The sequence below is a fragment of the Lygodium microphyllum genome, chromosome 6 (genome assembly GCF_053477565.2).
Source record: "Lygodium microphyllum isolate KBCC chromosome 6, Lygodium_microphyllum_v1.1.10, whole genome shotgun sequence".
Classification (NCBI taxonomy): Eukaryota; Viridiplantae; Streptophyta; class Polypodiopsida; order Schizaeales; family Lygodiaceae; genus Lygodium; species Lygodium microphyllum.
This window is the reverse complement of record NC_141140.1, coordinates 129,097,373-129,169,461: the sequence shown is the minus strand read 5'-3', so window position 1 is coordinate 129,169,461 and position 72,089 is coordinate 129,097,373. Positions and strand designations below refer to the sequence as shown.

Sequence of the window (72,089 nt, the reverse complement as noted above, 5' to 3'; positions counted from 1 at the left end):
TTTTGTTGTCAAAATTTATTTAATGGTGGTCACATTTGTTGATTTAATTCAGGGTATGTATCTCTGATTTTTATATTAAAAAATAATATTGACAAATATCACATCTTAATAAATCTCTCTCTCTCTCTCTCTCTCTCTCTCTCTCTCTCTCTCTCTCTCTCTCTCTCTCTGCAGTGACTTTTCCATACAATTATGACACATTACAATAATGATCTTAGTAGTGATCTTGTGCAAGCAAAAATAAGCATGGAAACTCAAGCTCATAATCGAGCAAAAACAAGATCTTGTCCTTGTAACTGGTACTCTGTCAAAAGCCTCTCTCTCTCTCTCTCTCTCTCTCTCCTTTCAAAAATAACTCATAAAGTTTCTTTCTTTCTTTTCCTTCTTCTTCTTCATCCTCTCCTTTCTTTCTATATGTTTTTCTTCTACACCTCTCCTTCTTCCTCTCTCATGATGGACGATGGCCTCCTATAGGCAAGTTGAGTGTTTTGACCATCACTTCTTACAAGTGCACTTTGCAATTATGCTTTGTTTTCATATTTGCATTTCTTAGGGTTTGATCCACCACCATGGCTAGCATTCATCTACAGCATTTTGCGCCAACGGAGTCAACCATTTGTCTCCATTGTGAAGGGCATCCTTTGCAATGTGCTTGATAGTCTCTTGTCAAAGAATGTTAAAGTTATTTTCACATCTTTGTATCACTATGAGTCAAACCACAAAATCTTTGTTTCACTATGAATCAAAGCTTTGTATCACTATGAGTCTATTTCTCATGCTTAAGTTGAATTTATTAAGAAGGGTTTCTTGAGCAAATAATAGTTAAGGCAAAGGATGTGCTAGCAAATTTCATTGATGTTTCAAGTGGATTGTAAGAAGCTGGGAATAAGGATTTAGTGTAAAAATAATGTTGATGTTATGCCATGTCACACTGACATTGGTATAAAAGGAGAGGACATGTGATTTTTCATATCTTTTTGACACATTAATACAATTACCGTCCTTCTCTCCCATCTTGCTCACAACTTCTATGGCTTCTTTCTCTTTCATGTCTTTCTCTCTCCAATTCTAGTTTTTCTCTCTCCTTGTCACTCTCTTTCTCTCTCTTCCTACAATATTTCTCTCTCTTCTCTACAATCTTCTCTCTTCTCTTTCTCTCTCTCTCTAGTTCTCTCTTTGACAAGTGGTATCAGAGTATTGATCTTTCATCCATTTTTCATTCTATTTTCAGTCCTATTTTCTCCATCAAAAATCAATTTCAAACAAGTACTTAGTAAAGACAGTGACTAGTGGAGTGTCGCAGACCATCTACAATTGGTAAGAGACTACATCTGGAGATCTCCAAGGTCAGATATGGTAGAGGATGGTTAACATAGCAGGTCGTCATCAAAATTCATGTAAAATTGGAGGTAACTAGGGTAAAGGAGAGTTAACTGGGCTTAGTTTGGGGTTAAATTGTGGTTACTTTTCAAAAGAGGTCTTCCTTTCCTCTTTCTCCGAGCTTTGGCCAGCTTTGGCCAAGCTTCCATGGAGTTCTTCAGTTGAGATCTTCTCTTTATTCATCACTGATCCTTGCTCTCCTTCAACAATGGCTTGCATAATGGCCTTCTAGGCATCAAATGCTACATGTTGCATACCATTTTCTTGACTGAAGGATCAGCCACGTGTGTAGGACAATAGCCCAAAATTTGCACTGATTTTTTTCAGCATGTTTCTCACTAATCTTCAGCCAATCTCTAGAATTGATGCTTCTCAATGGTCTTTGGCATTGATTACTTCAACTCTCTGATGTGTAGACTCCAAAATGGGGCTATATTCTTCATCCTTTCTCTCTCTTGAAACCCTGCATGAACAGTCCATGGGCAGCCATGAAAGCTTTAGCCCAAGCTCTCATTCTTCAACAATTTATTGAGGATTCTTCATCAATTCAGCCCATGGCATCATCTTAGTGAGGATTCTTCAAAGATTTCAGCCCGTGGAGGACATTGGAGCTCATATTGAAGGTTTATTTTGGGGCTTTTCTTCAAGAGGCTTGAATATTTGGTATTCAAGTGTTCAAGCAAGCCCGGGGCATTGATTCTTCATAGATTTGAGCACATTGGAGCTCATATGGAATGATTTAGTGGATATTTCAAACTTCATGTTGGATTTATGGTGGATTTTGAAGAATTCATCCATCAATGTGATTGTTGTTGACATTTATCATCTTTTTCAAGCTTAATCAAGGTATTTCTCTCGCTTAATCTTTGAAATCTCTCAATAATCTACTTGCTAATGCTTTTCCACTTGTTGATGAGAGATTATTGATCAATTAATTCTCTGAATTGATCAATAGATTAGAGATTAGTGTTATTTCCCATTAATCTCAACCTATTCCATCGACTTTTAGTATTGATTCAATCATAACCTCATCATAGATATCATTTGCCAAGTTTGATGCATAACCTTGACTTGTTTGGTTGAATTCTTTTGCCCAAGCTAAAATATTGTAAAAGGGGTAAGTACTAAAGCAATCAGTGAGTCACTAAATTGCATTGGTAAGACCCTTTCCTTATCCAAATTTTCCAAATTTCATTCAATTGCATCTCATGAAAAGGGATGAATGAATATTTCAGCAATGCATTTCATACTGGTTGATTAGAATAGAATGTCATTGCCATGTTGATATACCCACCAAGGAAAAAGGTGGATGCCGGGGGAGATAGTGGGACAAAAGAGAGGTGACTCTCCCTCACTATCAAAGATCCCAAAGGAGTGCAACCAACCGACCCGGGGGGAACTTTGCCCACCTCCCAGTGATTCAGAGCCCATGTAGGGAGCCTATCATACCATTTTATCCCTCACATAGGTATAACGAATGGAGAATTGAAGATTGAAGAGTTTCCAAAGGCTCAAGTATCTTCAAGTTCAAAACATGGTAAAACATGGATTTTATAGGGCACTACAGGGCATTTACAGGTTGTTACAGGTACACCCTTCATTACTAAAGTATAGATGCAGGTACTATAGGGTATCCATAGGTCCTACTCAATCTTCTACAAGGTTTGATAACCATTTGGGGTTACTATTTTACCTTACAGGGTCAAAATAGGGCATTTACAGGTCAAAATAGGGTGCATGCCTGGACACTTCAGACTCAGAGATTGAGTCTCAGAATTTTCTATCCTAAATTCGTTATAGCGTGCTATAGCTCATCTCGAAGAGGGCATTCTTGGATTCGATTTGAACTAAAAAATTTTGAAATTGAAGTTCCCTAGAAAAAGTTATAGCCATTTTTCTAATAGGGGGTACTGCATGATTGCACTATTATGGTAGGGCATAAGGGTAAAAATAAGTTCCAAGATGATTATGCTCAGCAAATCAGAGATTCCATGTTGGATAATGTACCTCAAGAGAGCCCTAAAGAGCCTCAATAACAAGGGAAAATCAGTATAATCAATGATACCTTGTGCGTACATGAACAAAGGCATAGAGAACATCATGAGGCCCTACTATCAAGAATGGAGCAAATGGTTTTGTCTACTGATCAAATGAAGTTTTCCATTGAGAAGTTAGCAGATTAAACGACTCAAAAAAAGGCTTCTATTGACAAGTTGGTGGAATCCAATGCTCAAATTATGGCTCAATTCTCCCGATGGATGCAGATGCAAATGGGATCTAAAGAAGCTAAGGAGAAAGCTTATTCAAATAGTAGGCCTTCAGTCCCACTTCAGCCATCTAACCAAAATGGTCATGGTCATGGAATTATTGGACAAAGAGGCATTCCAAATAGCCAATATGAAGTAGGTGAGACTTCACAAAGGCATGATGACTATTTGGGCAGTTTGAATGGAGTCAATTCTCAAGATTTTGGGCTGAATAATCAACTTCCTAAGGGTCCTCTACCAATGGGAAGATTGCATAGTGGTTCTCAGCCACCTATTGGGAGATTTCCATCTCAATTTGGGGGTTCAATGCATGGTACTCATGATCAGTCTATTTTGGGACAACAACCATTCCATGAAAGAGAGCTGAAGGACAAGATCATTTTAGCCAAGTTTAATGGTCAGTCATCTTCACCATCTGACTTAGAGGAGTGGACCTCTAAGATGGAATCTTACTTTGACATATTCCCCAAAGCTGATGACATGAAGATTCATTTTGCTTCTTTGCATTTGGAGGAATTTTCCCATACTTGGTGGAGATATATAAAAAGGGAAAACATGCTTGTAGAGAATTGGGAAGCTTTCAAGTCACTTATGCTTGAAGTATTTGTCTCCCCTCTTGAAAAAGAGAAATTGGCACAGAGATGGTATGGTTTGGAACAAAAAAGCCTAAGTGTAAGAGAATACACTAACCAATTTCTCAATTGGGAAGCTTTCAAGGCACTTATGGCTGAAGTATTTGTCTCCCCTCTTGAAAAAGAGAAATTGGCATGGAGATGGTATGGTTTGGAACAAAAAGGCCTAAGTGTAAGAGAGTACACTAACCAATTTCTCAACCTAGCCATGTATGTAGAAAGCATGAGTGATGAAGCTAAGCTCCACCAGTATATGTATGGTTTAGAGCCATCTTTATCAGCTGATGTCATGGCACAAAACCCTACTTATCTCTTTAAGGCTATTGAGCTTGCGGAGCGCTATGGAAGAAAATATAGAAGAGAAACATCATTTCAGCTTGGTTTTGAATAGCCAAGGACTGTTTTTAAACAAGGGCAAGTTGGTAACACTTATGGCAGCAATCATGTGCCAAATGGGAGCTTAAGGGTGCCAACTTATCCACCATTCAATGCTTCTATACCTCAAAGTAATTTCAAGACAACAAACAGTCCTAGAGTTGACTTCAAACAAGGGGACAACAAGCCTAAATCCATTTTAGCCAACATGAATCCTAAGTCTATTTCTATGGATCTTTACAAAGAAAGAAAGGAGAAAGGCTTATGTTTCAAGTGTGGGGAAAAGTATACACCTGACCTGATCATGCCACCTCAAAGTGTGTATATAAAAATGTCAAACCCAAGCTTTAGAGTATGTTAGTCTTTGAGGATCTTGAAGATGAGACGGATGAAGCTAATGCAATTGCACTCAATGTTGAAAATGAAGATCTTGAGGAAGAAGTTGGGCAATAATATTTCTATGATCCAACCGACTCTTTTCCTTTTGATCCAAGTGGAAGTTTTGCTTTTGATCTAGGTGAGACTTGTCATGAGCCACTTGCCGCCACTAGTTATTCTATTTCCATAGATGCTTGGACAGGTTCTAAGAGCCCTAATACACTACGTATGAAGGGTATCATTCATGGAAAGGCTCCGTTCATTCTGATAGATAGTGGCAGTACCTGTAGTTTTGTGAATAAGTCCATTATGGACAAGCTCAATTGTATTCCCACAGATTTACAACAGCCCATTAGAGTTCAAGTGGCCAATGGTGAAGAAGAAATCATCACACAAATATGCCCATAGGTTTCTTTACAGCTGGTTTAAAATTTTGAAGCAAAAGTAAACCTGATTGCTTTGGAAATGGGGCCTATAGACATTATACTTGGTTGTGATTGGTTGATGACATTAGGCAGGATCACTATGGATTTTTCACAGTTGCATATGGAGTTTATCTTCAATGGACAGCCCATCCATTTACAGGGAATTCCTAGTAGATCAAGATTTTCAGCTTATTACCATTCAACAACTCAAAAGTGAGTACAAGAGGCGTTCACAAATATTTGTTTTGCATTTGAATAATGAGATGCAAGATTAGCCCAATAATTCAGCAAACCATCCAACCTTGACAGCTCTTCTTGAGAGGAGTATAGGGATTTTTTTGAGGTGCCTACTTCATTGCCTCCCAAGAGAGCAGTAGATCACCCTTATTGATTTGGAGCCCAACTCAAAGACAATCAGTAAGCCACCTTATAGATTATCTAAGTGTGAACGAGAGGAAGTAGCCAAGAAAATCAAGGAACTTCTTGAGATGGGATTCATTGAACCAAGTTATTCACCTTATGCATCTCCAATTCTGTTAGTCAAAAAGAAAGATGGATCTTTCAGAATGTGCATTGACTACAGGGATCTTAATAAGATCACAGTGAAGAATAGGTATCCAATACCCAGGATTGATGATTTTCTTGATAAGCTCAAGGGGGCTCGACTCTTTACGAAGATTGATTTGAGGTCAGGGTATCATCAGATTCGCATGCGAGAGGGTGATGAAGTCAAGATTGCTTTCAAGGCTGATCGAGGGCTCTATCATTTCTTAGTGATGCCATTTGGGCTTACAAATGCTCCAGCTACCTTCCAGAGCCTGATGAATAATATTTTGCAGCCTTTCCTCTTTCAATTTGTCTTGGTGTTCTTTGATGATATTTTGATCTACAATAAGACTTTACAAGATCACTTAGCACATATGAGGAGGGTTTTTGATGTATTGAGACATCAGAGGCTTTTTGCTAAGGAGAAGAAATGTTCTTTCATGCAGACTGAAGTGGAATACTTGGACACATATTGTTAGTGAAAAAGGGATACAGGTTGATCCCAAGAAGGTGCAATGTATAAAATATTGGCCAACACCCACTACTACTACCTCTCTTAGAGGATTCCTTGGTCTATCTTCATTCTATCGTCAATTCATCAAGCATTATGTGGCTATTACAGCTCCTTTAATTGACAGGTTGAAGAAGGAGGATTCTTTTGGGATGCTCTTGCAGATAGTAGCTCCAACCAATTAAAGGGACTCCTTACCTTTGCTCCTATCTTAGTATGCCTAGACTTCTCCAAAGAATTTACTATACAGTGTGATGCTATCGGTCGTGGCATTGGGGCTGTTTTATTACAGGAGCATGGAGTGATTGCCTTTGAGAGCCGTAAGCTTACAGATAAAGAAATGGCCATGAATGTTTATGACCAGGAGATGTTGGCTATCTTGCATGCAATTAAGAAATGGAACCATTACTTGTATGGCAGCGATTCAGAGTCTAGAGTGATCAGAGGGTTCTTAAGTATTTCCTTATTCAGTCCAATCTTACTCCTAAGTAGCATCGGTGGGTAGCTACATTACAGAATTATGATTTTGACATCACTCATACGAGGAGCAAAGACAATATAGTGGCTGATTCTCTTTCTCGTATGTGGGCTTGCAAAGTTTCAGCTATGACTGAATTGCATAATGATTGGATTGAATAACTACAGGAGGCTTATCTTTTGGATGAAGAATTCAGCCATATTTTTCAGAAATTATAGTAAGGTCTTATGGAAGAAAACTCGCATTATCAGTTTAAAAATGGCCTTATTTAGTTGAAAGGCAAGATTGTCATTTCTTCTACCTCTTCTTTTACACGGAAAATTATGGAGGAACTACATTCTTTACCTTTAGCTGGACATCTAGGATTTTTCAAGACCTATGATAGGATCAATACAAGCTTCTATTGGAAAGGACTGTGGAAACATGTCAATGACTTTGTCATGAAGTGTATGCCTTATTAGCAGAATAAGGACAACACCCATAAGCCAGGAGGTTTGTTACAGCCATTACCTTTCCTACAGGTAAATGAACTCACATTACTATGGATTTCATTACTAGCTTGCCTACTACTAAGAAGGGATGGAATAGCATATATGTGGTGGTAGATACTCACCAAGGCAGCCCATTTTATTCCAACCAAGATCCAGTTTACTGCCTCTCAAGTGGCCAGTCAGTTTATGGAGCAGATTTTTAGACTACATGGATTACCACAGGTGATTGTTCATGATAGAGACTCAAAGTTTATTAGTAACTTTTGGCAGGCAATATTTACATCTATGGGCACTAAATTGGCTCCATCTATGGCCTATCATCCACAAACTGATGGACAGACAGAAAGAGTTAATAAATGGTTGGAGACTTATCTTTGCCATTTCTGCTATGATGTCCAAATGTCATGGGATTATTGGTTACACTTGATTGAGTTTGCTATGATGTCCAAACGTCATGGGATTCTTGGTTACACTTGATTGAGTTTGTTTACAATAACTCTACCCATGCTAGTATTGGAGTTTCACCCTTTGAGGATCTGTATGGCTACAAGGTGCCCTTATCCACAATCATCTTTAATGAAAGGATCAACCCTCATGGGAAGGAAGAGTTGGAAAGAATGCAAACCCTTCTTCAATAATGTAAGTTGAATCTTAGGAAAGCTCAATACCAAATGAAGATGTATGATGATGAAAAGAGGCAGCCTTTAGAGTTCTAAGAAGGAGAGCTGGTCTTACTGAAGGTGCCCAAGTCTAGGTACTCTACATTAAAAGATGGATCTAGTAATAAGCTTGCTCATAGGTTTTATGGCCCCTACCGGATCCTTAAGCACATTGGAGACTTGGCATACAGATTAGAGCTCCCTTCTTCTACAAAGATTCACAATGTCTTTCATGTTAGTTAGCTCAAGCCTTTCTATGGTGATCCAGTGGATATAATTGATGAGATGCCACCTATTGATGAATAAGGTTTTATTCAGTATATCCCAGAGGTTGTTATAGGTCAGCGTGAGAAGAAGCTTCAATCTCATTCTATCATGGAATATTTGATCAAATGGAGAGGTTTACCACCTGAGGCTAGTTTTGGTGCAAACAGGATCAAGACAACACGTTGTTTTAGAAAAAAAACTCCCAGATTTTCAGAATTAAGCTATCTACATGGGCTTAAAGTACTCTTCAAGAGCTATGACAATACCTAGAAACAATGCCTAGCATTGCAAAACTTTTTAGCAATATTCTATACAATTGGCACATTGTTACCAAATTTTCACATTAATTTAATGCAGATGCAATCGTAATTTCGTATTTGGAGGACGTGTCTCTGTAGTCCGACAAGTGGAAAATCCTAGTTCAAAGGATTTTTGTGCTAGAGGGTGGACTTAGGAAAATACCAAGTAGAATTCGATAGTTTTATCTAATCAGAAGGGATTATTTTTTATTAGTGGAACCATGAGTATTTGAGTTAATATGAGCAAGGAGGGGAAACATTTTGATAATGGCAACCTCATAGGCAAAAATGCAAGAGAGGTTAGTCGTATAATGAAAGTGGAAAAGTAGCTAACATTTTAGCCTAACAAAAAAAAATATTATGTAAGAGAGGATGCTAGTTGAAAGAGAAGGGGGGGTGTTCTTTTATGTGTTATGGTTCTAAAGGTTAGGAAATGAGTTTTAAAAAAAACCATAACTAAAAGAAAAAATGTTGCATGTGGATTTGAAGAGGTTATGACCAAGGAGAGGGCGCCCTCATCTTGGGGGGCACATCATAGTGGGAGATGAAGAGAGGGAGAATGGGAAAAGACTAACCAGAAGAGGAAGAGGAAAGGGAGAGGAAGTCCAAAAGCCAATTGGAGAAGAGGAAGGGGAGGAGTTAGTGGAAGTTGAAGATTCATGAGAAAGAGAGGAGGGGGTACCATCCTATAAAGAGGGAGAGAGAGCAAACTAAAGAGGGAGTGAAGGGCGCCATCATCAAGAAGGGGACACTATCATCTTGAAGGAAGTGCCATCAATTCAAGCCATCCAAGCAAGAGGATTTGAAGAAACAATTGAAGTTGGAGAGAGCAAGAAGAGAGAATTGAAGCCCATGCCTATTCCATAGCCATTACCATGTCTTCTCCTTCTACCTCCATTTTGGAGCCTTTCTCTTCTCTTCTCTCTTAGTCATCAACATAAAACCATGGAAGCTAAGCTCGTATGTTTGGACTTAATCAAGATTAAGTCTTAAAAGAGTTACAAGTGGCTTTTCCATGGCAACAATGCAATTGACCAATTGATCTCTTGGGAGAGGGAAAATGATGAGCTCACCATTGGGAACGATTGGATAGACTCCCCTTTGCTGGACTACAAAGGACACGGCTTCCAAAGACGCAATTACGAATCTCATACTTTACGTAAGTGCCTTAACTTGTTTAACATTTAAAAAAATAATTTTACATAAATATTTCTTTAGTTTGGAATTTTTATAAAATACCTTTGAATCTCAATTTAAACTCTGGATAGTTTGTAGAATTTATATAGGTCTTATTTTTATTTTAAAAATCAAAAACTGTTAAAGATGCTTTAAAATGACTTAAAAATGACACAAATAAATTTTTATAAAATGGCCGATTGAAAATTTATAAGTTGTGATATTTTTTCTATAAAGGTTATGACTCATAATATTTACTGAATTTTTATTAGAATTTTTAAAGATGGTTTATATATATTTAAAAATTCAAAAATAGTTATTTTTAAAGCAAAATAGCAGTTTACATTTAAATAAAAAATGTTCTCTATCAATAAAAATATGGATCTTTACATGAAAAGCTAAAAAGAAAATTCCTGATTGCTGATGAATTTTTGTAAGCTTTAAGATGAAAAGAAACATCAGTTTAATTATATTTTACTGAAAGAACATTTACATGAACATGGTGTTTTTATTTTAAGTAAATAAAACGATACGTGGTGTACTATTCAATAACACAGGGATGGGTGAAAAATGAGAGATGCAATAGTATTTTAAGATGTTTGCTGATGATAAGAAAATTATAACCTTAAATTTAATTTACAAATATCAGAAACGTAATAAAATAATTATTTGATGGCATGAGAAAAAGCCTCAGCATCCATATTTAAGATCTACATTTTGTTTATTTTAAAAAGAAGTCATCTGATGATTGTGATTAAGAGTGGAAGGCCACTAGGACTAACTGATAAATTAAACGGAAATATGGGGATTTAAAATGAATTATGTATGAGTAGAGAGAGAGAGTACCTATTTTTATCCTGATTGATATTTAGTGAAGAGAAAGAAGGAAAGGACGTCATGCTCTCAAAACGAATTAAGTATTTAAATACTAAAAAGCAACGACGAAATTGCAGTACGGAGTGGAGAAACATTTATCAAGGGATTAAAGTTTATGGGTTTTTAGAACGTTAGATGCCTTGATTTGAATGTTTGCTGATATTTAATAAATAAAATGAATTAATTCTAATCAGTTGGAGAAGAGAAATATAAAAGGAAATTTAAATGGGGGTATTCAAATAGATCCAAGGGATCTACACCATGAAACAAACTTCTTAAAGTCAAACATCAAAGCTTCCTGGATAAACCGCCACTAGTATGGCAGGAGAAATTTATAAGGAGCCGCTCCTGAAAGATGGAGGGAAACTGTAGTTATCCTAGGTTAGCGTTTTAGTGCCCAATATAAAGACCTAGCTGAAAAAGGTTGAAAAGAAAAGAAGTGTGAGATTAAGTATGTTTACAGGAGTTTAGATATCTATAGTTGGACTACTACAAACGAGTGTCGTAACTATTGAGGAAGGCTAGTACAAATCATAGAAATTAGTTATCAATATCACCTATTCAGTGCAACAACTCCTAGGAGTTGGCTTGACATCCGGGTTAAAAGTGGCTTGGTCTTTGGCCAGTCAAGCTACGTTTTGATATATGGCATGCCTCATTTGGACACTTCTACTAGAAGTTATGGTAGATTTAGTCCAGTAGGGTCTGTTTATACAGCAAGCTATCTACTTCATTTTGAGATTATCTGTTGAAGATTTTACAGCTCCATATACTTTTGAACTATTCCAAATCATGTATATAGCTGAGGCCTACTCTTATTCTTCAATTTTAGTCCATATGTTGGTTATTTTTCATTCATTTTCCCATTTGTAAAGCTGTAAAAACAGAGTAGTACTCTGTTCTATCCATCCGTTTCTAGTCTTTCAAGTTTTTTTTTTAGGGCAAAAACTTTTGGGAAGGGATGGATTGTAAGAAGCTGGGAATAAGGATTTAGTGTAAAAATAATATTGATGTTATGCCATGTCACACTGACATTGGTATAAAAGGACAGGACATTTAATTTTTCATATATTTTTGACACATTAATACAATTACTATCCTTCTCTCCCATCTTACTCATAGCTTCTATGGCTTCTTTCTCTTTCATGTCTTTCTCTCTCCAATTCTAGTCTTTCTCTCTCCTCGTCTGCAATCTTCTCTCTCCTCTTTCTCTCTCTCTAACATGGATTGTCCCTTCATAGCAATTTCTCAATTGTTGATTACTTTGAGGAGATTAAGATTGAGTGTAGGAGGTTCTTGTTCCCTTTGGAGGCCAATGTTTTTTCTAGAGAGAAAGGGGAGGACATCAAAGCCTTATGAAAATTGGACTTGATTCATATGGCATCTTAATGACTAGTTTATACATGCTCAGTCTATTGTTTTGCTAATGGTTGGGACTTATATGGTTTGGGGTCTTGATTATAGTGCTTTGTTTGGGATCATGGATGTAGGTACTTCAAAATATTTGAAGGGAACCTTATACATGGACTTGGCTAAAAATGAGGGGGCTTGTATGTACCCCCTCCCATTCACACACTATTTGGATGGGAGTTGTAGCAGTGCCCATGGTGGATTGATCTAGAGTTTGGTGCTTGCCATGGAAAATGACAAATCCTTGCTAGGGAAAAGGAGATCTATAAGAAGATGAAGATGGACCAAAGGATGCTACACACATGGAAGAAGGTAAATATCAATGATCCCAAGGCCAATTAATCATATGTCCACTTCCAAAAAGAAGAGTTGACAATTGTGCTAAATGATCAAATTTTACAAAAGATAAAGGAAATGAGAAATTGAATGATGAGGTAGATGTTGAAGTCATTATGGATGAGAAGGAAAACATAACACCCAATATAGGGAGAAAAACACTTGAGAAGATCTGAAATTTTTTGTTCTTGGAAGAGCATGCATTGCTTGTTCCAATGTTTGAGGTTTGAAGTAGGTGTATTGCTATTGTTGGGGGATTATATGTGCATTGCAAGAGACTTTGAAGTGGTATGAAGAATTCTGCATTCACTTTGATACATGAGCACATGGCATGAGTGAGGCCTATAGGGAGACAATATGTCAAGAAAGGTAGGGGTGTCTCATGGACTTCATCTTTTTGGATCTTCCATGTGGTGTCATTCCACGTAGTAGTGGTGAGCCAGTCTAACATGGGATAGGCTGATAGAGGAGCATGCACAATTTGGGATTGCCCTTACTTCCTCCATATTGGAAAATTGTGCATTATGTGTGGTATCAAAGAGAAATCAAATTAATGCACATGAAGATTTATTTTTACTCTTCTCTAAAGAAAATTTGAATGTAAAAATAATTTTTTATCTCATGAATGATTGGATATCTTTTTAAAATAATGAAGAATGATAGAAATTCCTTGTATGTCCTAGTAAAAGAAGCCTAGTAAATCAATCAAGGCTTATAACAAGGTCAATCATCTAACCTTCAACAAGGATTTAGATTGAGAAATATTGCAAGCAAAGATCTAAAACAAGCTAGGAAAAGTAAAAGTAATCAAGGAGAGATCCAATACAAAATACTATTTAGGCTTGAGGCTTTAGGGAAACCCAAGAAAATCCAAGAAGAAGATGTAGACCCCTACATGACTCAAGATGGACTTCTTGAGGGCTCCATTAATAGTTAGGGGTGAAATCTTGGTAGAAATAAGATCTTCAAGTCATTCTTTTGTATGGGTAAAAGGTGGACACTTGTACAAGACTCTTAATAATAAATAAAACTTGTATTCCAAAGGATTATTTTCTTTGTTTATGTATTGTGACTTAAGTTACGTAAACAAACACTATGACTTGAAAGGCTAAGTAAAGAAGTTAATATTTATTTATTCAAACGTAAATGTGTTAGGTAATTAATTAAGTAAAGCTATTCAATTGAGAGAAATAGCATGGGTGAGATTCTCGATGAATCTGTCCTAAGGCAAGGTGGTCTCAGTAAGGCTAGAGATTCTCCACAATTCAACACATTTTATTATAGGTAACATTGACCAAGTAGAATCAATAGCACCTTGAATCCATGTCATTTTAGGGGAACAAAGTGAGACTTTGCCCTACAAGTAGAGGAGTCAGCGTGCCTATAATTCCCCTTGTTTCTCACACTCCTTAAACCAAGTGCAACATGAGTCAACTTCGGTTTGAGTGATTTAGCATAAGTAGATGCTCAAAGACTGATGCTACTTAAACTGATAGGTGACCTTAGCTCATTTTAGAAAAGCAAAATTCAAGTCTATTCTTTTGGGAACGACTAAGACCTTCCATTGTTATTATGAAGTGGACTCGAGAGAGCCTAAGAAACAACCCTCATGCTATTCAAAAGAGTACCGAGTAGCATCACCTAGGAAAACATCTCGATAAATCACTAAATCATGTCACTGAGGACGTCTCAGACAAGCATGTTACATGTGATATCAAAGTTTAAAAAATCAAATTAATGTATAAGAATATTTGTTCAAAACTTGTTAAGGAAAAGTCTGATGCAAAAAAATGATTCATTATCTAACAAATAGTGGAATCTCTTTCAAAATAATGGAGATTTAAAAAAAATATTGGTATCTCGAGCAATGTTTTACCACCACAATGCATTCTCTTGATTTAGATTGGCAAGATCGCTTCAAGAGAATCTTGGAGTGAATGTATAAATCCTCACCGATGTATCACGAGTGTCAATGGAAAAAAAGTGAAGTCTAATATTTCATCAATGCTGATCAACTTGCTTATCTTCAAAACAATCTCAAAAGAATCAAGCGGATAGAAGACCTTAAGCTAGTCAAGAAATTCATATTTGAAGAGTCATGTCTAAATCACTCAATATAGGTAGAGAGTTGGTTCACTAAAACCGTCACCTTCATGGCCAAGTACTTCGTATTCTCCCAGCCAAGCATGTTGCCGTTTTAGGGCACTCACACCATAATAATTTTTGCAAAGATGGTTTCCCATATCTTTTCCAAAAATACAATATATTTGATAAGCCTCCTACCTACGAAATTATTGATGTATCTAAATTTCATAATTAGAATGATTATATACCTAAGCTAGGGATTCAAAAAAATTTCTTGTATTAATAAGGATGTAACTTCAACAATGTATGGAATCTTGGGATTGTTTTCTAATGTTCTAAGCCATGCTCATCTTTTGAATATCCACCATGAACCCCCATGCTACTATCCTATTGATCTAGTTGATTATCATCCCTAGATTTCTACCCTAAAATTGTAAGCCTTTGGGCTATAAATAGAAGAGTTAGCCTCTTCTTATTATCTATCTATATGAAACATTTTTTGTACTTAGAGCTCTATCTAATGTAATAAAGAAAAACAACTAGCATTATTGTAGCCATGAATAATGAAAAGGGTCTCAGATTCTTTGAAAGATTGTGTACTTTTATACTATACTTATGTTATAAATTTAAAAATCATGGGTTCAATTATTGAAAACCTTAAGAGAGAGATGAAAGCACTAGCATATAAAATATACATCTAATCTTGTAAATTTTGTCAATCCTAGGGTATTATGCCTTGAATACCTATTCTTATCTAGGCTAAAGCTCAAGAGAAAAAAATCATTCTCAAGCAAATCAAGCCACCCAAATTTGATGGCAAAGAAAAGGACATAGAATTTGAAGCAAAAATTAGGATTAAATCCATGGAGGATTACTTTTCTACTATACTAGGAATGGCTCCTCCAAATCAAGCAATGATAGTTAAGCTAAACCTGATAGGTGAAGCTTAGCTTGATGGAAGCAAAGATGTAAGGACCAAGGGTTTTTGAAGCAACCATTACTTGGAAAAAGCTTAAGAAAGTTGTATGTAGGTGATACCCATTGCTAGCATATTGCACCTTAAAGATGAATGATTTCTTTGATTTGAAGTAGTTTAGGCTAAGCTTGGAAGCTATAGTCCAGATTTGTATCCCTTTTAAAGTATGTCCTACCCATGGGTATCTCAAAGTTTTGCCACAGATTAAAGCCTCCATTGGATACTCACTTTGATGTAATGTGCCCATTTGATTTGCAAGATGGACTAATTCAAGCTAGGCCAATTATGCAAGAGCTTCAAACAACACCCAGGATTCGCAAATTTTGGAGATAGGGTTCTCCATACAAATGACTACATTGTTAAGTCAAAAGAATCCAAAGAGAGCATTAGACCCGGTCAAAGGAGGAAGGGCAAGACAAATACGATTGGGAACGTTGTACCTACCATTAGTAACAAGGAGGCACCACGATGTCTCCATTGCAACAAGCCCCACCACTTCAAAAGACAATGCCCAAAGCTAGGCCAAACAATCCACCAAGGACAGTTTTGTGGCCAAAATCAAGTAACTATGGCTAAGGGAAAAGTTACTGGAGTAACCTACAAGGGGATAGAAGAAAGTGAAAAACCTACTTTTGAGGTAGGCATGGAAAGAGCAACAATACATGTTTCCCTAAAAAAGATGGGTCCAAATTGCCCATTCTCAATAATCTAGACCTCGGCCACCTATCAAGGGAAACGACTTTTAGATTTGTTGAACCAAAACACTCTACAATAGTGGAATCATTATTTGCTGCACACCAACAAATTGGAACCAGGTGAGTTGTCTCCCAACCACACTCAAATCTTCAAATTAGTGTATCTTGCTCCCTCCCCTTTGTCAGCTTAGAAGGATCTTGCTGAACTAGAACGCCTTGCACTAGTGGTAGGATTTTCATCAAGGATTATGCCTTGATTGTTGCACCCCTAACTCACTTACTCAAGAAGCAAGCTGTTATTGTGTGGACTCCTATTAAACAATCTAGCTTTGAGAAGCTTAACCAAAGCTTGGTCACTTGAGCCAGGAATTTGAAGTTGTAATTGATACAAACTCTCTTGCATTAGGTTGTGCACTAATGCAAGAAGGTCATATGATAGCCTATTCTTCTAGGAAGTTGAAGACCCATGAGAAGATTTATACTACCCATGATCTGGAGCTACTTATGCTATGATTTATGCTATTAAATTGTGGAGACCTATCTTCTTGTCAATATTTAGTCACTCATTGACCACAAGAGTCTCAAATGGATCTTCACTTAGCTAGATCTAAACATGAGATAACAATGGTGGATAGAAGTCTTGCAAGAATAATGGATTTGAGATCAAGTATAGACTATGTAAGGAGAATGCCATCACAAATTCCCATTGCCAAAAAGTATTTCTTAATGCCCTCATCTCAAAAGAACCCTCTGCGGCAAGATCTCTAGCACCTATGGCCCAACAATCAGATCATAGAAATGGCCGAAGAAGAAGCGAGTAGGGATCCAAAGTATTAGCAAATGATAAAAGATATCATATTCAAAGAGATAAACCATAAGTGCAAGCTCAAATATCTAAATTTTGGTATAGATGAAGGACTTGTCTACTTCAAGACAAGACTATGCATCCGAAGGAATCAAGATCTCAAGAAAAAGATACTTTGGGAAGCCCATCATTCCCCATTCTTAGGGCACCCAGGCTATGCAAAGACTCTCAACAGTGTAATAAGATGCTTTCATTGGGAAAAGCTCAAAGGAGATGTGCTTAGATATATCATTGAATGCCTAAGCTCCCAATGGGTAAAAGCTAAGCACATTAAGATGCCTAACCACTTGACATCCTACAAATGAACCCTTGTAGTTAGTCAAGAATAAGGCTTCAGATATTGCAAGGCTCTTTGTGAAGGAAATCTTAGGCTACATGGGTCACCCTAAAAGGATCATTAGCAATCGTGATTCTCTTTTCACTTCTCACTTCTCAAAGAGCTTTTTTTGAGGCCATTGGCACCCAATGTTTTTTCAATATAGCCTATCATCCCCCAATTGATGGGAAAAGTGAGCAGGTTAATTAAGTCCTTGAAGGCATACTTAGATTTTACTACTACATGGAACCTAAGCAGTGGATATAATATCTACCTTTGATTGAATTTGACTACAATGCATAATATCATCAAAGCATTCAGATGACCCCATTCCAAGCTTTGTATGAGCAATAATGCCTAACTTTACTGAACCTTTTTTATCCTACCCTAAAGGTAGAGGCTTCCAAGAAGATGTTGGAAGAGATGGATGAACAAGTTAAGGCTATCAGACAAGATATCCAAGTTGCCAAGAATTGGAAAAAAGTATCTACTGATTTAGAAAGGCAAAGACATGTTTTTTGTTCATGCCTGAAGAAGAGTTTCTTGTCCTTGGAACAATATAAGAAGCTAAAGCCCAAGATAATGTGGACCATACAAGATTCTCAAATGTTTAGGACTCAATGCAAGTTACATCTTTTTGAACACTTGAAATTTCACAATGTATCTCATGTTAGCCTATTGAAAGATTATGTAGCTAATCCTAATCATGTTCTTGATTATCAACAAGTTGTAATGCCAAGCCAAGGATTCCTTGAGCTTCAATTTGATAGGATACTTGATATAAACAAACACAACCTCAAAAGCAAAACCCTTAGGAAATATCTCATCCAGTGAAAAAACTATCCTGATTAGGATGCCACTTGAGATTATGAGGAAGCCCTATGTAAGCAACATCCCTATACTTTCTTTTGAGATGAGGACACCTTGATTACTCTAAGGGGAAGAGCATGCAATATTCCTCTCCCTCCCTCCACATGAACTAGCATTAGGAGAGGAGTGAGCTTGAAGGGTTTTAAACTTTAGAAAAAAAATATGAAAAGAAAGGAAATGTGAAGAAAATAAAAATAGGTGCCACCACCACCATCTCAAATGACCATGTGCACCACCACCCTTTCATCCAAACAACACCAGTGCTGCCTTGACGATATCATACAATTGTGCAATGGGGAACATTCTCAGAATCATCATTGCTGCTCAATAATAATATCGAAGACTAAACAACTAAAAACAATCTGTAAGCATGGTAGTAAAAGTGAAAAGTATTTATGTTATGTAAAATATCTATGAAGAATGTGAAAAGTATGTATGTTATAATTGTATGCAAAAAGTATTTTGTTAACAACTATAACATGTCATTAAAATACCTATAAACTATCTAAAAAATATTTATGTTATCATATGTGAAAGAGTATTTATGTCATGTTAAATATGTATCATGATGTAGTGCTACCTTTTGTGTCCACTCGTGAATATGAGATTAAGAATGAAATTCCATTGTTATCATCATTCTAACACATCACCTCAAAACAAAAAGATTTCTAATTCATCTACAACACAAAGGTCTCTATTAAACTAATTGTTTCTCTCAACATGTGCATAAATAGTTGATGTTTATAAGTGCTTTTGATGGTATCCAATAATGATGTGGAGATGGAAATTTTACTTTTGAAACTTCAACTTACAACAAAATGGGTCCACCCTATTCTTTAATGATTTAGTAAACATAAATGATAAATGTAAAGGCAATCATATTTTCTTATATAAGAATTGCATTGTTGGAACCGAAGGATATAGTCCACTTTATTCTCTAAAAAGGTGTGGGCTAGTCAAGATTTTACAACAATCTAATTAGTGAGCTTGGAATGACTAGTATAGGAGAGAATGTGCTAGAAACCTATGTAAGATAATCAACACGTAAAAAGTGTATAGTTTCTTCCTACAATCCAATTAGGCAATGATCCATTATCTTACTCTAATTGGAAAGCATACAATCTCAAGTTACTCCTTCTTACCAATGAAAATTGGACCAAACGTAGTGTGTTATCTCCGTTATCTTACTCTAGTTGCATTGAAAAATCAACATTCAATTATGCATTTCAAAATATTGCACTCATAATAAAAATCAAACAATGTAAGATATCAAGAGGAATTAGCATTCAATGTATTGAGTACATGGAATATGTCAATCTAGGTGCAAGTCAAGTTGTCCTAGTGCTTATCTACCAATATTAGCATCAATGAAGATATGACAACTCTTTTCTAGCAAAGTATTCTTTGACCATCGAGTAAGCCTTGCATAATGTATGTTGAAAACAATTTATGCATCAAATGTAGGCACATCTAAGCCAAGCCTATTTGATGTCTAAGTAAAAAAGTGGTAGATATGAACTACCAACATCCCAAGTGTCACATTGATTGATAATTAATAAATTTCATTAACCAATTATGACAAGAATATAAAGAATTTGGAACATCAAAATCTAAGTTAATAAGTTCAAGTATTTTAAATAGGAATTGAGTTGCATATGTTCTAAAATGCATTCAAATAATAAATTATATATATGATTGAGGGATATGGCATGTACTTAGCATGCATAATCATGTCTTTTCAAAAACTTCCACAAGTGTCACATTGGTTGATAATCAAACAATTTTCTTAATCAATACCATGATAATAAGAAGGAATGGGAACACTCAAAATTTAGTCACTAACTTGAAGCATCTTAAACAATATTTGATCAGTTGTACATGTTCTAAGAATCGAGAGTTTCACTAATTTGAAGTATCTTGAACAAGAATTGAGTTGCACACATTCGAAGATACATTCAAATAGTAACATATAGCTATGAAGGATGTGGCCTAAACTTGGCATGTATAATCATGTCTACAAAACCTTCCAAGAGCAATGCATTCAAATGAAAAACATGCATTTAAAAGTATGCTTCTGTATATCTCAACCCAAAAGTATATGTCAAACATCTTTAGCTAAACCACACACATTACTCTGGAAAATATGCCAAACAATTTTGTCCAAAATCACTATTGGATAGATTCTCTCTCTCTCTCTCTCCCTCCCCCCTCTCTCTCTCTCTCTCTCTCTCTCTCTCTCTCTCTCTCTCTCTCTCTCTCTCTCTCTCTCTCTCTCTCTCTCTCTCTCTCTCTCTCTCTCTCTCTCTCTCTCTCTCTCTCTCTCTCTCTCTCTCTCTCTCTCTCTCTCTCTCTCTCTCTCCCTCCCCACCAAACCCTTTTCACTCAATACATGTAAGTTTCAACATACTAGATGCTAAACAGTTTTCAATCAATGTATATGTATGTTTTAAGTACTAATTCCAAACCCTTTTTGCCACACTCAATTTGTTAATGTCTCAACATACCACTTGCATATCTTGTGTCAATTTGGCCATTTATTATCATGATGTCAATTCAAAAGGTAAACTAGCTTTGTTTCCTTGTAAATATGAAAACTTCTTACCTTTTTCAGCTCAGTTTAGTGATGTGCGTAAGAGGTAAACTTCAAAACAAGAACTACCTTCATATTTCTGTTTAGTGTTTTGGCTCATTGGTATCCATTCAAATAAATTTGCATAGTGATGGGAAAAGGAATCAAAGGAAGTTATATCCATTAATGATTTTACTTAAGATTATTTTTTATCACAAAACACAAGTGTCAACATCAAATAAGTCAAAGGAAATGAAAGATAAAGTCAAAGAATGTCAAAGAAAAAGAGCCAAATTCAGTTATGGAAGAAGGATTGTTTTTCTAACTTCATCATATTGCTTAAGGCACTTATAATGAGAATACAATATTAATTTGCAATATTTTATGAGATCTGGGCTCACTGCCATGCAAATTATAATATTCCTCAAAGTTAGAAGGCCTGAAAAAGATGTTAGGGTTTCATGCATGCAACTTTTATTGACTTTTGTCTAGATTAGGTTCAATTAACCTAAGTGATATGTAGACACCATTGTATAAGGAGCGGTCATAAGCCACAAACTAAAACCCTAACCCTAACATAGAAAAACAAAAAAAGTGAATAGATGCCTCATTTGTGTGTGTGCACACCTCTCTTCCTATTTTGTATTCTCTACTTTGTGCTACTATTGTTGAGAGTGAGTGAGAGTGAGTGCATGAATGAGAGACTCGGGATAGAGAAGCTCATATATATCACTTGCTTCTCTTCTCTTCTTCCCATTTGGTAAGAGTTAGAGAGTGGAGTTGTGTGTGAGGGAGAGTTGTGAGTAAGAGTTAGAAACCCAATGAGGTGAAGCTCTACTATAGCTCCTCCTCCTCCTCCTCCTCCTCCTCCTCCTCCTCCTCCTCCTCCTCCTCCTCCTCCTCCACCACTCAATGGTGGTGTGCTCAATGTAGGTGCAAAGGAGTTAAGATATTTGTTTGATCAGTGTATCACTTGGATCATGGAACCATCTTTGAGCCATCAAGCTTCAACTACCTAGGAAGGTAAGTATGCAAGTTTGCTATGACTTGAAGCTAGCATTGTATTCTTTCTTTCTTGGATAGAGAAAGAGGATGTCTGGTTGGTTTAGAGATGGAATGTGAGATAGTTGGGTGAGAGGCAGCTAGATTTGAAGTGGTTGAAGGTCTTGAACCGATAAGAGTTTTGCACAAAGTCCCATTGTTGAGCATAAAAACCAAAATTTTGGTTTTGTTGATGGGACTAAGGATGGAATCAACCACCAAGTTACTCATGCTCCTACTATGTGATGGAATAGATGAAATGTCTCTCTCACCTTGGAAACCTTAGGCCAAGAAGAAGACATCATAATAAATGTTTTTTCTCCCCAACTTAAGTGGATAGATCAAATAATGGAGGTCGAATCATTGAAAACCTAGGAAGCAAAGGTAAGTTGAGAAGTTGCTATTATTTGGAAAGTCTAGTGCAAATCTAGTTCAAGATGTTAATAGTTGTGTCATTGTGGAGAAGCCTCCTCTTTTGATGTGAAGATTTTAGGAACTAACGATAACTTGTAGATGTGTTGAGGGAAATGGATTGAACTAACAAAGACTTGAAGATTTAAGGAACCTCCACCATGTTCCCTTTCAATCTTCCATTGTGATATTTGTTTGCATGCATGCATATTTTTTTAGGAGATTTGTGTGTGTGTGTGTGTGTGTGTGTGTGCGCGCGCGCGCGCACGCGCACGTGGTGTGTGTGTGTGTGTGTGTGTGTGCATGTGTTCATATGAGTGCACATGCATGTGCATGCACACATACACATGCGCTACAAGAGATAGGAACTCAGTAGATAGGAACTTACATCGCTACAAGAGGTAATAGGGAGAAACAAGGACACCTCACTAAAGGAGGCTCAAATCAGGTTGCTTGGGACACTCCAATACCTTGTCAACCATAAGAGAAAACTAGGCTACAAAATCAAAAAGACAAGGGACTTTTGCAAGCCCATGAGGGACATATAACATCCAAAATAGCTAGAGAATGGAGAAGTCAATACCCACAAGCAATTGTCCACATGTTACATTACAGGTTGACCAACACATGGAGAGCTATTCCAAGCAAAAAATTGAACCTATTTATTTGGAAGGTGGTAGCTAGAATTGTATGGAGAAGTATAAAAGAATGGATGAAGAAAGCTAGACTGAATGTGGTGATCAAAATGAGGGGAATCATACTTAGAGACAAAGAAAAGATAGACGAAGAAACCTTTAAGGTTTGAAATAATTAGAGTTGTGGTGATGAAGAATATTTGGAACAATAGAGACATAATCCTTATGAAAAAGGAAAATGGTATATCTAAGTGCAGTCTAGTGAAATTTTGTCAAGGATAAGCCCTAAACCTTTTGAGGGTCCTAAGGAAAAAAGATCACGTTTTAAGGTACTATACTTTAGTTTACTGAAAACCGATTAAGTCTTGTGGCTCATGCCTATTCATCCTAGATGATGTAAATATTCCTTAAGAATGAATAAAGCTTGTGGCTCATGCCTATTCATCTTAGATTATGTAAATATTCCTTTCTTTATCAATATACATTTCAAGCACTTTACAGAAAAAAGGCTATAAGTTCTTAATATGTTTGGAGTATTGGAGTATCGAGCTTTGTTATTTTTGGAATGGCAACACAAAACTTAGGACATCCTCTCTCTCTCTCTCTCTCTCATGGAGGTTAACTTTCATATAGTTTTATAAATTATAACTATGTGAATATACCATGTGAGTTCAACATTAATCTATAAAGATAGAGGTGTCCTTTTAATCCTCACAATATGTAAGGTCTTTATTCTAAAATCCAAGGACTCATCTAGTTTTGAAAGAGTGTGCTATCCAAACTTAATTAGCATATTTTCTGATTGACCACCACAACATGTTCAACTTGAGTTACTAAAAAGTGTGTGCTCCAAGGTTCCTTTATTTCTTTTTTTAATTATGCTAATTGATTTGAGTAAATCCTATTGTTAAAGGAAATACTTACTATCAAGGTGCACATCTAGTCTTATAACCTTACCGTGGCAATAATCATTTAATTTGGCAAGAGATTGCCCCCAAATTGTGGTTATTTGTTGTTGATTCTAATAATTATGGGAGAAACCAATGTGAAAGGCATCTATTGTGGCTAAACTCAAAAGTATCAATGTGTTAACAATATATTATGTTCCTTTTCCTAAAACGTCATATTAGAGAATTTGGGAATTTTTTAAGTCTCAATTTTAAATAAGTTATATATATTTGGTCATGTGGCCAAATCTTGATCTATATTTGAAAGTGGGATTTGGGAAGGTAGCTTATATAGCATTTAGGATAGGCTCCACCTTTAAGTAAGACAACAAGATTTTTTATCCACCTCTCCCTTCACTCTTCCTTTCTTTGTCTCCCCCTTCTCTTTCTTTCTCTCTTTCTCTTTCTTTTTTGCTCTCTCTTTGTTTCTCTCCCCCCCCTCATTGTTTCTCTCACTCATTCTCCTCTCTCTCTCTCTCTCTCTCTCTCTCTCTCTCTCTCTCTCTCTCTCTCTCTCTCTCTCTCTCTCTCTCTCGTTCTCTCTTCCTTTTCCTTCCTTCTTCTCCCTCTCTTCTTTCCTCTCTTTCTCTCTCAATGCATGTCATCCTCAAGAAAAGCAAATAAAAGAAAAGAAGAAAACACAATAATAAAGCAAGAAGATGCAATGTACTTACCGCAAAGTCCCGAGGATGGATTCTTCATCTCCTCTTCATGACGTCCCTTCTTTCTCCCTTATGCACTTCTCCCTCTTCTTCACGTACAGTGGCGGTGGCGACGGCAGCAGTGATAATGGGAGTGGTGAGAAGCTCTCCTTCTCTCTCTTTCCCTCTTCCTCTCCCTTTCCTTCTCAAAGCCACGATCTTTCTCTCTCTTTCTCTCTCTCTTGTAACTATTTGCAGAAGAAAATGCTGTGCTCGAGTTTTTGGTGCTTCTTTTTTCTCAGAACGGCATCACTATTTGCATCACTAATGGTGTCATTAGTGACGTTAATAGCAATGCCACTGTTTTCCATCAGAGATGATCGTCGCTATTTGCCAATTCCCTTGTACTGGATAGTATCCAAATTGATGAGGCAAAACCAAATGTTAACAAGAAATTAAAACATAGTGTTTCAAATATGTGTTTGGCACTTCTACTATCAATTTAAGAGTGATGCCTTCTAAGAAATGAGGTGGATGTGTACTTGGGTTAGCCAACTATAAGGTAGTATTTTAGAGGAGGCGTAGATTTGTTCCATGCAACAAACTCCAAAACTTTACAAGGTTGTGTCAAATGGAAAGTCAAATCTTGGAAACACGAAGTATGTTTTCTATCATGATAGTTTTCAAGAACATTGTGAGGGATTGGCTCATAATATTGTTAGCCTAGAGGAATCATTGGGTGATAAGTGATAAGATCAACTACTCTCCTATGTGCAAAAGAGTTTGTGAGAACTCTATGAGCCATTGAGTCATCTTGCTATCATGGTACCCTCCTGGCTTGCATATGCAGACCAAGCATGGTGGAGAGGGTGCTACTAAAGAGGAACTCTCAAAAATATTAAGGGTGGTAGAAAATGGTGGCATGGAGGTAGACTCATATGCATCCCACATGTAAGATGAAGGGCCAAACTTGTAGGCATTGGATGACATGTTCAAAGTTAGCATTATGAGAAAACAAACTCCATCTTTTAATGCAAAGAAGGTACATAAGATTGAAATGGAGCATCCTATGGATGGATTTTGTCATAGGTATTATAATTTTACCTCTTCTAGTCTCGATCTTAGTTTCATGGGACACATTCCCAATGATGAATAGTTGTATCGTAATTTTTTTAGCACTTACGAGTGGGCCCACTACAGTGGGTCTATTACAAGCTTATTGATAAAGGGTTTTACTAGGTCCTTGTCATCTCCCCTACTAAAAGAAATCCGATCTTTCCTTACTCTATTGACTACCATGGCAACTGGCTACATTGTCTCCCATGGTCTGCAACCTTCTTGCCAAATGTACTCCTTTTGGAGTGTCCACTTTGGGTATCTTTCCCTAACATGCAAGTAGTGTTTGAGAATGAAGTTAAGGACATTTCTTCAGTGCTCGATAAAGTGTTGCTTCATGTCCCCCCTCTCCCCTCTAATCCCAAAGGTGAGAGGCCTGCTTGCATCCTATGGGATAAGACACGTCAAGCCTCTTGATGTATTGGAGATAGATGACAAGAGAGGCCTAGAGCTTGTTTGTGAAATCATTTCTCCAACTTCCCCCATGTTTTCTATGTTTGCCATTAGTCATGCCATTCTACCAACACTTGCCCTCAAAAGCAAGGCAAGGAGGGTGATGTTGGTGCTCCCATGGATACTGAGAAAAATGTGGCTAAAGCAAGTGGAAAGAAAATATACTAATGCTAAGGAGGTTATCCCAAGAACTTAATAGTACTACCAACTTACCCAACAAGGAAGATAAATCTCGGCCCTCAATATTCGTGAAAAGTTCCAAGTCCAAGGGGCCCAACATGGAGAATAGAGTTCTACATCAATTGACATGAACAAGGAGAGGAACCCCAAGATAGAAAAGGCTCCTAGCAAAGAAAACCAATCCAACACAAAGCCATAAGAAGGAAAATTTGAAATTTCATTAAGAAGCTTGCTAGGGGGGGGGGGGGGGACTTTACTAAACTTTATACTCCTCCAATTGATGTGGATTCCTCTCAATGATTATTGCATGGATAGGACCACATTTAGAATCTCCATCCTCTCCTAGAATGCCCAAGGCCTTTTTTCTAGGGAGAGATAGGGCACTTTGGTTGCATTTGTATGTAGACGTAAGCCTAACATTATTGGCATGCAAGAGGTTATGCTAGACCTTGTGAGTGTGCTTTCCTTTTCTCTTCCTAGGTATAGGTACTTCCCTAATGTTTAGAAAATAGGTAAATGTGCTCTTTTGGTCTTTGTGAAATATAATCTTTGTGCTAAACCTACATGCAATGATAGGAAAGGTAATGTAGTGGGAATCAGGCTCTTCATGTCATGGGAAATAGTTGACTGCATGTCTATGTATGCTCTCAATGTCTCTCACCATAGAACTGACACATGGTAGAGGGTTAAGTCACAAGTGGTGGGAGAGAATATAATCTTGTTTGGAGATTTGAATATGGCAATTGGAAACATGGATTGCTTGCATGGTGTTGGTAATATGATAGGGGAAGAATAGAAATCATGGAATGACATGCAATTGGCACTTGGCTTGGTGGTTGTCGCATCTCTGATGACTGACAGTGATAGGAAATACATCACCTAGCACAGTAGACGCTACAATGAAACATGGTGAGAAGCTTGATTGGATAGGTTCCATTTCAATAACCTTCCAATATGGATCTCATCAGACATCAAGTATAGAGTCTTTGTTTTGCTAATTGTTTGGATTTTGATCACCTTCACATCATGATCTCTTTTAGGTTGATATGTTCCAATGGTGTAAATAAGGCCCCCCCTCCCCCCTTCAAACTAAACATAAGATTTATAAATGACCAAGAATTTTATTGGGAATAAAGGGCCACCATGCCCGCACCCACACTGGGTGTGAATGTCCTTTTATGGGACATTGTACAACATACCTATCTGAAATGAATAAGTGGTACACATTTGAAGTACCCTCAAATGGCTATGTATGTGTCTCTCTCTCAACCTACATCTCCATTGACACACCTATTAAGCTTCATCAAATCTTAGTCTTCAACAAACTAGTATTAGAGCAAGGTTCTTAGTGAAGGAGCTTCTAACATTTTGACTCGGTAGGACATAAATCAAGCATGCAGATCTAACTCTTAGCAGCCATATCTCATTCATGGAGGTTTGTCTCAAACTATCCTTTCTTGGTCCTCATTAGGAAAGCACTAGAGCTTCATCAAGGAATTTCTGAGCCAGTCTTGAGCTCATTTTGTGAAGACCATTTAAGCACACAATAGGGTAGCTGTTGCATACCTCTCATCATTGGAGATTGTCAACTCTACGCTTAGTGCCTTGCTTCAAGGATTCTTGAGGAGGCTCTTGGTGGTTGATTAGAGCTCTAAAAGCTCTCTTTTGAAGTAATAGCACCCTACAGGCTAGGAGTGAGCATCACGTTATTTACTCTGTTTTGTAGGCTCTTCCTCTTCGTCTTTTGACAGCCATACACAGGCTATAGTTACTCCTTTTTGGCTTTGACATCCAATAGCATTGGTCTCAACACTCGCGACACACTCCTAACACTAATATTTGTTAGAATATCAAGCTCTTTCATGCGTGTTTGACCAGCTGGACATAGCTAGTCTAGCTATATTAGTCATGTATATTAAATAATTCGGTACTCTAGTCTTTATGGTTGGTGTGAATGGTCCTTCTAGACTTGTAAATACTTGACTTATGTTCTTTCAGAAAAGTGAAGAAGGAGAGAGGAAGCATGTTGGTTCACTCTGTGTGTTGTTCTCTATCTGCATCCATGAAAGCTAACATGGTATCAAAGCCATGAATGGGCTCACTGGTGGAATGCACTGAAGAAGAAGACTTGAAGACTGACCTGAAGGTCTGGAAAAAGAAGAGGACTGACTGTCATTTCCATCAATGGTCACATAGAGGTATGCATTGTTGAGCATTGGATTCTCATTGCTTGAAGGAGGAGCTGTGGCTTGTTGAGGAGTCACCCAAGGATTAGTTGAGCACTAGTGAGTGCTTCATCATTAAAATAATCATCAAATCGTGTAGCAATAGACGTCAGTCCTGGCAGCGTGATTGCGCCTATTTTGTAGGCTGAACTCCATGGCTAGGATCTATTATATGGACTGCTCACCAAGGCTCCATTGAGCATTAACAAGTGGTGTGGCTTGTTTGGAGCTTACCAAGGCTCCATTGAGCATCAACAAGTGGGCATTCATCATCATTACCATCAAATTTGATCTGAATATACTTTGAACTATCTGCGTGGACTGTGCCTGTGAACAGGCTGCTCTCATTGGTAGAGATTTAAGGTGAAAAGCACTTGTCAAGTGGCATAGAGCATGGATGCATACCAAGGAAAGTTCTTGAAGGGTATACTTTGCTATTGCCCCTGTGGGAGCTCATGTGTGAGCTGTAATAGAGTTGTACAGATCTGAATACACAGGGCTGAATTGTTATTGGAGTTACAGGGACATTATACGCTTGTGGTGTCTGCATTTTGGATGCTCTTTGGCATGTACATTGAGCTTGAATGTAGCACATGATGCTTGGTAGAAGACATGTCATAATACTTGGGTATTTTGACATAAATTTGGAGCTTGGAATGGCCTGATCCGAGAGCTTGTGACAGGCTGAAAACTGAAAAAAAAATTGCAGACATAAAGCACTAATTGGTTACTCCTGTCCTTGGAAGAACTAGTTGATTTGGTTAGCCCCACAGGTACTTGAAGACTTGGTTTGTGACTGTTAAATGCTTGAGCATTGGAAACGGAAGTGATGCAAATGTTTTATGGTTTTTTGGGATTGAAATCAATCCCTGTTGCTAGTGCATTGGCTATTTGAAATCTGGAAATGTATTTATGACATTCATATATGCTGGTTATATACTGTTTTGTGCGTCTATGCCTATGTACGGCTTGACACATGTACTAGCAGCTATCTATGAAAGTTTGGGACATCTATGACATGTATACCACTCAGTTTTGGACTTGAAACCACTGCTGGTCACTCACAGAATTATAGTTTTCAGACTGCATGTATGTACCCTAGCAGTGAGGTTGCAGGAGTTCAAACCAAAGTTTATACATAGCACTTGTACTGAGTGTTTTACCTACAGGTTAAGCCACTTGTTTGTGGGCTATTTTGGGTTGTCAGTGGGCTGAAATACACTGGTTTTTTTACTGCAATTAACTGCAGAAAACTGTCATAAACAGTTCTGGGCTGAAGTTGAACTGTTAAGAAGATCTTGGTTTGCAGGTAGTCATGCAAGGTCTACAACATGGCAAATGCTGATAGGACTGATAACATAACCCAGATTCTAGGAGAAAAGCTTGATAGCAACAATTATGCAATATGGAAGTTCCGCATGGAGAACTTTCTGATAGGCAAAGGATACTGGGACTTAGTGGCAGGTGTTGAGGCTGAACCTGAAGTTCCAAAAAGGAATCCTACAGCTGATCAAAGATGAGCGCATCGAGCTTGGACAGAAAGAGCTCGCAGGGTTTTACATTGGCTGTCATTATGTATCTCGGATGCTATGGTGATGCAGATCATGAACTGTAAGTCCCCAGCAGATGCATGGAATATATTGGTCAAATACTATGGCACAACCACAAGTGCCAGGAAGATACAATTGAAGCAGAAATTCAATAACATGGAGAGGAAGAGCAGATCCATACAGGATTATGTCACAGAGGTTAAGACCATAGCAAATCAGCTGGCATCTGTTGGTTCACAGGTTGAAGATGAAGATATGGTTGCAGTGACTTTGAATGGCTTGGGTCCTAAATACAAGTCTTTTGACACTTCAGTGTCTGTGTGGGCTGAAATGCCTGACTTTAATGAGTTGGTTGCATTATTGATTCATGAAGAGGTGAAGCTTGGCTTAGCTACAGGGTCAAGTAGTTCAAAGAATAAGGATGCAGTTTTTTTCTCGAATCAGCGTGGCCGTGGCAGCCATGGTAGGGGCGATGGATCTGGCAGAGGAGGCCAGCAGAATGCATCCTATGGTAATAGCAATCAGCCGTCATCAAATGCAAGAGGTGGTGGAAATTTTCAAGGCAGGGGGAGATCTAACTCCCGTGGTAGAGGCTCATGGCAGCAGCAACGTTCGTCTGACAATTTGAACAAGGATAAGGATTGTCATTACTACGGAAAGTATGGGCATATTGCAAAGGACTGTTGGAAGAAGCAGGGAAACCAGAAGGGCAAATAGCATGAACACTATGCTACGTCCAGTCAGGCAGATGACTCTAGTGATAGACTGTTTGCCATGCAATATGTCAAAGATAAGGTTGCTGAAAAAACATCTGATGATGCAGTGTGGTACATTGACTCAGGGGCGTCGAATCACATGACCCCTCACGGTGATTGGTTCACGAATATGGTGGCTGAAAAGCATGGCTATGTATGCACAGGTGATGACACGCAGCATAGCATTGAGCATAAATGCAAAGTGCCTCTTGTGGTTCATGATGGCAGAAAGAAAACTTTGCATGATGTATTGCATGTCCCATCGATTACGAAGAACCTATTGTCTATCGGTTAGATGACTGAGCAGAACTTGCAGGTTAGATTCAATAAACATGGCTGCTTTATTGAAGAGTTTGGCAATGGATGCAAGTTGATAGCTCGTGGTCATAGGAATGGCCAAATGTTTACTCTTGATGCTTCTTTGCCAGAGCTGAATTCAGTTATGTTTGCCCATGGTTCTGGCACTGTTAGGGATTTGGAAATATGGCACAAGAGAGTGGGGCATGTCAATTTGCAAAGGCTGAAAATTATGCAGAAGAAACAGCTGGTTAAAGGTTTACCCAAGTTCCAATATTCAGATATTGGTCATGTATGCGATGCTTGCTAGTTCGGTAAGCAGTCTAGACTGCCGTTTGTCAAACATGTAAGGCAGAGTACATGTCCATTGCAGTTAGTGCATTCTGATGTTTGGGGGCCAGCTCATAATGCATCTATGGGAGGTTCCAGATATTATGTATCTTTCATTGATGACTACAATCGCTATACCTGGCTTTGCATATTGAAAACAAAAGATGAGGTCTTTGCTGTTTTTCAGCAATTTAAAGCACAGGTTGAGAAGGAGTTTCAATGCTACATCTCTTGCTTGAGATCTGACAGTGGTGGGGAGTATGTATCAAATGAATTTGATGATTTCTTGGCTGAAAATGGCATTCGTAGGCAGCTAACCTGCAGATGCTACGAGTAGCTGAAATAAAGAACAGGGTTTTGATGGAAGATGCTAGGACCATGATGAATGAAAAGCATATGCCGCTTTACTATTGGGCAGAGGCTGTTATGACAGCCGTATACATTCTGAATAGGACTCCCACTGCAGGTATTCATGAGATGACACCATTTGAGAAGCTGTATGGCTATAAGCCGGATGTAAGTCACATGAAATTCTTTGGCTGTCTTGCTTATGTGCATATTCCAGATGAGAAAAGGAAGAAGCTGGATCCCAAAGCACATAAGTGTGTTTTCATTGGATATTCGTAGGAGAAGAAGGCATACAAATGCTATGTTCCCTCTACTAGGGAGACTTTGGTGAGGAGGGATGTCATCTTTGATGAGATGGGGTCTTGGTATGTATCACCAATTGCAGTGCCATCCGATATGCCTTCCACTCATGTATCTACAGTTGATTTGCAGCAGAGCACTGCTATGACAGGACCTAGTAGTCAGACAGTATTCCCATGGACAGGGAGATTGAGGAGCTCACAGTCCACTGACACCAGTATGTCAGTGAGGGGGAGACATGATGTCTTGGACAACAATAGCAAAGGAAAAGAGAAAGCTATTGAGGATGCATCTGGTATGATGACACAGAGCATAATGACTTCTGGCTATGAGTCTGTTGATACTTTAGACAGCGAACTTGGTATTCTAACTATCTATACGCATGGCACGAGGCAGAGTAGGTATATTCTGCCTCATGAGAGAGGGGAATCGAGTAGTGCACCACAGCTTAGACGCTCGCAGAGGGTCAGATACCCTGTTGACAGGTTGACATATAGTGGCTACTCTGCAAAGCATTATACTTACATGACAAAAGTGATGGAGGTCAAAGAACCAGGTACATATACTGAAGCAGTGAAAGATGAGAACTGGTGTGTAGCCATGGACGAAGAAATGAATGCCTTGGCTAAAAATAAGACATGGGATTTAGTGCCACTGCCTGAAGGGAAAAAGACCATTGGCTGCAAATGGGTCTACAAAATCAAATGCAAGTCAGATGGCAGTGTGGAGAGATACAAAGCCAGGCTGGTCGCAAAGGGGTATACCCAACAGTATGGACTTGATTATGAAGAAACATTCAGCCCTGTTGCCAAGATGGCAACCATACGCACTGTGATTGCCTTGACTGCTGCTAAAGGCTGGAAATTGCAGCAGATGGACGTTAAGAATGCGTTTCTTAACGGTGACCTAGCAGAGGATGTCTATATGGTTCAGCTGGAAGGGTATGTTCACCTTGATTTTCAGCATTATGTATGCAGGCTGAAAAAGGAATTGTACTGGAGGCTGAAGTAGGCTCCGAGAGCTTGGCATGCTAGGATCAGTAACTACTTGCAGAGATTGGGTTTTGCTGTTGGCAGGGCTAATCAAAACCTATTTACAAAGAAGACTGACAGTGGCTTGGTAGTGCTGGTCATATACGTTGATGATTTGATAATCACTGGTGATGATGACTTGGGCATACAGTATGTAATGAAGATGCTGAAATCTGAATTTGACATGAAAGACCTAGGAGAACTGAAGTATTTCTTGGGCATTGAGGTAGTTCCAGCAGAGCTGAAAATGGTTTATGGCTGATGCAGAAGCACTATGCCATGGAGATGCTGAAGAAGTATGGCATGGCTGAATGCAAACCGTTGGATACACCTCTTGATCAGAATGTCAAGTTAGACATGAACACTGGGGCTGAAGTAGAGGATGTGACTATGTACAGGTAGATGGTTGGCAGCTTGATTTACTTGACCATCACTAGGCCTGAATTGAGCTATGTTGAGGGCTCATAAGCCAGTTTATGCAGAAGCCTAGAAAGCCGCACTTGGATGCAGTTAGACTCATTATGAGATATGTTAAGTCCACTGTAGAGTATGGGTTGTTCTATGTCAGAGGTAAGCCCTTGACATTGACTGGATACACGGATGCAGATTGGGTAGGTTGCTCATATGATCATAGATCTACGAGTGGATATGCATTTGGATTTGGTAGCGGTATGATTAGCTGGAGCAGCAAGAAGCAGCCTATGGTTGCTTTGTCAAGTATTGAGGCAGAGTACAGGGGTGCTGCATTGGCAGCATGCGAGATTTCATGGCTGCTCAAGCTTATGGCTGACTTGGACATACAGGTAGATGCTCCAGTGAAGTTACTATGTGATAATCTGAGTAGTGTACTCCTGGCTATGAATCCAGTCTATCATGCTGGGACAAAACACATAGAGATACACTACCATTTCATCAGAGAGATGGTTCTTTTAGGACGAGTGGATCTTATGCATGTAAAGACAGATGAATAGGTTGCAGATATCTTTACCAAGCCTTTAAGTAGAGATAAGTTCTGTGGTTTTAGACAGCTGCTTGGAGTACAGATGCTGTCTTGAGCTTGAGGGGGAGTGTTAGAATATCAAGCTCTTTCATGTGTGTTTGATCGAGCTGGACACAACTAGTCTAGCTATATTAGTCATGTATATTAAATAAGTCAGTACTCTAGTCTTTATGGTTGGTGTAAATGATCCTTATGGACTTGTAAATACTTGGCTTATGTTCTTTCAGAAAAGTGAAGAAGGAGAGAGGAAGCATGTTGCTTCACTCTGTGTGTTGCTCTCTATCTGCATCTATGAAAGCTAACAATATCAAGCCTTGGCATTGGTGTCTAGAGTTCTCCAATTGCAAACAATGGCTATAATACATATGCAGCCCCGTGTTTTGAATTGACATTGATCAATGATTATGCCTATTGGATGCCAACACATGCTTATATGATGCAAACACACTAGGAGATGATATGCCCCCGATCTAAGGTTCTTTTGGCATGATTTTAGTAGGGATTTTACTCAATTTACATTGAGTATTTACTGTTGTAATAGTAGGCCTGAATGCACTTGTTGGTAGAGATTTATGTTGTATCTATTGCTTGTTTGGACACAACATTTCCAAGTGATATATTGAGATTGGAGATCGCAATCATGCATCTATCTAGATCCATATTGGTCACAAGCCCATTTCATAACAAAAGCCTTTGTTATGTCTCTAGAAATACTCTCCTAATCTCCTCTTTCAAGATCTTTATTCCAAAATCCAAGTCACATCACACATTAATCTTTTCAATGAGAATTGATGAAACAAGCATAAACTCACTGAGTAGGGGTAACCCACATTAGAGTAATAGAAGTAGGTCAATAATTTCCTTCCCTTCTTGAAACTTGGCCTATCTATGAGCTTTGCTTAGATTTGTGTAGTAAAAAGCATAAACAATCACGTGTTGTAAAGCCATGGATAAATGAAACCAAAAGGTAGAGGGAAAAGAGGAGAGCTAGTAGTTTTGGGAGCTAGATCACAAAAGCAAAGAGCTATAGGACTCAAAGGACTAGGATAAAGTGTAACGTGCCACCTATCGGCTATCCAGGCACATTTTTTAGCAGTCCATGAATCTAAGTGATGCTGCCCAGCACTCCCATGGAATGTTATGGGCTTTATCGCCTAGGGTTTCTCAATTCTGTCTCATAATGAAGCATTCACGGTCGAACCCACTGGGATCGACCTAAAATCAAGGTTCCTAGTGGACAAGGTCTCTTGACAACATTCTAGCATCGGGACTTGGATATCCTACTTTACGTAGAGATACCCAAGCCGAAGCATGCCACACTTGGTTCAAAGAGTGTAATGAAAGAGACCTAACTAGCCTAACTAAGGAAGGGAAGAGAGAGAAGGACTGCAGGAAAAGAAGAAGAGGAGAGAGAAAGATAGGGAGAAGAGAGAGAAAGAGAGGAAAGGGAAGAAGAAGAAGAAGAAGAAGAAGAAGAAGCCATGAAAGCTTGTGAAGGTGAAAAAGAGATATTCTTGGCAATTCTCTGATGCCTCAGAATACCCTCTTACACCTTATATACCGTCAGTGTGACTAGAGCCCTCGAGATTTACTTTCAGCCCATGTATGGGAAATGGGGCTGAAAATGTATCAGGACCAAAACTAGTGCAAAACAATTGGCTGTCCAAACGCAGACTGCAGCCCAAAACAGGGGTCAAGTGTGGTTAAGTTCTAGCCAATACGGCCTTCTTGAGGTGTGGAAACTCATCCAAGATAGATGTTGGGCACCAAGAAGCTTCCTTTGTTGGTAGGCCTTGCCATTTGATCAAGTATTCATGAATAGAACGGGTACAGAGTTTCTTTTCACGCTGCCCAATGATCGCTTCAGGAATATACTGAATAAGGCCCTCCTCATCTATGGGGGTTAGCTCCTCTACATGATCTTTGGGAGTGCCAATGAAAGGTTTCAACTGGCTCACATGGAAGACATTATGGATCTTAGTAGTGGGAGGGAGTTGGAGACGGTAGGCCAATTCCCCAACCTTCTTAATGATTGTGTAGGGCCCATAATAGCAGTGTGCCAACTTGTTGCAAGAACCATCCTTTAGTGTAGCATAACGGGACTTGGGGACCTTGAGGAGTACCAATTCACCCTCTCTTGAAAGTCAAGGGGTCTCCTTTTTGCATCAGCATGGAGCTTCATGTGCTCTTGAGCCCTTTTGAGATTTGCCTTGCATTGTTGAAGTAAAGCTTGCATGCGGTCCAACTCTTCTTTTCCAAGGGGGTTAAGCTTTTCATCAAAGATCACCGTGAGGAGGGGCACTCGATAACCATACAATGCTTCGAAAGGGGAGACTCCAATGCTCAAATGAGTGGAGTTGTTGTAAGAAAACTCAGCCAAATGTAGCCATACATCCCAAGAGTTTTGCACATCATGACAAAAATGTTGCAAATAAGTCTCAAGCCACTTGTTGACTCGCTCGGTCTGCCCATCTGTTTGGGGATGATAGGTTGTAGATGGAGCCAATTTGGTCCCCATGGAGCTGAAAATTTTCTACCAAAATTGACTCATAAATTTGGTGTCCTGATCATGTACTATGACGTGGGGCAAGCCATGCAACTTAAATACATGCTCCATAAACTGAGTGGCAACTTGAGATGCTGTAAACTGAGATTTTGTAGGGATGAAATGGGCTGATTTAGTGAGCTAGTCAACTACCACATAGATGCTATTCCAACACTTCTTGGTTATAGGTAAACCGGTGATGAAATCCATGGTAATGTGGGTCCATTTTCCTTCGGGGATAGGCAGGGGCTACAACAATCCACCCAGTTTAAGAGTGCTATCTTTATTTTGTTGACAAGGCACACATCTAGACACAAAGTCTTTAACATCTCACCATAGGCCTTTCCAATGAAAGCTTTTTGAAATGCGGTCATATGTTTTGAACACCCCTAAGTGGCCAATCGGTGAAGAATGCATCTCTTCATTGGGTAAAAGGAGAGGCTTGGGGAATTACGATACGGCCATGGATCCAAATGAGGCCATTGTGGAGCTGATATTGAGAGTTGTCATCCATAACACCTTGCTGTAATTTCTGAAAAAGAGGGCTAAATTCAGCATCAAGCAAGTAGGCCTCTTGGAGCTCTTCAATCTAATAATAGTGGAGTTCAGTGATAGATGAGACCTTGCATGTCCACATGCGAGAGAGTGCATCAGCCACTACATTGTCCTTGCCACGGGTGTGGGTAATATCAAAGTCATAGTTCTGCAAGGTAGCTACCCATCTACGTTGTTTGGGAGTGAGGTTGGGCTAAGTCAATAAGTATTTGAGCACATAGTGGTCACTTTTCACTTTAAATTTACTGCCATACAAGTAGTGGTGCCACTTTTTAATAGCATGAATGACTGCCAACATCTCCTAATCATAGACATGCAACTCTCTCTCTTTATCATCCAATTTTTGGCTCTCAAATGCTATTACACCGTGTTCTTGCAACAAGACTGCACCAATACCCCATTCTCTAGCATCATACTAGATGGTAAAATCCTTTGAAAAGTCGGGGCATACGAGGATGGGGGACTGAAGTGAGAAATTCTTTCAGCTACTGAAAACTGCAATCAACCAAATCATCCCATAACACAATATTAGTGAGTTTGGAAATCTCCCAATTCCCTTTTTTTGAATACTAAAAAGGTGGCACCCAGATAACATGCCTATAAGTTTCTCAAAACCATATGATGTAGCCTATCATTGGAAAGCACTTGAAAAATGGAATCTATAGAGCTATAGAGTGATCGATTTGGAGTTATAGTGTTCAAGTTATGACGAATCCTAATATTTGATCATGTGTCCCCAAACTTATGAAAAATTCCCATATTCCCCAATATGGTGTTCCATAAGAATGCCTCTTTTTTCAGCCTGTCAGTTAATGGTGCTGCAATTGTGGCATAATGACGAATAAATCTTCGATAAAAAGAGGAGACGCCAAGAAAACCATGCAAGGAGGTAGTGGTAGTGGGTGTGGGCCAATCTCAAACACACTGCACTTTCTTAGGGTCAGCTTGGATGCCTTTTTCACTAACAATGTGCCCCAAGTACTCAACCTCTGTTTGCATGAAGACACACTTGCTTTTCTTGGCAAATAACTAGTGCTCTCTTAGTATATCAAAAATTTGTCTGACATGCTTCAAATGTCATGTAGTGACTTGCTGTAAATGAGTATATTATCAAAGAATACCAACACAAACTGGAAAAGCCATGGCTGCAATATTTTGTTCATTAGGCTCTGAAATGTGGCGGGGGCATTAGTGAGCCCAGACGGCATGCAAGGAAATGGCACAAGCCACGGTCAGTCCGAAAGGCTGTTTTAACTTCATCACCCACTCTCATTTTGATTTGGTGGTAGCCGGATCACAAATCAATCATGGTGTAGCGTGCTCCCTTGAGCTCATCAAGCAAGTCATCGATTCGAGGGATGGGGTATCTATTTTTGACGGTGATCTAATTAAGAACACGGTAGTCAATGCACAACCAGAAGAATCCATCCTTTTTCTTAACCAATAGAAACAGGGAGGCATAAGGAGAAGAGCTAGGCTCTATGAATCCCATTTCAGTGAGCTCCTTGACTTGCTTAGCTACTTCCTCTCGCTCACATTTAGAGAGCTGATATGGGGGTTTATTGATGGGCTTGGCATGGGGTTCCAAGTCAATCGAGTGATCCACCGATCTCAAAGGTGGGATAGTGGTGGGGGGCTGAAATAGGTCCTCATATTCAGCCAAAAGTGCTTTTAGTGTTGCATTTTGCTTTCCCAAGGTGTGCTGGTCATCATTATCCTTATACAAATGCAAGACAAAGATGTGTGAGCATTTCTTGAATTCCTTTTTGAGTTGTCTTGCTATTATAAGCTGAAAATCTACAATTTCTTTGATGCCCTTCAAATGTACAAGTTGCCCATGCATTACAAACTCCATATATAATTGCAAGAAGTCCATAGAGATTTTTCCCAACTGCTGCAGCCAATCACAACCTAAAACAACATCCACGGGGCCCATATCAAGGGTATTTAAGTCCAGCTTTGCTGTATAATTTTTGACCAGCATAAGAGACACTCGTGTGCATACATGGGAGCTTATTTCTTCAGTTCCATTGGCCACTTGAACCCTAAGAGGTTGATGTAATTCAGTAGGAGGGTTACCATGTACTCGTAGGGTGTTCGGGCTCCTAGAGCCGGTCCATGCATCCATGGAGATCAATCAAGCTGATATAGTGGTAAGCGTGGGGTGCAAAGGGTTATTCCCAAGCATGCCATCTATGGGGCAGCCATCGAGGTCAAAAGGGAACCCGTCCGGTGAGTCATAAAACTGATTGGTGTCAATATCCTCTTCATATTCAGCATTTTCAGCAAGTGTCATCATGGGAGAGTTGTCATGTGAGTCCTCTTCCAACTTGTCACTATCTTCTAGCACATACATGCTATTAAACTTGACAATGGCGTTCTTAAAGGGGCATTTTGATGCATGACCAGCTATCTACTTATCCCCATATTTAAAGCACAAGCCCTCAGTCTTGCGATCCTTGACAACCTCAGGAGAAATGAATTTTGACCGTTAGGACTGAAGCCATTCCGTGTCTTATTTTCAACATACTTTGGGTCACTTTTGGAAGGGGGTGCTATCCCAAAACTGCCATATTTCCTTTCAGCATTAAAAATTGGGTAGGTGGGGATTTTGGGGCTGCCATTCCCTACGTTGTTGCTGCGATAATTACTGGCATATGGGGGTTGCCTAGTAGGGTATCTTTGCTATCCTGCAATGGGATGCATGCTATCATTGCGACGGTATTTTCGACCATATTGTTCAGCCAATTCTATGGTTGCAAACAAGGTGGCTGGCTTTTGAGCCATTACATCAGCTGAAAGATGCACATCATGGATAGGTTCATAAACTGGTTGGTATACTCCCTCACGGTGAGATTTCGCTGATCAAACTAATACCATTGCCCAACCAAACGTTCTTTCTCTACTGGGGAGACAAAAACTTGGATCATGTGCTTCTTGAAATCTTCCCAATCATAAAACTATTGATTTTCTCTTTGAACAAATCTCCACCATTGTGGGCAAAATCTTCCAGATGAAGGGAGGAAAAAATAATATTTGCCTCATCAGTACGGGGATAAATGAGAAAATAGGCTTCCAATTTAGAGGTCCATTCCTCTAATTTAGCCGGGGATGAGGACTTCCCATTAAACTTAGCAAACACAATCTTGTCATGCAACTCGTTTGGGCCTTGCTGTCCATGTATGCCATGTGCTACATGCTACCCATGTATGTTGTGCTACCGATACATGCCTTGCTGTCCAAACCCTGGCTGTCCAAAATTTCCATGTGGGCCATGCTACCCATGCATTACATGAGGACCAAATTGCACATTAGGACCTTGCTATCCAAAATAGCCATGCTGCCTATGCATTAAATGCGAACCGGGCTAAGCATTAGGGCCTTGCTGCCCAAAACTGCCATGTACATGTTGCCCATTTCCATGTGCATGTTGCCCATTGCCATGTGCATGCTACCCATGTACACTTGCATTCCATGCTGCCCAAAGATTGCATTAGGCCCTTATTGGCCATTCCCATGAGTGTGCATATAGCTTCCATTACGGGGGAGTTGTGGTCCCCAGGATGGGCTTGAAGGGTTCGTAATGGGGGAGGGAAGGATGGATTCATCATGTCTAGTGGAGGGCTCACCCGTCTCATAAGTGCTATGGGGAACGCAATGGGTGCCACCAAAACCTTGTGGGCTACACCCAGTCTCCAAGGGGGGAGGGCGGTTGGCCTCACGGGGAGGGACATGCTCCTTGGGCCGATCTGAGGGGGGTGCAATGGCACGGATGAGGGTGCCCATACGATCGATGAGTAAGTCCATCTTGTCCATCATCTTGAAATGATGATGATCTTGGTGGGTTTCCATCTCTCTATGGCATTGTTCCAACTCTCGATGTCGTTCGGCATGACGGGTCTCATGTTGGCATAGAGTATGGTTAAGCATAGAGAAGCGGTCCATCTCGGGGGCACCCTCTTCAAACATGTCTTTATGATCCTGTTGGGCTGATCTAGGATCATTCATTGAGGTATGGGAGTCCCTTATTTCATACTGGAAGTCCTCTTGGGACTTTGCTTTACCCTTGTGGCATGCCATTCCACCAGACCCCTTGTTACAGAAATGGCAATATCTTGAGCTAGGAAGCTCTGATTGCCAAAATTTGTGATTCAAATTAAATCTCTCGAACCCCTCTACGAGGCTATGTAAAAATATGTCTAATAGTAGATGATCAGGGCTTTGATGTAATTGACTTTTGTGGGCTGATTGTGTATTTGTCTTCAACGGCTCAAAACCCTCCCCAGCATTTGACAGTTTCCTATTTGCCTTATTGTTTATAAACAGCACAACACTGTCTGAAGCAACACGTGCCAGCTCTCTCAAAGTCACATTTAAGTGCTTTGTTGTCATGGTATCTACAACATCATTAGCCAACACAATTGAAAAAGACCGTGACTGATAATGCAGTGGTTGTGTTACATCAACCACCCGTATGAGACCCTTGCTAATGAGGTTCTCACATACACTGTGGATTGGAGGACTTGGGTCAAAAGGCAATATACCCCATGCCTCCATTTTTTCTTCCTTCAAAAGCTTCAGCATAACACTGCACGCAGATGGCCCAATGTGCAGAATGCGATTCATCGACTCTCCATATACTTCTTGTAGAAGAGGCAGTGCCTGGCACACACGCAGTTCTGCATTCTGGTCGAGCAACTTGGTCTTCTTCCATGGCCTCAATAAAAGTATCTTCTGTCTTTCCATTATTCTGCCAATGATGGGAGGCCCAGCAAGAAGAAGATCCCTAGATGCCCATGCCACAACCTACCGCCTTTGTTTCCTCCTTGCAATCCACCAAGCATGCATTGTACCCGAGAGCCGCTCGATCCCAACTGCACTCCTCTTGGAGCTCCTTCTTAGTGGAAGTGGAGTGTTTTACACTCGTATTCGTAGTCTGTTTAGCCAAAATCGTCCTTCAAGTCAGTGTGCTCGTTGATGAATGTTCCCTTCACCATGATCAATGGAGGTGGGAGAGAAGAGATCCTGACTGGTTTTTCTCCATGGAAGCTTGGCTGAAGCTTGAAAATGAAGAGAGAGAAGACTCTTCCTGAAAAGTAACCAGAACTTTACCATCTTCTACTCCATTTACCACTATCTTTTAAGAAAATACCTTCAAATTTGGCCCAAAATGACCACGAGCTGCCAAAGTTGATTTTCCTTCCTCCAAACTTGGTCCAAGCCACCATTAATGCTCCTGTCTATAGTCCTTGTGGTCCAAAAAACTTTGGGAACTCCCCTACTGCTCCATGTACCTGTGTACTTGTGACTCAAAATTCCATGTGACTAGAAAGTTGTAACTGGGTAAAATGAGGGACTAACTGGGACCAAGAACCTAGGCTCTGATGCCAATTGTCAAGGAGAGGGAACGGGAGAGAGTAAGAAGAGAGAGAAGATTGGAGAGAAGAAGAACAAGAAGAGCAGAAGAGAGAGAAAGATAGCTACGAGGAGAGAGAAAGACTAGAAATGGAGAGAGAAAGACTAGGAGAGAGAGAGGGAAGACGTGGAAGCTTGGAGAGCAAGGTGAAGGAGAAAGAAGACTTGTATAATTATCTGATAATCAAAAATTAAGTCTCTCTCACCTTATATACCATCCAGTGTAGCTAGTATTTCCCCGTTATTAAGTCCCCCTCTCTTACAAGCAGAAAACTATGCTGAATTGTAGGAAACTGTCATGATCTGCAGGAAACTGTCCTAAATTGCAGGAAACTATCCTAAATTGCAAGAAACTATCTTGAATAGCAAGAAACTAGTCCTGAACTATAGGAAAAGGAGTCAAATACTTACAGGTTGTATACATCACTGAATACCTAAGCTGCAAGTATGGAAAATGCTCAAGGCACTGACAATATCACTCAAATTGTGGGAGAAAATCTGGACAACAAAATTTTGCTTTATGGAAGTTCTGTATGATTTTTTTTTTGGTTGGCAGAGGTTATTGGGACTTATGTACAGGTGATGAGGTTGAACCTAAAATGCTTGAAAGGAATCCGACAAATGATCAGAAAAGGGCTCATAAGCTATGGACTGAGAGAGCATGCAAGGTGTTACATTGGTTGTCCTTATGTATATCAAATGCTATGTTTATACAGATTACTGGATGCAATTCCCCAAAGGATGCATGGGACATACTCATGAAGAATTATGGAAATGTAACACATGCAAGAAAGATTCAATTGAAGCAGTAGTTCAATAACATCTTTAGGAATGGCAAAAGTATTCAGGCCTACACTCCAGAGATCAAGAACATAGCGGATCAGCTTGCCACCATTGAATCTTCAATGTCTGAGGATGATATGATTGCAGTGACATTGAATGGACTTGGCAAAGAATATAAAGCATTTGATACGTCTATTTCTGTGAGAGTTGAATCCCCTGATTGGGATGAGTTGATTGATTTGCTGCTGTATGAGGAAGTTAAGCTTGGGATGAATACATGTTTTAGTATGTCTCAAAGTAGAGACACTGCACTTTACTCTAGCCAGCGTGGCAGAGGCAGCAGAGGCTGTGGCTCTTTTTGAGGTGGAGGAGACACTCGAAACACTTATGGACAACAACAACAGAATGCCTGGCATGGCACGAATACACATGGCCAGCGTGGATTTGGCAGTTTTCGAGGCAGGGGGAGATTCTCTAGAGAAGGAAGAGAAGGATCTTGGCAATCAAATGATAAGTCCAACAGGGACAAGGACTGTCATTATTGCGGTAGATATGGGCATACAGCCAAAGATTGTCATAAGAAGCAGGCTGACATGAAAGCCAAGGGTAGACAACATGGAAATTATGCTTCATCTAGCGGAGTTCCTGATGATCAGGGTGACAAGTTGTTTGCCATGCAGCATGTGTCTAAGAATGCATCTAGGAAGAACAAAGATGAGAGATGGTACATTGATTCAGGGGCTTCAAATCATATGACACCCCATGGAGAACGGTTTGATGAGATGGTTGTAGGTTTGCATGGACATGTTTGTACTGGGGATGACACCCAGCATACTATTCAGCATAAAGGATTTGTACCTTTGTTGATGTGTGATGGAAAGAAAAGAGCCTGCATGATGTACTACATGTACCTACAATAACCAAGAATCTTTTGCCAGTTGGACAGATGGTAGAATAGAATCTGCAGGTGAGATTTAATAGAGATGGATGCTTTGTTGAAGAATATGGTAATGGCTGTAAATTGATTGCTAGAGGCTGAAGAGATGGCAGAATGTTTACTCTTGATGCGTCAATTCCAGAATTGAAAGCAACCATGTTTGCACATGATGGTGGTGCTATACGCGATGTTGAGATATAGCATAAGTGGATTGGCCATGTGAATGTACAAAAGCTGAAATCTATGTAGCAGTAGGAGATTGTGCTTAGATTGCCTAAGTTCAAGTATCATGACTTTGGACATGTATGTGATGCATGCCAGTCTGGAAAGCAAGCACAGTTTCCATTTATGAGACATGTACGAAATAGCTCACACCCTTGCAGTTGGTACATTCAAATGTATGGGGTCCATCTCATAATGCTTCGTTTGGTGGTGCTCGTTACTATGTATCCTTCATTGATGATTTCAATAGATACACTTGGCTTTACATACTAAAACATAAGGATGATGTGTTTGATGCATTCGAGGACTTCAAGAAGCATGCTGAAAATGAGTTGAGCTGTAAAATTTCATGTCTTAAATTGGATGGAGGTGGAGAATATGTCTCTAATTACTTTGACAGGTACCTTGCTAAATATGGGATCAGAAGACAGTTACTTGTAGCTATACACCATAGCAAAATGGGGTAGCAGAAAGGAAAAATAGAGTACTGATAGAATCGGCAAGAACTATGCTGAACGAGAAGAGTTTGCCAAATGGTTATTGGGCTGAAGCAGTAGTGACTATTGTCTATGTGTTGAATAGAACCCCTACAACAGGGATTCATGATGTAACTCCATATGAGAGGTTGTATGGTCATAAGCCTAATATTTCACACTTGAAGGTATTTGGCAGCATTGCATATGTGCATGCTCTTGATGAAAAGATGAAGAAATTGGATCCTAAAGCTGTCAAGAGTGTGTTCCTTGGTTATGCACAAGACCAGAAAGCTTACAAGTGTTATGTACTGTCTAGACATGAGACATTGATTAGCAAAGATGTTTTTTTTAATGAGCTAGCATTGTGGTGTGGTAATCCTATTGCAGTGGCTACTGATGGATCAGCCAACACTAGAAATGCTAAAAATACACCTACAGTGAGTACATCTATGAGTGGTCCTACAGGTGATGGGTCACCTATAGTAAGCCCTTGGTCAGGACGCTTGCGGAGTCGTACTCATACATCCACTGGAACGGATATGTCAGTGAGGGGGAGATTGGATAAGGAAAAATAAAAGATGCTTGAGGATGTGCCAGGTCCACTTACAGCAGGATATGAGTCATCCAACAATGACAGTTTGGATAGTGAGTTGGGCATTCTGTCTATTATGACACCTGGAGCAAGATAGAGTCGTTATGTACCACCTCATGAGAGGCAAGCTCAGAGTGAGCCACGATTACGAAGATGTGAGAGAGTCAAAAAACCAATTGACAGGTTTACATACATTGGTTATTCAGCCCGCCATCATGCATATATGGCTAGTATGACATGTTACAAAGAACCTACAAAGTTTGATGATGCAGTTACAGATGATAACTAGTGTATTGCCATGGATGAGGAGTATGCAGCCCTGGTTGAAAATGAGACATGGGAATTGGTTGAGTTGCCTAAAGGAAAAGTCCCCATTGGCTGCAAATGGGTGTACAAGGTTAAGTGCTTGTAGGACTGCTGCCTGCTATCCCACAATACCTCTAAGCAGAAAATTGGGCGTATCTCCCAAACCATAGGGCGGAATGGGGAGATTTTTGGTTCAGATCAAAGGAGGGGGTGCCCTCTTTGAATCAAGCTATGGGGCTTGCACTCAGTCACACAAGAAGGCTTTATTGCAATTGACTTTTGCGGGTTGATTGTGTGGGAATGGCTATCTGCAATACCCTACAATGACTCCTTCAATGAGCATACATTATCCTAATGCTGAGGTGCTTATTTCAAGACATCCAAGGCCTCAATGGTGGTTCTCAATGCCACATAGAGCCATACATCATTTGCATCCATAGTTCTCTTGCCATTTTCATGACTGTATACCTTGCCTTTCTTGCATGCATCCACCATACATTCCCAAGTGATACTTGTCATTACCAATATATGTACAGGGTTGTGGACGTAAATGATCAGGGCTCTGGCTATTCATTCAAGTGTACCTACACTTGCAAAAACTTTTGGGCTTCGGATCACTGGGAGGTGGGCAAAGTTCCCCCCGGCGCGGTCGGGTTGTGCACCCCTTCAGGGTCTTTAATGGCAAGGGGGGGTCACCCCTCTTTTGTCTTGCCACCTCACCTGGCATCGGGCTTTTCCTCACCTGGAATATACATGGCAGACATTTATTATTAAGCAACTAGTATGATATGGACTTACAAATTGAGGATTGGTCCTTTCATGATATGCATGATCAATAAGAAAAATGGGATGGGAAAAGGGGTTACCTCTACAAATCAGTGACTCACTGATTGCATGACTTACCCTTTTACAAATTATTTCTTATTGGTTGAAATCAAAATAAGAGTACGATTAAGGATTAGTGTAAAATCTTGATCAATGGGGAAAGAAATTTAAAGTTCATCCAACCATGCATGCATTTCAAGGGTGTGGAATGAGGATGGGAATCCAATTGGCACTCTTAAACTCCAAGAAGGCATGCAATTCTTCCATCTCTCTGATCAAGTGGCTGAGCTCAACAATTGGATGTAAAAGAGAGAGCAAGAACCGATTGACATACCTGATTCAAGATCGGGGAAGAGTTAATGGCTACCCTTCTCTCCAAGAAATTTTTGGTTGCCCTTCTTCTTGCAGCCCGTTTTTGTATGGGGGCCTTCAATGTCATATATCTTCACTTGTTGAAGCTTGTGGCTGCTCCCAAGGCTCTCGGGGTAAGAAAGTTGAAGGGACTTCAGTGTGCCATGAGCTTGGTTGAAGGTTTCATGGATGCCATGGCTACTACCCACAGTAGGGTTTGAGATATTGTCAAGAACTGGTGGGGGATCTCAATACCCGTTCTCAAGCTTGCCCAATAGTGTGCAAAAGGCTAGAGAATGTAGTAGGGAGGGCTGGAGCTGAGCTGGAGCAGGCCACTCAGCATAAAATGCGTCGTGATTTTCGGGCTGGTCTCAGGAGGCTCCAGGAAGGTGAGATGAGGCTCATGGGTGCTCTAGATGCTGAGCATGATATAAGGTGCTCGCACATCGGCTGTCTAGGCATGCATTTAGCGGTCTATCAAGAAACGAATCTAAGCCTCGCTGCTCGCCACTCCCATGGAATATTTCGGGTTTTCTTGCCTAGGGTTTCCCAAATCCGCCTCGCAATGGAATGTTTACGACCGAACCCACTAGGATCGACCTAAAATTTGGGCTCCTAGTGGCCAAGGTCTCCTAACAACATTCTAGCATCGGATCTTGGACATCCTACTTTATGCAGAGATACCCAATCCGAAGCAAACCCATGCCACACTTGGTTCAAAGAGAATGGGAAACGAGAGGGATGCGCCACTCAACCTCTCTGCTCGTAAGGCATAGTCCCATTCAGGTCCCCTAAAATGGTATGAATCGGGGTTCTATCCTAACAATTTCTAAAGATCGAATGATGGTAAAATCTTGTGAGAAGCCTCCCAAATCTCTAGGACCACCCTGCCGTAGGACGGACCTGTTAGGGGTTCCGCCCACCCGCTTCCCTTAATAGCTTTAGTTTTCTAATTAGGTCCTACCACATTTATGTGTGACACTTAAAGTTAGCTTCATTAATTAAGCCTTTTAGGAAACAAGGTTCATTCCCATAACTTATAGCACAGACATGATAACAGAGCAAAGTAATCTATTGACAAACAAGTTCCTTAACTTATCTTCAAGTTAATCTTTGTCTCCTGCCCATACATGAGAAATTATGTATCGTTTCTGTCCAACAGAAGTATCCCTTCTGCCCTGCAGAAGTAACTGGTCCTATTCACATGACACCACAAATTCAATCCTTTATCTAGAATAGGATCTCCCAACATGCCCAGACGTTGGGGGCCACGGAAGTCTTCGAATTCATTCTAGACCTAGCAAGGGGTGTCCAGAGATCCAACTGACCCACAAGCTGTCTAGGAGTGAAACATCATTCTCATGGTTGGCCTTTTCACCACTTGACCTTCGGCCCATGAATCGAGCAATGCCCTCTCGGGTTAATCCGCAGTGCGATCATGGAGGTGATCCACCCGCAATATATCCTTCCTTAATTAAATCCTTTAAGAATCAAGTACAAACAAGGCATTCAGCCCTAACCAATGCAAGAATAGACGATATAACATTTTCATCGTATATTTTCTCTCCCCCTTGGGATCTAAGAGCAGTACTATGCAAAGATGTTTCTTAACACTCCCTTCCTTCGGCTAGGGCATATGTTAAGGGTTCAAACACTATTCATGATGTAAGTTCTATAGGTCACTTACCTTGATTGATAACCCAACCCTCAATTTGGATTGGCAAAAGTCATCATTATCCGACGGATCTCAAGACATCTTAGTTTTAACCCTTATGATTAATTTCTTGTACTAGCTCTTAGTCAAGTCATGAGGCAACTAGAAAATTATCCTCATATATCAAATATATTATAGGCATAACGTGTGAATACTTAATAAGATAAGTCACGTGAGATGATCTCAAGTAATTAGACTCCAACAAGCCTTGCATTGAGCTAGAATCTATTTTTTCTTAATATTTGGGCTCTTAGGCTAAGTACTTTTGAAGTATTTAAGCTTTAAACTAGTACTTTCTATTCATGATTCTCAATGTCATATTCTTTTAGTAATTATGTTATTTGTAACCCTTGACTATACTTTAATCTAGCACTTGTATACACAATCTTTTAATGTCGTTCTTTTGATGACTATGCCATTCATAACCCTTGACTAATTCTTCCTTGTAATTGCTCTACTAGCAAATAAGTCATATGTAACTAGGTGCAATTATCTTCCCTTGATATATGCACTTCACAAACTCCATCTTCCGAGTAGGTGACATGAAATTTATCATTTCCCATGACCTATACTCATGCATCATAGTATGGATTCTAATGTATCTCATACGAGAATCAAAGCAAGCATCTATCAATTTGAAAATACATTACTTACGACCGGAATCGCAGTTGGATTGATAGTGATGTCTTTGCCCGAAGCCTTGTTGCTGGTTGCAGGATTGTCATCCACACGCGACATTCTTCGCTTGGAGGCCATCGTCCGCAAGTAGACTCAAGAGATTAAGAAGGTGGAATAGATTCAAGATGGGAGAGCGTAAGAGAAGATGGTTAAGTCGAGGATCGAGATAGAGGGAATTGAGTTAATTCTCTTCCTTGCAACCTCTTGGGGTGACTCTTCTCTCTCTCTCTCTCTCAATCTCTTCCTCACAATCTCTTGGAGGGGTATCCTTCTCTCTACCTCTCTCTTGCAGCCTCTCAGGGTCTCCTTATGCTTCCTTATGCCTCTCCCATGCCTCATATTTATAGTGAATTAGAGAAGAGGGCTTGTGGTTGAGAAGTGGAGCTCTTTGTGGAGGGGGATCTTGGAAAGATCAAAGATCTGATGCTCCGATCATAAAACTGATGGTTCCATTGGCTCCGAGAAAGGGTGGTAAAACTCCAAGACACTTGATTAGAAAGCTCTTAGTTCACTCCATCTTCTTTTCTCTATTTGAAGTGTTGTTTTTTTGTCTATGGACTGCGATCGCAGAGCGCGCAATTTTGCAAATCACTTTTCTTTATTTTTCTTTTTATAAATTCTCCAAAACTAATTAAAACAACACTTGTCTCTTCTTTTAATTGACATCCAGTTCTAAAAATCTCCATATCTTTCTTAGGATAATATCTAAAATATTTAAAATATACTAGTTTTACCCAAAATCTAATATTTTTGGACCATCCAAACTATACACATGAATACTAGTGATTAATATAGCTCATAAGTCTCATTCACGTTGTAACTTACGTGAAGGGTGGCCACGGTCCTTATCAATCTGAGAAAAATATTGGATTTACGACTCTCAATTTTTTAAATAAAATATTTTTATTTAAATAAAAGTCCTTAATTATTAATGTTAATTAGTTTTTACGTTAATTTTTTTTAAGTTAGTAACCTTATTAACTTATTAATTAACTAAGTAACTTTCGAACTAACCAACTAACTTTTATTGTGCAGAGATATTACACATGAAGGGAGGAAGGCTCTGGGACAAGCCATTCAGGCTAAGGAAGAGGGGGAAGCAAGATTTTTGCACTTCTTGGGGCTGAAGGTTCCATGGCAGCTTGAAGGAAGAAGGAGAGAGAAGGTTCTCTTGAAAAAGTAACTGTGCTTTTGGACTTCTCTAACTCTGCTACACTCCTTTTGCCCAAAACCCTCAAGAAACTTACATGGAAATTAGTGACGACCTGCCAAATTTATCTTCCTGCCTCCATATGTGTCCATGGTTCTTGGGAAGGCTCCAACAAAGGCTGCCATAGTCTTCAAGAGGGCTGACAACTTGCATGAGTACTCCCTGTGTACCTGTGGTGTACTTGTGAGAGAGATGTAACTGAGGTTTTCTAACTATGAGAAATTGTGAGAACCCTAAATCTATGGGAAAAGAAAAGGATCAAAGACAAAGCTCTGATACCACTTGTAATGAAAGAGACCTAACTAGCCTAACTAAGGAAGAGAAGAGAGAGAAGGACTACTAGAGAAGAAGAAGAGGAGAGAGAAAGACAGGGAGAACAGAGAGAAAGAGAGGAAAGGGAAGAAAAAGAAGAAGAAGCCATGAAATCTTGTGAAGGTGAAAAAGATAGATTCTTGATAATTCTCTGATGCCTCAGAATACCCTCCTACACCTTATATACCGTCAATGTGATTGGTATGTTCCCATGCCATGTTCCCATGTTCCCCGCTCGTTACAAAGAGAATAGGAAATGAGAGGGATGTGCAGCTCAACCTCTCTGCCCATAGGGATGTGCAGCTCAACCTCTCTGCCCATAGGGATGTGCAGCTCAACCTCTCTGCCCATAGGGCATAGTTTCATTTCAGTCCCCTAAAACGGCATGAATCAGGTTCTAACTTAACAATACCTAAAGGTCGTACGACTCTAGAACCTTATGAGAAGCCTCCCAGTCCTCTAGGACCACCCTTCTGTAGGACAAGACCTGTCGGGGATTCCGTCCACCCGCTTCCCTCAATAGGCGTTCTTTAGTTATCTTTATTAGGTCCTACCACATTTATGTGTGACATTTAAAATCAACTTCTTTAATTAAGCCTTTTAAGGAATAGAGTTCATTCGCGTAACTTATGGCACTAACACGAAAACAGTTCAGACAAGCTCCTTGGAAGTACACTTTATATTAACATTTTAACTAAGATACAAGTCTTGTCCAAAAAGGACGATTCCCACAATTTGTGAGGATGCGTCTTATTTCCTCCAAGTTTCCGACCTTGCACTAGTAATAGGGCCTCGAGAATCCATCTTGAGCCTCGTAGATCGTTTTAGTAGGACTCGGAGGTAAGAAATTTATAGCTAGGGTCCCCCTTGGCATCCAAGCATCCTCCTACGTTCAAAAAAACCCATGGAGAGACCTCTCATGGTGGGTTTGGTCTATGTTCCCATTGCAGTTATTTAGAACCCCCTTGGATAGGGTTGGCGGCCAGCTGGGGGTGGTTTGGTGCGCCCTCCATGAATTCAACTTGATTCATTATTCCAATGTCTTTTGTGATTTTGGGGTCATACAATCCTTTCATAGATGGTGTTCTTAAATTTACAAGCACAAACAATGATGAAGGCGAGTGCTCGAGACATATGCTAAGGTGGAGTTCCCATTTTTGAATGCTTAGCATTCACCCTTCTTGGGTCTTTCTTGCCTTGGTGTTAGTTGCCATGACCTTCTGAGGGATAGAGAATATCCTCATTCCGACCTCATTCCTATGTGATAGGAGTGAGCAATTACGCTATTGGATTTATATCTGAGAGTTTTCAAATGGTAGCTCCCCTAATTTGCTGGTCTTTAGTCCCGGGTTCTAGTCTTGGGATCACAAGTCTTAAATAACTAAATCTAGGATCTTAATTGGTTATTTGGTAACCATTTTTCTCCTTAGAATCTTATTGGGTTTTCAAAGTTTACCCTAGGGTTTCACTACCTTAATAATTCATAATAGAAGCTTTTGTTCATTCCTTCTACAAGCTAGGAGCAAACTAAGTCCTTTGCAATCCTTCAGCAATCGCAAGCATTAAACGACATGTGGAGAATGGTCATTCTTTCTTGTGGATACGACACTAGAGTTTTCTTGTATTGTCATCGAGTTGTATCGTGGTTAAAAATGATACCCCTAAAGGTGTTATTGGGCTTATTGCGTCTAGCTGCTAGGATAGAGACCCGTGAGCATATTTACTTGATACTAGGTCAACCTATGATCTTAGCTTATTTACAATTAATCATAAATAAGTCAAACTAAACCCTAATCCTACTTATCATATAGGATTTCATTCGTCGAATTGTCACTTAAAGTTAAGTTTAACCATTTACACGTGCATCTTGAGTCTATCTTTTAGGATGAATCCCTATCATCATGTAGTGCAATCAGAACTATCCACAATGCCGCACAAACCCAAATGCAAGTCTTTCTTGAGTTGGCGATGCAATGCGGAGCTTCTTGTCTTGGAAATTTATTTCAATAAACTCATGCAAATCATAAATTGTGACTTATATTTTTCCTTGTGCGAGGTACATGAATTCGTCATGCCTAATGTAAGTGCAAGCCACATCCCTCTAATGGTTTATAGGATGCCATCATCTTACAGGGTCTTGCATATTATACATATCGGTAACCTAAGATGCACTTGCAAAAATTCATGCCTAATAATCAGTTAGTATTGCAACAACCCATAGATGCTCAATCAACTCATGGCCTAGCTATCATGATCATCATGAACTAAATTCATACGTGTTTACCTTTCCAATTATACAAATCACACAACGAAAAAAATATGACTACTTCCTATGATAACTACTTTTTATTATTCCACTCCTAGGACAAGTTACCATAGCAGTATCGGGTTTTGGAGTGACGATTTGGCATTTATACCCGATAACCCATTTTACAGTTCCTTTTAACCTCTCAAGCATGCCAATGCTAGTGCATAAATCTAATGCTCTATGAACAAAATCAATAAAATCCTTGATTTTAGTGTGTACCAATGCGTAATCTTTTGTGCAAAATTTTTGTTCTATAACATGCCATAGTGCAATAAAACACAATTCCCAACATGATTTTATAATACAACCTAATTGTGGTTAGTTATCATAGATTTTTGCATGAATACTTCTCCCTACCTAATGTAGTCGATCTAGTTTTCAAAAGTTTCCTACCAAAGTAAGATTTATGGAATGCACCTGGTTACCAAGTGTCACAGTTCCTTGACCCATAGCTCCATCAGTTGATGCGGGATTCACACTCAATTGGACACGGCCATGGGAACCCTCTCAAAGAGGGGGGAGGAAGCTTGGAAGCTTCTAAGAAGATTCCCCCTTTCTCTCTCTCCCTCTCTCTCTCTTTCCATGTCCCTTAGTGCCCTCTCTCTCTCTCTCTCTCTCTCTCTCTCTCTCTCTCTCTCTCACATTCAATCCGACAGCAAGGGGAAGGGAAAATAAGGTGGCCCTCTCTCTCTCTCTCTCGCCTGGGGGGGATTTTATAGTGTTATTTGGGGGGTTTGGGGGGGGGGGGGGGGGGGGGGGGGAGGGATTGGCGTGGCATGGAGTTCCCCCCCCTTATCTCCATCTAGGTGGCGGGGTGGGTTGCCGCCATGCAGATTGTGGTTGAGGGGGAGAGAACGAATAGTGGTGTGCCCATCGTCCTTATCAGTGTCCTAAACATCATCGCCACATCTGCAGCTCCGTCGTTGTGCTCAACATCTCACTGTAGCTCCCCCTTCGTCCGCCAGTTGACGGCGTGGACAAGGGGAGCATTTTAAAAAGAATCGTTTAATTATAAAAAAAGGGGGGGAGTATTACAAGGACCACAGGGGGGGAATATTACATAAAGGATCAATTCTTGGAGACTACTTGCAATTTTAGCATAAGGCTTTAGTCCTAGGTAACCTTCTTCATTGTCAACTAGTGACAAAATTGGTATAACTACAAGATAAAGACAAGGCTCCCACAAGTGGATGCTCATAGGAGTCATGTGGATCTAGAAACATGTATCACTTCTCCTAGGAGTCACTTGTGAATTTTGCATATATATGCCTTACCACAATGAGATGACTTGAAATTTGCTAGATCTATGTGGATCTCTTTGTTTAATGCCTCTTCATAAGTAAGATCTTACTAATATCTAAAAGTATTACAAAAGAAATAGACTTTTCTTCGTAGTCATCATGTACACATGTTATTGAATGTCCTATTCCCATGTTTATGATGCACAAAATCTTGTCCCTTTGTTGTTACCTCTATCACTACCTATTGTCATGTGCTTATTCCTTAATTTCCTCTAGCAGCCCACCTCTTCCTACTCCATCCATCTCTCATTATGGCTCTCCATCTCTTCTCCTTGAAACCCTTCCTAGACCATGTGTTTCCACTCTCACTTCCCTTCTTCCTTTTTATGGTTTCTTTCTTGTAATGCTTCTTTTCCCCTATGATTGTTTTGTCCACTTGCCCCTCTTCCATTCTCCCATAGTATAGTCTTCTAACGAACCCCCCTTATGATGTTAGAAGTGTGGCATATGCTCACAACATGCCTCTCATCCTCTCTCAACATAATTCACACAAACTATTGGGTCCTACTTTTTCTCTTTGGGAGGTTGCATTTAAATTAAATAGGAACTAGCTTAAGTACAACATTTACATCACGTATACCTATCAACTTTGTGTTGTTCATCCAAAATTTCCCTAGATTTCTAAAAGTTTATTTATACTCCTAAGAAGATAGGCTACTCGTATTTTGCATTGCAAATTTATACCTCTAAATTTATTGGAACAAGGATTTGGATATTTTGACCTTAGATTATCCTATTTCTAACTTTGTAGCAAGAAATGGTGAATGTCTTTCCCTAAACTTACATGTTGTTAAAACTTTTATAGCTTAGGTGGATCATGACCATAAGTTTCTAATTTGTTAAACTAGATTTTTACTCTATATGCCTTTCAAGTTGTACATTCACTATTGCACTTTTTTATGCACTCTCCTCATTTTAATTATTCCACATGGGATTTCATTCTTATCACATGTACCATGTGCCTATAATATGCAACATTTCCATTTGGTTGTGTTCTCTTGACAATATGTCATTATATCATGATATGAACATTTTAAAAAATTGTCAATAGCCAAATCATATCTAGTCATGCACAAAAAAATGAGAGTATGCGTGTTCAAAAGCCATGTTTGGCATGGTGGAGCTATTAAATGACATTTTGTATCACATTTTGAAACTAAGAAGCAAAAACTCTTGACAATATGTCATTATATCATGATATGAACATTTTAAAAAATTGTCAATAGCCAAATCATATCTAGTCATGCACAAAGAAATGAGAGTATGGGTGTTCAAAAGCCATGTTTGGCATGGTGGAGCTATTAAATGACATTTTGTATCACATTTTGAAACTATGAAGCAAAAACATGTTCATTTAAACAAACCTCTTATCACCTACAGTAAAACATCATTACTCATGATTCTGTTTTGTCATGAATAAGGTTAAAGTGTAGACTTCTACAATTTGTGATTTTCAAATAATATTTTCAAAAGTGTTTTCATATCCATGTGTCCAAAGTCTTAGAGACATTTAAAAAGTTTCTAGAAGCCCAAGAATTTTCATAATTTATACTACTAATTAAGACTTTATGTGAGCTTTTGAAGCACCTTTGTCAAAACTTAATGAAGCAAGTGAATACTCTCATGATATCCTTGTTGGATTTCCTTTGTAGAGGATGTATTTTGGAAAATGAACGCAAAGTATACATTTGACAAGAAAAAAATACAATGAATAGTTTAGGGAACTTGTTTCCTTAAGTTCTTACTCGACTTGATTTGGCATGAACCTTTGTTGTACCCCTCTTTCCATGTTTCATTGTAGCTATTTGTTCCTTGTTTTTCACCTTCTTTTGTTTTATGATATCCCTCTTTCAATGTTTCATTGCAACTATTTTCTTCCTTGTTTTCTTCTTCTATTGAGTGTATGTTTGTGTGCGTGCATGCACACGTGCACGCATGTGTGCAACTTGTTTGCATGTGTATATGTGTATATCAATTGCATGCCAAATTTTTTAAATAAAGAATTTGCAAAATCTTAGTCTTTTTCCTTATAACCTTATGGTATGATGATAGTGGTTTCACAAAAGTAAAAAAAGTGTGTTTATATTATATAGATTCCTAGAGATTAAAGTGCTTAATGTAGAGAATATCCACAAGCATAGAGTTGCCCCTATCTTAAATACACTCCTAGTATATGATCTAACCTCTTTCTCCACACTTCTTTTTGTTTCATTAATTAAAAATGTGAATCCTCTTTTGCCCCATTGCAAAGAAACTGAGATTAAAGGACTAAAATCAATGGAAAAATACCTCAAATTGAACATGTGGAAGGTCTCAAAGGGAAAGGGCATCTGAAAGAGAATTGAGCAATAAGGACTTTTAAAAAGGCATACAAATCAACGAAATGGTTATCTTAGAACCAAGTGTTGGGGACATATTAAACAATTCATAAAGTCAAATATCAATACCAAGAAAAGAACTAAGTATAATTAATATGTAATGCACGATGTCCAAATATCTAAAGTTGTCATCCAAACTCAATAGCTAGAAATTTGGAATCAAGAAAGTCAATGATACAAATAAGAAAATCTCAAGTAGCGGAACATGCCTAAAGAAAATGTAGCACCATCTCTCATGGTTAAACATGTCAAATTGATGAAGCAATATGTTTTGGACTTACAAGGAAGTCGTAGGGAATGCTATAGCCAAGAATTACCATCTAAAAACCTTTGCTTAGAGGAAACTTACTGTTTCACGTGACCTACTTTTATTTCTTCCACCATGCAAGAAGCTTATGCAAATGATATAGATGCTTGCCATGCTCTTGAATCCATGGTTGTGGAAAAAACATGGGATGATACACATTTTTAACAAAGAGATTTACCAAAAAAAAAACAAATAAGCATGTAATGACACTCCATCTTCCAAATAAGAGATTAAAGATCTAAAACTAAAGGAGGCACCAACTCAAATGGCTGTAACATGTTAGCAATGGCATGCCAAATATGTCATGATGCAGAACAAAACCATGTTAATGAGTAGCTTGTGGGAATGATAAAACATATTCTCTATCGTCAAGAGCATTATCACCGATGAAATATAGAAATAATGTAAAAAATATTCCTTACAAGACTAAATATGAGCGAAAGGGGGATCAAATCCCTACTCTAATGAGTACCTTGTATATAGAATGAGCCAAATGAGGATTAAATGAGTTTACTTCAAAGAAAATTTTCTATAGGCAATGAATTATTTATGTGAAAAATGCCATATAAGGATGAATGGAGCCATTAAAATGGGATTGAATACCATGCTCCAATGGATAGTTTGTATATCCTATCAATTGCTAGGATTAGGATGATGACATGACCAATGCAAATAGTTGGATATATTAGTTTTACCCTACATTATTGGAAATTTGCAACATACTTAGATTTTCTGAGAGGAATATATGACACATTAATAATTGAATTCACTCATTAAAATAATTCTATAGTTATTTTAGACCATCACAAAATTTTGAATTGTCTTAAAAATTTTATTGCAATATCTGCATAAAATTGTTAGAATAATTTATTCTAACTAGTATGGTAATTTTGCAAGTTATGAACTTGTAAATCTTAATGTTTTTGGCATAAAATAATCACGTTACACAAAAATTTAAGATTGAATCATTATGTCCAAACATGAGAAATAATAGTTTGTCATAAAAATGAAGCTAGAAGGCGGGTACATCTTTTCTCAATTGTTGAAGGAAAGAATTAAAAAAATAATGAAAAATATAAAAAAGACACAAAAAATAATGGCTAAATGGAGTGAGGATTTAAAATAGGAAAAAATCAATGGTGCAACATGAGGATGGGGCTTCTCTAGCCCATGACTATAGCAAAAACATTGTTCTTTTTCCCCTACTATTTCTCACCCAATTTTAACCACTCTACTACCTCTTAATTTCTCCAAAATACTCTCTTTTGGCTCTCTACCAATCATAATCCTTATGAGATCTCTTTAGACTAAAGATTTCTAATAAAGAGGGTAAAGTTTGCTAAAAAAATGGGGTTTACAATAATAAATCAAGAAGTTTAGCTAATTGTGGCCATCCATGACCTCTAATCAACTACACTAGCTCTAAATTAATCCACAAACCTAAAGTGAAGGCCAAACTACCTCTATATAACCAGTAGGGAGATGCCATGGTTGAAGATCAATCATGAGAGAGCTTGCAAGTTGTTATACTTTGTCTACAACCCTTTATTATTGAGGCCAAGTCCAATTTGTGGTCTCTAGAGGGTGCAATCAAACTACACACTCTCTATGGGACTACAAAGTCTTAACATACTTAGATTCAACACAAAAATATGCTATCATTGTAGACACATCACTCACAACATATCAAATAGAGCATGTCTAAATAGACAACATAGAAAAAATGATAGAAAAAAAATGCTCATATATTCCAATGGTTTAGTTTACAAGTTCCATACAACGTGCCATATTCTCTCTAGGATACTGTTAGAAACCAACCAATGAATGCATACAATGATTGGCCATTAGGACTATATGGGGTATTACATCAGAAGTACAAGGCTCAAGCTAGATAACCATTGCTGCAACAATAGCACCACAATGTAACTATCAGCGCATGTGTAGGTCTATAGCGTGGTAATCATATGTGCATAATCGTGTGTGTGGAACACTCATATCTTCCTCTCTACTCCTTATACAACCTTTTACCTATAGTGCATTGAAGTCATTCCATTTTTGTTCTCAACTATACCACCGCCTTTCATTACTCTGCCATTGCCATCATCTTTAACTGACACTTAGCCACCATCAATCTCTGTTGTCTTACACCTAGCACATGGCATGCATGGTGGACTCAAACCCATAGTAGTTATTCTTTGAGGGCTCCTACATCTGAAGTGGATGCACCTTGGGGTGCTACTAGTTGTGCTATTATTGGGGCTCGAATGCGATTAGATAGAGCTAGAATTGGTAAATTTAAAAAAATAGATAGAGTAGCAAGAAGAGGAGGCCAAGGTTAGGGACTAGGTGAGGACTTGGAGGTGCCGATGGTAGAGGTGGAAGTGGATTATAGTTTTTATGGTGTTGTCCAAGCCAAATATCCATGTAGTTCCAATGCAAAGGCTAGGGAATGTTGTGAAATAAGAGTTCCATAACTAAGGCCTCTATGTAGAAGGCACCCATCCAAATGGATTGCTAAAGCTAATTCCACTCCACTCTTACTAGCGCAAGCTACTGCTTGAGATATTCAATGGGGTCATTCTAACAAGTGGCATTGTCCTCAAGAGTATGAATGCACATGACGTGCTTAAAAGATAGGGCATCCACCTATGTTGGTTTTCCTTTGAGTTTCTACATGTCAAAGTGCAACTTGATGTCCAAACCAAGCACCATTTTTTAATTCTTTTGTTGGTCTTTGTGATCTATAGTGAGCTTCTTTCGTACTGTGCCTTTGGTAGAGGACGCTTGAGCTCTAGTGTGGAGACTTGTTAGTGTGGAAGCTGAAAGGACTGGGGTGAGGTGAAGTAGAGGAAGAAAGGACACCACACTATATCATCCAATCTAGGGTCTTTCAAATATATGACATGATGTGGTCCCATAGATACTTGGCCTTTGTCTCTATATATGTCAAAAGTTGGTGATGATCATTCTGGAGCACATCAACTCATTCCACAGCAACATCCCACTATTTCTCAAGCTTGCTCAAAACACCATATTGGGGAATATGGAAATTTCCCATAAGTTTGGGACACGTGGTCAAATATTTGGATTTGTCATAACTTGAACACTATAACTCCAAATCAAGTGCTCTATAGCTCAATAGATTCTATTTTTCAAGCACTTTCAAATGATAGGTCACATCATATGGTCTTGAGAAACTTATGGGTATGTTATCTGGATGCTCTAGATGCCACCTTTTTAGTATTCAAAAAATGGGAATTGGGAGATTCCCAAACTCACTAATATTGTGTTTCAAAGTCTAAGATCGTCTAATCAATTATCTCCGATTGGAACTTGCCAAAGCATCTTACATGTTCTATAGACAAGCAACGCTTTTGTCTAATTGCCAACTTCCATTGAGAGCAAGGACATAGGATACACTGATTAAGATACGCCTCGCGATCTTGGACATCACAACCATCATCGTTCTCCATTTGGTCTATGTTACGACAAACAACAGGTTTTTGTACCCCTCATTTATAATCTTCTTTTGTTTTAATCTCTACTCCTCGCTCTCTCCCTTTCCCTTTATTTGTTTGATTCCCTCCATCTCTCTTTATATGTTCCTCTTCTCTCCATGTCCCTCTATCTTTATCTATACCCTTTTTATTTCTCTCACTATCCCTCTTTCTCTCTCTCTCTCTCTCTTCCCTTTTTTTATTTATCTCCCTTCCTTCTTATTTATTTCTCTTCACAACTTTCACATTCTCTTTCTCTTTCTCTTTTTTTATTTGCCTCCCTTCATCCTTCTCTATTTTTCTCTCCCCCTCTCTTTCTATAAATGTTTCTTTCTCTCCCCCATCTTCCCTCCCCACTCTCACTTCTTATCTATTTTTAGTTCCCTCCCTTCTTTTCTCGATATCTTTCTCTCGTTTCCTCTCCAATCACACTCGACGCATCTCGTTAAAATCAAAATCAAAGATAGAAAATAAAAAAACTCATAAAACAAGACACCGAAAAACCCTCTCTCCCTACCCCTCTTTGTGCCTCTCTTCCCCCTCTACCTTTATTTTTCTATCAATCCATTCTCTCTAATTATCTCGTTATTTCCATTTTTCTGTCTCCTTCTCTCGCTCTCTATTTGTTATTTTCTCTATCTCTCTTTTTCTCCCTCTTTTTGTCCCTTTTTCTCCCCTTCTCTTTCTAGCTCTCTCTTTTTTTTTCACTCTCCTTCCTCTCATTCTCCTTGAACCAAGTGCAATGTGAATCCGCTTCGGACCCGGGCGTTTCTGTGTAAAGTAGTTCGCTTGGGTCCGACGCTAGTTGCTTAGGAAATGACCAATAAGGAAAACCCTAATTCAGGTCGATCCTAAGTGGGAATGGCCGTAATACTTCCGCTACATAGCAGACGTGGAAAGCCCTAGAACGCAAACCCCGTAACATTCCATGGGAGTGACGGGCGGAGCTTTCTAGACATCCTTTCTGATGGACTACTAAGACGTGTCCTGTAAGATACAAGTGGACACGTTACAGTTGGTATCAGAGTGAACCAACAACGGAATTGTTTTATGAAATCTTAATAAGAAGAAGTAAAGCAAATGTTGATGTTCCAAACATTTCCTTACCTTCAATACTGTCTTGTAGAATTACGAAGCGTGGAACAAGTTCTTGGTATTTCGAGTCATGTTTATGCCTGCAATACATTCTCCGCATTATCGACAAAGGGTTGGGATGATGAACATCTTGGAGAAAATCTATAATCCATCACCCTTGTACATGGAACGAAGATGGACGGGTGCTTCAAGAATCTACTATATAGCCGCCCACCGGTTTGCTTATCTACAAACCAACCTAAAGAGGATCAAGTGGTTGGAAGACCTGAAAGTCGTGAAGCTATTCATTTTTGTGGAAGCTCACGTAAACTCAACTTTACATATTCGAGGTCGGAGGGTTGAGATGAACTCATATGTATATGAGGAAGTAACCCGTGTAATCACCGCCGACAGGATTAAAGTGTTGGGCCGCCATGAGAAGTATGGATTCCAACGGAAAGGATATCCTGAACTTCCAATGACTTACCGATTCCTGAAGATCCATGACCCGAAACCATACTATTATACAGTTCCTATGGATAAATGTAATACAACGTTGTTCTCCCCAAACTAAATGTAATAGTTGTCTTATCATCACAAGAAATGTTGTATTCCAAAAGGGCTATGCCCATATAAATACAAATAAGACTTCTTTCTATCAATGTCTGATTGTGCATGAGAATTGATAAAAAGTTAACTAGCTACATTGCTTACGTGATAGCAGAATTGAAGATGTAATATAAATCAATAACGATTATCGTATAATAACGTTAAGAAACCTTTATCCAGGCACAACCCCAGGTACAGGTTCCTAGTTCGCCTCCTACATCAAGTACTGCTGTAATCCAAGAGAAGAAGTTCCTTCTCAAGCAGATTAAGCCGCCCGAGATTGACGGGAGAGGCAGGTTCATCCAAGCCGACGCTGAAATTTGTATTGAAACCATGGAGGATTACTTCGAAGTAGCCGGTACTGCACCCGCCAATTAGGCTATGCTCGCCAAGTTAAAGCTCACCGGCGAAGCTAGGCTTTGGTGGAAGCAATGGTGCAGGGATCAAGGGATCGCAGAGGGATCCGTTACCTGGGAGAAGCTGAAGAAAGCCATGCAAGGAAGATATTTACCACCTGCATATCGCATGCAGAAAATGAATGAGTTCTACGAGCTAAAACAGCTGGGGCTCACTCTTGACGCATACTACTCTAAGTTTGTCTCACTTCTTAAGTATGCACCACAGATAGACATGACACAGCAGGTGTCCAAATATTGTGCAGGTTTAAATCCACCAGTAAATACCCGTCTTGAATCTATGCATCCATTGGATCTTTAGGACGCACTCATTCGAGCGGCGCCTATAATTTAGGAGGTGCAATCTAGACCAAGGGGTAACAAAGCTTGGTCTTATAATGACTCGAACTAAGGAGCATTCAAACCTCAAATGAAGAGAGTTCAAGGTCATAATCAGGGACAAAGAAAGAAAGCAAGGACTAACAACATCAACAACTTTTTTCCTACTCAAGGCAATGGCCGAAACCTCCGTTGTTTCCACTGCAACGAGCCCGGTCACTTCAAGAGGAAATGTCCCAAGCTTGGTGGAAGACATCGCCAAGCACCTTTCCAAGGAACAGGCCATGGTCAAGGAGCCGCTACCCAAGGAAGAGGAAGAACCGCCTGCATTACCAATAGGCAAATGTGTGAAGAAGAAGAAGAAGAAGAAGAAGAATAAGAAGAAGATCCGACCATGGAAGTAGAGTTTGAAAGGGCGACAGTCCATACCGCTCTACACAAGAAAGGGCCGAATCGCCAGTTCTCGGTGATTCAAACACTGTCGGACTATCAAGGTAAAAGTTTCAAGACCTTGATTGATTGTGGTAGTACACATTCCTTTATTTCACTAGCATGTGCAGAAAGATTAGGAATAGCCACAGTAGAAGCACCTACACTACTTGTGGAATTGGCAAATGGTCGTGAGGTCACTTGTACCAGGCAAACTACTAAGGTGGAATTCTTTTTAGGAGGAAAGAAGACTTCGGTCAAATTCAGAGTCATGAATTTAGGTATCCATGAGTGTCTACTCGGAATGGATTGGCTTAAGCCTAATGACGCCCACATTCACTGTGGAAAGGGTCAAGTTTCCTTTCGAAACTCTGAAAGGGAATTAGTCACAACTCAAGGTGAGGCTGGAGTGCCAAGAATCCAATTGGCCAAAGTATCTCGGATCATAAAAGAAGTCAGGAAAGGATTACCTGTCTACTTGATCAAACTCAACAAGTTAGATCAGAAACAAGAGTCTAATGAAGGACCTTCTTGGCTAAAGGAATACACGGATGTATTCCCTGAAGAGTTGACAGAACTCCCACCTCAAAGAGAAGTGGATCATGAGATTAGGTTAGTACCAGGAGCTGCGCCAATTGCAAAGAGACCTTATAGAATGTCCATACCAGAAGCAATTGAGCTGAAGGAACAACTCAAGCAACTACTAGATCAGGGCTACATCCAGCCTAGCAGTTCACCGTGGGGAGCTCCAGTACTATTCCAGAAAAAGAAAGATGGGACACTTCGACTATGTATTGATTACCGAGGATTGAATCAATCAACGGTCAAGAACAAGTACCCTATTCCTAGAATAGATGAGCTTCTTGATCATCTTCAGGGAGAAAAGATCTTCTCCAAGATTGATCTCAGGTCAGGTTACTATCAGATAAGGATCAAGGAAGAAGATATTCCCAAGATGGCCTTCAATACAAGACATGGGCACTTTGAGTTCCTAGTTATGTCTTTCGGACTTACGAATGCATCTGCCACCTTCAATAGGTTAATGCAGGATATCTTTAGGCCATATCTTGATGATTTCGTGCTTGTCTTCTTCGACGACACTTTAGTCTATTCCAAACAAGAAGAAGACCATGAACCCCAACTTCGAATTGTCCTTGAGACAATGAGGTCACATAAGATGTATGCTAAGATGAAGAAGTGTGCATTCTTCAAACGTCAAATTGAATATTTGGGATTCATAGTATCAGCAGAAGGAATCTCAGTGGACCCAGCCAAGGTCAGAGATGTGCTTGAATGGCCAATACCAACATTTGTCAAAGAGATACGCAGCTTTCTTGGATTGACAGGATGGTATAGGGTCTTCATCAAAAACTATGCTTTGATTGCAGCACCTCTAACGGACTTACTAAAGAAGCAAACAGCCATTGCATGGTCAACTCCAGAACAAAATAGCTTCGACAGATTGAAGCAAAGTTTGGTATCAGCACCTATTCTAAAACTTCCAGACCTCAATAAAGAGTTCGAGGTAGTAACTGATGCTAGCATACTTGCCTTGGGATGTGTGCTCATGTAGGAAGGTCATCCTGTAACATACTCTTCAAGGAAACTGAAGAGTCATGAGAGGAATTATGCTATGCATGATCTAGAATTGCTAGCTGTCATCCATGCTCTAAAGCTGGACTACCTGTTGGGTAACAAGTTTACTCTAGTAACTGACCATAAGAGTCTCAAATGGATCTTTACCCAGAATGTGCTCAACATGAGGCAACGTCGGTGGATTGAAGTGTTGGACGAATATGACTTTGAAATCAAGTACCGACCAGGAAAAGAGAATCTAGTTGCCGATGCACTTAGTCGTAAGGCATTCCTTAATTCCCTAATCTTGCAGAATCCATCAACAGCCAGATCTCTAGCTACAAAAGTATATATGCCAAACAACCCTATACTTGAGCTAGCTAGAGAGGATGCATGCCATGATCTGGCCTACCAAACAATGCTAAGGGAAATCTCTATCAAGGATCAGAATCAAAAGTTGCAGGCTAAGTATCATGAATTTTCTATCAATAGTGGACTTGTCTACTATAGAACAAGGCTGTCTATACCAACAAGCCAGTCAATTAAGCAGAAGATATTGTGGGAAGCTCATGATTCCCCTTTCGCAGGACATCCTGGCTATACCAAGACTCTTAATGCAGTTAGGAAGAGCTACCATTGGGAGAGGCTTAAAGGTGACGTTCTCAAATATGTCACCGAGTGTTTGTCTTGTCAACATATCAAAGCCGAACATGTCAAGATGCCAGGGAAACTGCAACCACTTGACATTTCCCAAATGAAATGGGAATTCATCAGTATGGATTTTGTTGTTGGCCTACCCCAAGTCCAGGGAGGATACAACTCCATCATGGTTTTGGTTGACATGCTTACTAAGGTTGCACACCTTATTCCAATAAAGACAAACTATAAAGCCTCAGACATTGCAAGATTGTTTATTAAGGACATATTCAAGTTACATGGGTTACCCAGAAGAATCATTAGTGATCGTGATTCTCTCTTCACGTCACACTTTTGGAGAGCTATCTTTGAAGCTATTGGGACTCAACTCTGTTTTAGCACCGCCTACCATCCCCAAACGGATGGCCAAACAGAGCGAGTAAACCAAGTCATCGAGGATATACTTAGGGCATACTACTTTCGTGAGCCGAAGAGGTGGATTCAATACTTGCCTTGGTCGAATTTGCCTACAATGCTTCTTACCAACAAAGCATTCAGATGACCCCTTTCCAAGCATTATATGGTCATGACTGTCGAAGTCCCCTAAACTTTTCAAATCCAACCTTAAGGGTTGAAGCTTCAAAGACAGATGTTGGAAGAGATGAATGACCAAATAAAGTCAATAAGGCAGGACATCCAAGCTGCCAAGGATAGACAGAAGGCATACACGGATTTGAAACGTCAAGATAGAGTCTTCAAAGAAGGAGACATGGTCTTCATTCACGTACGCCCTAAGAAGAGTTCCCTATCCTTAGGAGATTGCAAGAAGCTAAGTCCAAGGTATTGTGGACCGTACAAGATCCTCAAATGCCTAGGACCTAATGCTTATAGATTGCAACTCCCTGAGAACCTAAAGGTTCACAATGTATTCCATATCAGCCTATTGAAGAAATATGTACCTAATCCTAACCATGTACTTGATGACCAACAAGTTGTAATGCCTAGTCAAGGAGTCCTTGAACTAAGGCCTGACAGGATCTTAGATGTTAGGGAGAGACAATTGAGATCCAGAACCTTGAGAGATTACCTCGTCCAGTGGAAAGATTATCCTGAAGAGGATGCCACTTGGGTAGATGAAGGCACTCTCAACCATCAATATCCCCAGTTTATCTCGAGATGAGGACATCTCGATTCCTCTAAGGGGGAGAGAATGCAATATATCAAATACTGAAAATTCACCTCCTATTAAGGGTAACGGTCGAGCTGGAAGGGGAGAGGGGAATAGAAGGGCCAGCAAGCTCCTCGCTGGAGCTTGCTCAGCCTAAAGGCCATGCGATGCGACACATAGGAGAGGGAGGATCCACCTCCCCTCCCCTATTTAAACAGGAGGAGGCGCTGCCATAGAGGACGACGGAATACGTGAGGAGTGAGGGCCGCCATTATGAACGCTAAGGGAGAGAGAGAAGGGTAAAGCCAATGCCGTTGCCGCCCTGCAAGATTGAAGGAGGGAGGGCCGCCTCGTCACCACTCTGCCCGGACGAGGCTGTCGAGCCGCCGCTGCTGCCTTTAGTCACCATCGGATGGCTGGTTACCCCCCTACCCACGTGTATGTAGAAGCTTTAAAGCTTCTAAGTGGCCCTAAGCCCCTTTTCCCTTGGAACCACACCCCCCCCCCCATAAGCCCCCTTTCTCTTGGGCCTTGGAACCCACCCCCTCCATGTTTTATAAATCTTAAGCCCCTTTCACCTCCTTCTTGTGCCTTTCCAAATCCCTTTCACACACCCCCCGGTGATTTAACCTTTAAGCCCCTTTCTTATGGGCTTCAAAAACCTTTTCACCCCCCCATGTCTAAACCCCCCTTTCCCATGGGTGTTAGAGCCCCCGTGTTTTATCCATTAAGCCTTTCCCTTAGGCTTTAAAAACTATTTTTCTCCCCGATTGTAATCCCCTATAAGCCCCTTTTCCTTGGGCTTCAAAACTACTCCCCCCCCCCATGTTTAAAGCATTATATGCCCCTTCCCATAGTTGGAACCCAGCCCCCGTGTTTTTAATTTTCCTTTAGACATTCCTCATTGGCCTCGGAATCATTTCCCCCCTCCGTGTGTAAACCCTCATAAGCCCCTTTTCTCCTAATTTGCCTAAGGGTCCTTAGACCCTTACTTATAACCTTTAGGGTTATTATTTTCCCTTGGAGCTCTCCCGCACCTTGTGTCTTTTCCACACCTTTCTATTCCCGTTCGTACGAGTTTACAAAGGCCATTAAGCCTTCCCCATGGCTTCAATGGGTCTTAGTCGTGAGAAATTCTGAAGCACCCCCTTCCAAAATCCCTACTTCAAGGAGGGAGCCTTCTAAAACTACTTTCGACAAAGAGTGCAAGGGAGCGACGGTGGAATTTCGAAGAGGAGTTATAAAGCTGCTTCCACATTCGAAAGACTATAATTGTGATGCCTCCTAGGAAAATCCAAGGCGCAACCGCGGGAGGGTCGTCTCCCGGCATCCACATGGATATCTCACCCCAAGCCCAGGTTTTCCTTCCTAATTATTATTTGACATTTTTATAATTCAATCTTGCAAGGTTAATTGTTAGAAATAGGATATATTTTTGTCCTAGATGCTCACGACGAAGGAACTTAGTCGTTAATACTTTTAATGAAACATGCAAAATAAAGAAAGCATAAAAGCATTTCTAGCAAATAGCTTATGCATTGAAACGAATTATAAGATTAGATTATTATCCATTAAAATAGTATACTTCGATGAAGCCTAGAAGTATAAACTGCATCTCGCACTATTAACCCATATCTCAATGAATCATCATGGAAAGTGCAAAGCATGAAACGAATTTTACGATGCATAAACTTTATGAAATCATCGTTGTCAACTGCATAAATTAGCAAGAAAAAGGTTGCTTATTTAGCATGAATTTTGTTCGCAAAGAAAAGGGAAGATTAGTTGAAATTAACCTAACCTATGCCTCACCTCAAACCGACAAGTTAGGGTTGAAAAATCAATTTACGCATAGTCAACGAATCATGTGGAAGTAATCTCAAAGTTATCTTCTAGAGTTAACCAAATTGGCATAAACCTAAAACACCTAAGCCGCAGAGTACTCGTTCTGAATAAGTTAAATTCCAAGAAATGCCTATACCTTAAATACTTGTCCACATTCACTGAATGTAGGGACAGTGAAATGTAATCATAAAGTGAGCTAGGGTATTTCCCTAAGAATCTTACAAGATGAAACTTGGAAACCCTAGGTCTAACGACGCCAACCTAGTAACCTGAAACAGATTGTTTCATGACTCCATTGTCTCATAGTTCGATGCGACGCTTGCGTAGCAAGTGCGGAGTCATATGATCTTGTGATTGGATCACAAGAGAATGGCCAAATTCTCGCAATGAGGTTGGCGGATCCTTACACAAATTATCTTGCAAGAGGATGAATACTTTAGTATCCTTCTTAAGTAAGGAAGATTAATTGGAAACTAAAGACTAGCCGATAAACTGAAATAACTGATGAACTTAAGGTTTGACCAAGTCGGGTTAATAGGGTACGCCCTAACCCAGGATATAGGGAATCTTGCCAAGTTGCAAGTCATCCCGGATCAAGTGCTAGATGCATTCGAAAGGAAGGATTCATTCCTTAGCAGTTTGCCAACAAAAACAATCAATGGAAATGTTTGTGCTTGCTACAGATTTTAGAGCATTGTTTGGCTTTGTTTGATCAATGAATTAAAAGATAAATGGATATCTATACTTCAAGTTGAAGGCCTAAAGGGAGAGGCAGCTTCAGTTACCCCCGACTGCCTGGCTGACCCTAACCAAGGGGGTTATTGACCGCACTGGAAAAGTGGACCGAACCCGCCGCGAGAGGTCTCTCTTGTAAAAAGTGCGGGATCTAGAGCATGGCAAAATCGGAAGCTATGGAGGATGAAATGAGAAGTGTGGACTCATGATGGAGAAGACAAGGACACTGTTTGTTACACAAGTGAATTAGGTTCCAAGATTGAGACTTGGACTCATAAACACAATCTTGTGTATGTGGACAATGACATTGACACTTCACTGAAAAGAAAAGAGTACTATCATTGCATTAAGAAAGGAAGCAAGTACAATGCTTTATAGGAAAGTAGGAAACTGCAGTAGGCACCATTGTGCATATGGGATAAGTTAGCCTGCATGTCCTTGACCCTGAGACTCCATACAAAGAGGCTGTTTGAGTGTGATTGCTGATTCTCAACACCCCTCCTCAATCACAACTAGAAAAGGCACAAAGTGTGTAGAGGCTGTAATGAGAACCACCTGCAAAGTGTGGGCATACCACAGACATGGCAAAACACCAAAGGCTGTCGCAGAAAAAGCTAAGTGTGGGTACCATAAACATGGTGGACATCCAGAGGCTGTAACAGGGGCCTCACAAAGTGTACAGGGACTGTAATGCCAAGTTACATAAGGAGTTTACAAAGCTTATGGCAGGAAGCATTAGGGCAAGGAAAATACAAGGCTATTAAAACAGTCTATCAGAATTATGAGAGTACAAGGACTGATGAGTCTTGTCCTTCCGATCCTGGTGGTCTTCATCTTCATCTTCTTCTTCCTTTGCTCCATTTTCTTCTTCTTCTTTGACTGCGACTAGATAGGCCTTTTGGGATCTCTTTCTTGCGTGGCAGAACTTCTCGATGTGTCCGGTCCTTTTGCAGAAGTCACAAAAGAGTTGATCCTTCTTGCCTTTGTACCTGTTGCCAACATATAATGCATGCTCATCTCTAGAGGTACTTGGTTCTTCTTTAGTTTTTAGCTTCTTTTCTTCTTCTAACAGTGATGCCTGGATATCAACAAGTTCAAGATTTGGCATGTTGATTAAAGTTGTTGATACATTATTATATTCAGGAGACAAGCTCTTAAGTAGAACACCGATGCAAACATCTTCATCCATTTTAATGTTGATTCCTGCAAGTTGGGTTAGGAGTCCTTCCATGTAATTAAGATGTGTGGCAAGTGATGTGCTGGACTTCATTTCAAGCCTGAAGAATTCAATTAGGAGACCATACTTTGATGATTTAGATTGTGCACCGAACAGGGTGTCAAGTCTTTTCCATGTATCCTGTGAGGTCTCACAGTTATCCACATGGTGGATATAACTGTCGTCTAGCTCCAGTTTGATAATGGCCTGAGCTCTGTCATCATTCTTTTGCCAAGTAGTTGCAAGGTCCGCGTCCCGAGGTTTCTTCTCTTTGCCATTTGTGATGGCCCAGAGACCCTTTTTCATCAAGATGAGCTTGATGCGGGTTTGCCAGGTGTGAAACCCGACTCCTTTGAATCGAGCATTTGGAGAGTCTTTGCCCATGTTAGATTTACGGGAACAGTAGCAAATCAACTTCAGACTTATTAGATTTGAGCAACAGAAGAATTGGTTGAGAGACACAAGTGCTAAAAAACACTAACTGAGTGTCAATGAATACCAGATCTGCAAAAGTCTTTTACTCTTTTAAAATCCAAGTGATCTTCCCCTTCTTGATTTGATGCTGATGCCTTCAGATCTGAGTGACAGTACTTTAATGAACTTCAGAGAGTATTGCTCAGTGATTAAAATCACTGTTGATAACTTCAGTGAGAGAAACAGTGAAAAATGTCAGAATTTTGAAGCTTTGGCTATGGTGGAATTAGGGTTTCTGAGACAGGGGCCTGGTTTTTTGCTGATTGCAGGAGCTACAGTGGATCATTTTCAAAAAATTTTATATGCCTAGGAAGCTGATTTCATGGGCTACCAAAGCCCTATCATAATCATCAAGATCGTGGACAGTATGCAGCACGCAGGGGGCGCGAACAGAATCGGCGCAGTCTGGGGCAGCGACGTCGAATTTGTGCAATGCCAGAGCTGTAGCTTGCCAATGTGGTTGTTTATTGTGCCAGGATGAAGCGCCTTGAGCAGAGGAACAACTCCCTAGAAGAAATCGTGGGCTGAAATGGCCTGGTTGAAGAGTTATGGAAGCTCCAAGTAAGGTAGGTCCTGTCTGGCTATGGCAGACACAGAGCAAAGATTGAGGATTTTCACAATGCTGAGCTCCAGATGGTCCAATGTCCTGGATTGATGTGATACAGGGAAGCTTTGTGAGTTGGGGAATACTTTTCCAGAAGGAAGCTTCAAGAGATTTGACCTGTGGAGTGAGATATAAG

At 39.7% G+C, this 72,089-nt stretch overlaps 1 pseudogene; it reads right to left on the bottom strand.

Annotated features, from left to right (window-relative positions):
- Positions 1–18,556: 18,556 nt before the first annotated feature.
- Positions 18,557–46,431, bottom strand: LOC148035119 (uncharacterized; annotated as a pseudogene).
- Between the last annotated feature and the right edge of the window lie 25,658 nt (positions 46,432–72,089).